This window comes from Triticum urartu, chromosome 5 (assembly GCF_003073215.2).
Source record: "Triticum urartu cultivar G1812 chromosome 5, Tu2.1, whole genome shotgun sequence".
Taxonomy (NCBI): Eukaryota; Viridiplantae; Streptophyta; class Magnoliopsida; order Poales; family Poaceae; genus Triticum; species Triticum urartu.
Genome location: NC_053026.1, coordinates 516,280,490 through 516,341,437, shown reverse-complemented (window position 1 = coordinate 516,341,437; position 60,948 = coordinate 516,280,490). Strand labels below are relative to the sequence as shown.

General features: G+C 47.6%; 4 protein-coding genes across 4 annotated transcripts; 1 reads left to right on the top strand and 3 right to left on the bottom strand.

The window, feature by feature from the left end:
* Nucleotides 1-16,939: 16,939 nt before the first annotated feature.
* Nucleotides 16,940-19,111, bottom strand: LOC125556515. The gene is made up of 2 exons (XM_048719233.1): nucleotides 18,683-19,111; nucleotides 16,940-17,302 (listed from the first exon to the last, which is right to left on the bottom strand). The coding sequence occupies exons 1-2, from the start codon at nucleotides 19,109-19,111 to the stop codon at nucleotides 16,940-16,942; spliced, it is 792 nt and encodes a 263-aa protein (XP_048575190.1).
* Nucleotides 19,112-24,402: 5,291 nt separating this feature from the next.
* LOC125510256 (putative zinc finger protein CONSTANS-LIKE 11) lies at nucleotides 24,403-28,517 on the bottom strand. The gene is made up of 4 exons (XM_048675377.1): nucleotides 28,000-28,517; nucleotides 27,022-27,263; nucleotides 24,801-26,292; nucleotides 24,403-24,664 (listed from the first exon to the last, which is right to left on the bottom strand). The coding sequence occupies exons 3-4, from the start codon at nucleotides 25,263-25,265 to the stop codon at nucleotides 24,605-24,607; spliced, it is 525 nt and encodes a 174-aa protein (XP_048531334.1). The 5' UTR covers nucleotides 25,266-26,292; nucleotides 27,022-27,263; nucleotides 28,000-28,517; the 3' UTR covers nucleotides 24,403-24,604.
* Nucleotides 28,518-41,558: 13,041 nt separating this feature from the next.
* LOC125556514 lies at nucleotides 41,559-43,398 on the bottom strand. The gene is made up of 2 exons (XM_048719232.1): nucleotides 42,649-43,398; nucleotides 41,559-41,990 (listed from the first exon to the last, which is right to left on the bottom strand). Exons 1-2 carry the CDS (start codon nucleotides 43,351-43,353, stop codon nucleotides 41,904-41,906), a joined length of 792 nt encoding a protein of 263 aa, XP_048575189.1. The 5' UTR covers nucleotides 43,354-43,398; the 3' UTR covers nucleotides 41,559-41,903.
* A 12,085-nt stretch (nucleotides 43,399-55,483) lies between these two features.
* LOC125556512 lies at nucleotides 55,484-56,849 on the top strand. Its single transcript, XM_048719231.1, has one exon. The coding sequence runs from the start codon at nucleotides 55,595-55,597 to the stop codon at nucleotides 56,546-56,548; it is 954 nt and encodes a 317-aa protein (XP_048575188.1). The 5' UTR covers nucleotides 55,484-55,594; the 3' UTR covers nucleotides 56,549-56,849.
* The last annotated feature ends 4,099 nt before the right edge of the window (nucleotides 56,850-60,948 follow it).

Here is a 60,948-nt window from a genome sequence, read left to right as displayed (position 1 = left end):
AATTGCCCTACCCAAGGACATCTCTAGAAGAAATCGCCTTTCAATCGACTTGAAGGTGTCCCACTCGACAGACTCGAAGACACTCGACCAAGAAGCAATCACTCGACCAAGACCCAACCACTCGACGGCCAGGAGACCTAAAGGCGCCCCGCACGCTAACGGTCGGTCATTAAGTAGCTTTTATGGTCATCATAGCACTTTATTACTAGCGTTACCAGAAACGCCCTGCCTTAATGTACATTGAACCCTTCGTAACGTGGGCTGGCCGGTGTCCTGGCGCACTCTATATAAGCCACCCCCTCCTCCGAGACAAGGGTTCGCACCTCTGTAACTCATACACACATAATCCAGTCGACCGCCTCCGGGCTCCGAGACGTAGGGCTTTTACTTCCTCCGAGAAGGGCCTGAACTCGTAAACCCTGCGTCCTTACAACCTCTCCATAGCTAAGACCTCGCCTCTCCATACTTACCCCCTACATTACTGTCAGACTTAGAACCACGACAGTTGGCGCCCACCTTGGGGCAAGTGTTTTAGCGTTTTGTTGGAGGAGTTCCGATCTTTTCCGACCCGAATCATCATGGTTTTCGACGGAGTTTTGGTGGAGGGCCGCGAGATCCGTCTCGGCGCGCTCACGTTCATCGCCGACGACTCCGCCTGGCTTCAGGAGGCTCCGCTCGACGTGGACGCACTCCTTGTCCGCGGGGCGACGCACTTTAGCATATTCGTCCGCGGCGTTCTCCTGCGGCAACCATCGACCCCCTACCGGTCGGCTCCTGTGTTGTCCTCCCTCCCTGTTTCCCGCCGGCGCAAGCGCTCCGGTCGGTCGAGACTTCAGCGGTGGGTGAGACACGTGGTGGCCCGTCAGTCGGCCATCCCTCAAGTCGCAGCGATCGAGCCCGACGAATCCCTCTACGGCCAGTTCGACTGGCTCCGAAGAGACTGCGTCTGAGTGCGACAGCAGCGATCCGGCGGCAGAGGTTCTGATGGTCGACGGACCGCCCAGTCCCCCCGGTTGTACCCGCACCGACGGAGGCGCGGAAGGAGGCGACCCACCGCGTCCCCATGAGGAGTATCTTCCCGAGCCTCTCACGTCGCTGCAAAGAGAAGAACTTCGTCGTTGGAATGTGGACGCGCTGGACACTCCTATCGTTGGAGAAACCCCCGAGGCTCGCGCCTTGGAGGACGCGCGCCTGGCAAACTTGGCCGAGCGCACTCGACTGGAGAACCTCCAGCGAGCACTTGACGAGCGGGCACGACAATGGGTTCCCGAATCCAGTCGACGTTAGCTCTTCCCGCCCCCGCAGGTATATCGGACTCCGATTCAGAATTTAGCAGCTGCGGCCCGTATAGCGGAGTCGATTCAGCCTTCCCAGTCGGAGGATGGCAGAGGCTTGCTGCATATCAGAGCATTACTTTGGGCAGCAGGAGATCAGAATTCCGCTGTTTCTTAGTCGCGGAACAGAATTCACAGTAGATCCGTTGCTGCGGACATAGTCCAGTCGGCTCACAGCCCAAGATCGCCCCCGAGGCGTGAGGGACGTGGAGATCGGTGTGACCAGGATGGGAACCATGAGCAATATGATCACCGAGTCGATCATGACGGTCGACGTCGAGTGCCCACGCCTCCCCCGAGGAGCGGGTCGTATGTGCCTCGCCAGCAGGATGACAGGCGCCCTCATAGTGGTGGGCGAAGGATTCCAGTCGACCCCAGAGGGCCAGGTTTTGATGCGAGATCCATCCTCGTCCAAGGTCTGGTCGACAGGAACAAGGCTCACAGAGAAGGCCATGACAGAGACGCGCCAGCCAGCAGCAGAGTACATGTTTCGGGGCCAGAATGCTTTAGTAGAGCCATCAGGGCAGCTGTGATTCCTCCCAACTTCAGGTTGGCGACTGGAGTCAGTAAGTTCACTGGCGAGTCCAAGCCCGATACTTGGCTTGAAGATTACCGAGTGGCCGTCCAGATCGGCGGCGGCAATGATGAAGTGGCCATGAAGCACCTGCCTCTCATGTTGGAGGGCTCGGCCAGAGCGTGGCTGAACCAGTTAGCGCCTAGCAACATTTACACTTGGGAGGATCTCTCCCGAGTGTTCGTCACCACATTTGAAGGTACGTGCAAGCGACCGGCAGGGCTGACGGAACTGCGGTCTTGTGTACAGAAGCCGAATGAAACTTTGAGGGATTACATCCAGAGATGGATCACGTTACATCACTCGGTGGAGAATGTGCCTGACCACCAAGCAGTTTGTGCCTTCAAGGAAGGCGTCAAATACAGAGAACTGAATTTGAAATTTGGTCGAACTGGAGATATGTCCCTGAATCGGATGATGGAGATTGCCACCAAGTACGCTAACGGCGAAGATGAGGATCGACTCAGGAGTGGCAAACTCAAGTCAGTCGCCCAAGAAACCGGAGGCAATTCCAGTCAGAAACAGAAGCGGAAAGCCGAGCCAGCGGCTCCCGGGTAAGCCTTAGCTTTGGCCCAAGGAAAGTCTAAAGGGAAACCTAAAGGGCCTTGGAACCCCAAAAAGGTTAAAGACTAGGAGGGAAATAACGTGTTGGACTTACCGTGTCTCGTCCACACAAAGAAAGATGAAGATGGTAATTTTATTTACCCGAAACATACCACTCGGCAGTGTCGACTCTTGATCCAGCAGTTCCAGGGCAAGCAGCCCAAGGGTAAGGAAAAGGAGTCAGACAAGGTCGAAGACAAAGAGGACAGTGATGACGGATACCCTCAAGTCAATTCCACCCTGATGATTTTTGCTGATGTTGAGAGCAAAAGTCGACTGAAAGTTATTAACCGAGAGGTGAATATGGTCGCTCCGGCAACACCTAGTTACATGAAATGGTCTCAGACTGCCATAACATTCGACCAGTCCGACCACCCAACGCACATCGCCACCCCTGGGAGGCAAGCTTTGGTGGTCGACCCAGTCGTTGAAGGCACTCGACTGACCAAAGTCCTGATGGATGGTGGCAGTGGTTTGAACATATTATACGCTGAGACGTTGAAGGGGATGGGCATTCCGATGTCCAGACTCAGTGCCAGCAACATGAGTTTCCATGGAGTCATTCCTGGGAAGAAGGCTGAATCACTCCGCCAGATTGCTCTTGATGTGGTTTTCGGTGATTCCAAGAATTACCGCAAAGAAAAATTGACATTTGAAGTTGTAGACTTCCAGAGTGCCTATCACGCTATTTTGGGCAGGCCGGCTTATGCACGCTTCATGGCCCGACCATGTTACGTGTATCTCAAATTGAAGATGCCTGGCCCCAAAGGTGTGATCACCATTGCGGGCAATCGGAAGAAAGCGGAAGAATGTTTTCAGAAGGGTTCGAAGATCACCGACGCACAGATGGTAGTGGTGGAGTTGCAGGAATACCAGAAGATTGCAGACCCGAGTGATCTGTTGCGAGCCAAGAAGCCCGCTACAGAATCAGCTTTCCAGTCGACTGGCGACACGAAGACAGCTCACATCCACCCGACCGACCCCAACGCCGCCCCGACTCATATCTCGACAACACTCGACTCCAAATAGGAAGAAGCGCTCATCCAGTTCCTCCGTGAGAACTGGGACATCTTCGCGTGGAAACCTTCTGACATGCCAGGTGTTCCCAGGGAGCTGGCTGAGCATCGCCTGAGAGTCGACTCAAAAGTAAAACCTGTCAAGGAACATCTTCGACGGTCCGCCGTCCAAAAAAGAAAGGCTATTGGCGAAGAGGTGGCTCGGCTCTTAGCAGCGGAGTTCATCCGAGAGATCTACCACTCCGAGTGGCTCGCTAATGTTGTCATGGTCCCCAAGAAGGACAAGTCACTTCGCATGTGCATTGACTTTAAACATATCAATCGGGCCTGCCCGAAAGATCATTTTCCTCTCCCCCGCATCGACCAGATAGTCGATTCGACTGTGGGATGTGAGCGACTGTCTTTCTTAGACGCCTATTCCGGGTACCATCAGATCCGTCTATATGGACCGGACGAGATCAAGACAGCTTTCATCACTCCATTCGGGTGCTTCTATTATGTTACCATGCCGTTCGGCCTCAAGAATGCCGGAGCCACATTCATGAGGATGATTTAGAAGTGTTTACTCGCTCAAATCAGTCAGAACGTGGAAGCATACATGGATGATATTGTGGTCAAGTCACGGAAGGGTTCCGACCTGCTGACTGACCTTGCTGAAACCTTTGCCAACCTCAGGAGGTATGATATCAAGCTTAATCCATCAAAGTGTACATTCGGAGTCCCTGGCGGAAAGTTACTCGGTTTTCTCGTTTTCGAACGGGGAATCGACGCCAATCCAGAAAAAGTTGGCACTATACTCTGAATGAAAAGCCCTGTGCGAGTGCACGACGTCCAGAAGCTTACTGGTTGTTTGGCCGCCCTAAGTCGATTCATATCTCGTCTCGGTGAAAAGGCATTACCTCTTTACCGATTGATGAAGAAGTCCGACAAGTTCGAGTGGACTCCTAAAGCTGATGCAGCGTTTGCAAAGCTCAAAGCTCTGCTCTCCACCCAGCCGGTGCTTGCTGCCCCAATCAGCAAAGAGCCTTTGCTGCTTTACATTGCAGCCACAGGACAAGTCGTCAGTACGGTACTTATGGTCGAGCGGGAAGAAGAAGGGAAAACCTTCAAAGTTCAGCGCCCAGTATATTATATTTCTGAAGTCTTGACCCCATCGAAGCAAAGATATCCTCACTATCAGAAGCTTGTATATGGGATTTATATGACCACCAAGAAAGTTGCTCACTACTTCTCTGATCATTCCATTACAGTCGTCAGCGATGCTCCATTATCAGAGATCCTGCATAACAGGGATGCAACTGGTCAAGTGGCAAAATGGGCGATTGAACTCCTTCCCCTTGATATCAAGTTTGAGGCAAAGAAAGTTATCAAGTCCCAAGCAATCGCAGATTTCGTTACCGAGTGGATTGAACAGCAGCTGCCGACTCAGATTCACTCAGAGCATTGGACTATGTTTTTCGATGGCTCCAAGATGCTGAGTGGTTCCGGTTCCGGAGTGGTGTTGGTCTCCCCCAGAGGAGATAAACTCAGATATGTTCTTCAAATCCATTTTGACTCCTCCAATAACGAGGAAGAATATGAAGCACTTTTATATGGGTTGCGCATGGCCATCTCACTCGGCGTCCGTCGCCTCATGGTCTATGGCGACTCAGATTTGGTGGTTAATCAGGTGATGAAGGAGTGGGATGTCAGAAGTCCAGCCATGACTGGTTATTGCAATGCAGTGAGAAAGCTGGAGAAGAAATTCAAGGGGTTAGAGCTTCATCACATACCCCGACTGAAAAATCAAGCAGCTGATGATTTGGCAAAAATAGGTTCCAAAAGAGAAGCCATTCCCAGCAACGTGTTTTTGGAACACATCCACACACCATCAGTCCAGGAGGATCCCTTCACAAAAGAGGCCCCGCAGCCAAAAAGCGCCACGGATCCGACTGAAGTTGAAGTTCCAGCTGTGGTCGATCTGATAATGGAAGTGTTGGTTATCACTCCCGTCTGGACAGAACTGTACATCGCGTACATCCTAAGGAAAGAACTCCCAGAAGACGAGGAAGAGGCTCGACAGATCGTCTGTCGATCCAAGGCCTTTACAGTCATAAAGGGACAGTTATATAGGGAAAGCGCGACTGGGGTCGGCCAGAAGTGTATCACACCAGAAGAAGGCCAGATGATCCTTAACGATATCCACTCAGGGACCTGTGGTCATCATGCGTCCTCTCGGACCATTGTGGCTAAAGCATACCGAACGGGGTTCTACTAGCCAAGGGCCAATGAGATGGCTAAAGAGATAGTCGACAAATCTTCACTCATGTGCTGGTAGCAGTCGACAAGTTCACCAAATGGATTGAAGCCAAGCCTATCAAGAATCTCGATGCTTGCACCGCTATCAGTTTCATCAGAGAGTTGATATTCAGATATGGAGTTCCGCACAGTATCATCACGGACAATGGGTCAAACTTCGATTCCGACGAGTTCAGGGCCTTTTGCGCCTCTCAGGGCACTCGGGTCGACTATGCTTCGGTCGCTCACCCCCAGTCGAATGGACAAGCAGAAAGGGCAAATGGCCTAATTCTCAAAGGACTGAAACCCCGATTGATGCGCGATCTCAAGCACGCAGCAGGTGCATGGGTCGACGAGCTCCCATCAGTCCTTTGGGGATTGAGGACAACCCCGAATCGATCGACCGGAAGAACCCCATTCTTTCTGGTCTACGGAGCCGAGGCAGTCTTACCGAGTGACCTGCTTCACAACGCTCCCAGAGTCGAGCTCTACTCAGAAGATGAAGCAGAACAAGCCCGGCAGGACGCAGTCGACCTCCTAGAAGAAGAAAGAGAAATGGCCCTGATCCGATCGACCATCTATCAGCAAGATTTGCGTCGATTCCATGCCAGAAACGTGAAGAACCAAGCCTTCCAAGAAGGAGACTTAGTCCTTCGAGTGGATCAGCAGAAACCACACAAGCTTGCTCCTACTTGGGAAGGCCCCTTCATAGCCAGCAGAGTCCTCCACAATGGAGCATACCACCTCTACAATGTCGATCGCCAGATTGATGAGCCACGAGCCTGGAATGCGAAGCTACTCCGCCCCTTTTATACTTGAATTCTCACTCGGATGTGATGTAATAAGAAAAACTCCTGTAGTTTATTTATCAAAGACAAGAGCGTTATAATTTTCCCAGTGATTATTATTGTTTTTGTTTGCATAAGAAATCCCCCAGCGGGTGGCTTAGCTGCGAATCCGTTTCGCCTAAGTTTGAAAAATCCTACCGAGTGGAGAGAAATCCTCCCACTCGGGGGCTTAGCTGCAGTCCAGTACTCGCCTAAGTTCTCCCACCGAGAGACTTAGCTGCAGCCAGGCACTCGCCTAAGTTGAAAAATCCTAACCGAGTGGAGAGCAACCTCCCACTCGGGGCTTAGCTGCAGTCCAGTACTCGCCTAAGTTCTCTCACGCAGAGACTTAGCTGCAGTCAGGCACTCGCCTAAGTTTGAAAAATCTACGAGTGGAGAGCAACCTCCCCACTCGGGGGCTTAGCTGCAGTCCAGTTACTCGCCCTAAGTTCTCCCGACAGAGACCTTAGCTGGCAGTCAGCACTCGCCTAAGTTTGAAAAATCCTACCGAGTGGGAGAGCAAAACTCCACTCGGGGGCTTAGCTGCAGTCCAGTACTCGCCCTAAGTTTCCTACTCAGAGACTTAGCTGCAGTCAGGCACTCGCCTAAGTTTGAAAAATCTACCGAGTGGAGAGCAAAACCTCCCACTCGGGGCTTAGCTGCAGTCCAGTACTCGCCTAAGTTCTCCCACGTAGAGACTTAGCTGCAGTCAGCACTCGCCTAAGTTTGAAAATCCTACCGAGTGGAGAGCAATCCTCCCACTCGGGGGCTTAGCTGCAGTCCAGTACTCGCCTAAGTTCTCCCACTCAGAGACTTAGCTGCAGTCAGCACTCGCCTAAGTTTGAAAAATCCTACCGAGTGGAGAGCAATCCTCCCACTCGGGGCTTAGCTGCAGTCCAGTACTCGCCTAAGTTCTCCCACTCAGAGACTTAAGCTGCAGTCAGGCACTCGCCTAAGTTTGAAATCCTACCGAGTGGAGAGCAATCCTCCCACTCGGGGGCTTAGCTGCAGTCCAGTACTCGCCTAAGTTCTCCCACTCAGAGACATAGCTGCAGTCAGGCACTCGCCTAAGTTTGAAAAATCCTACCGAGTGGAGAGCAACCCTCCCACTCGGGGGCTTAGCCTGCAGTCCAGTACTCGCCTAAGTTCTCCCACCTAGAGACTTAGCTGCAGTCAGGCACTGCCTAAGTTTGAAAAAACCCTACCGAGTGGAGAGCAATCCTCTCACTCGGGGGCTTAGCTGCAGTCCAGTACTCGCCTAAGTTCTCCCACCTAGAGACTTAGCTGCAGTCAGGCACTCGCCTAAGTTTGAAAAAATCCTACCGAGTGGAGAGCGATCCTCCCACTCCGGGGCTTAGCTGCAGTCCAGTACTCGCCAAGTAACGAAACACATCTCATCCTCAAGGGACGACGAGGGGCGGGTCGACTTGCCACCCTTCTCCTGAGAGCTTCGCCACAAATTACAATGCGCGCGTCATCCCCAGTAACGAACGTCGACTGCCACCTTCTCCTGGAGTCGCCACAAATAGCGCGATTCATCCGTCTCTAGTAACTGAAGTACGGGTCGACTGCCCCCCACCCTTCTCCTGGAGAGCTCGCCACAATACAATGTCGCTCCGTCCCACTCTGCAGTAACAGGTGTGGGTCGACCGCCGCCCGCCCCTGGGGAGCTTCGCCACAAATACAAGGCAGGGTCGACTACTTCCCCCTCCTTCGGAGCTGTGCTGCGAATACAGAAAGTTGTCTCGAATAAAGGTTGGGTTCACTCAGCAGGAGATTCATAAAGATATTCAACGGTAAACCAAGTTCAGATAAAATCCTAAAGGTTCGGATCACGGATCGAGGTACTCGGGCATGCGACCCGAAAAAGTTTAACGGTTACAAAAACCACTCGGCATTCCGAGGCAAATTTAAGGTGGGACATAAGAGTTTGTTCACTCCGCGGGAGGAGGGCTGGCAGGCTCGACGAACTCATCCAGGTCGACGCCGTCGGCTATCCGAGTGGCTGCAGCGATGAAAGTCTTAGCAGAAGGGTGCTCGGGCCTAAAACTGACCAGTCGACAGACTTGTCTTACCGGCAACGCCGTCTCTGACCGTCTGCAGTTCTGTCCTGGCCAGCTCCAAGTCAAGTTTCAGTTGAATCTGCTGACTTTCCAAATCAACGAAGCGAGCTCCAAGATCACAAGATTTCTGAAATCAAAGGGGAGAAATTATTCCACAGCAAAAAACGACAAATACTAAGACTATAGTCGACTGCCCGCAGTCCACCATAGTCTCGGGAACTACACCCAGTGGGTGCACTTTGCGTGCCCCCACCGGTTCTGATTCCACTCGACCGGCCCGCCGGAGTCGAGTTCAAAAAAAAGAGAGAGACAAAGTAGAACTCAGACCACAGTCGACTGCCCGCAGTCGACCGCGGTCTCGGGGACTACACCCAGTGGGTGCACTTTGTGTGCCCCCACCGGTTCTGATCCCACTCGACCGGATCGAGCGGAAGAAATAAACTACTAGTTCGGTTTTACTCGACAAAATACAAAGACTACGGTCGACTGCCAGCAGTCCACCGTAGCCTCGGGGACTACACCCAGTAGGTGCACTCAGCGTGCCCCCACTAGTCCAAAAAATTCAATCGACACACCCACTGGGTGTACAGGTGAAAAGATTTTCGGAAAGAATCTTCAGATAGCATATCCTAACAGAACAAGCGGCGACCAACTAACCTGAACATTGCTCTGGAGAGCCGAGCTGGCATCATAGGCGGCTTGGCTGGCGTCCCACACCATCTTCATCTTCTCCATCATAATGCCCACCTGGCGTATGGCTTCCCTAGCAGCATTAACCTCGTCCTCCGGGACATGATGGGTTGCAAAAAGTGAAGGCGGGTCGACAGGGGCCTGAGCGGTCGAAGAAGAAGGCAAAGCACTCGACAAGGGCTCCGCGAAGGTAACAGAACCCCGATTGACGTCACCAGTGTCATGAACGACTGGTTCCGCCCTCGGCGTCAACTGTAGCGCCTCACTTACAGGAGCTCGCCTACTCTTCCTCGTCAAAGACCTCTCGGGCTCTTCATCATCGTCAGGGAGGTCAATAATGTTGGGAGCTGTACAAAGTTCAAATTGCCAAAATCACGTCACCCAGTGGTGCACGATGCAGTTGAATCGACCAAAAAAAGATAGTATGGCAGAAATCATACCCGGATTAGCAGTGACCGCATCCTCCATCACCTCGTCATCATCCCTGTAAGCTGAGGTCCCGGAAGTGGCAGCGCTAACAATTCCAAAGTTCGTCTAGTTAAAACAAGAAGAACAAACAGCGCGGGGCGTCGAGTGAATACAAGGAGAGACACTCACGCGGAGGCGACAGGGATATCAATCTTGATCTTCGGCAGCGCCTTCCGAGTCTTCGGTTCTGCAACTTTGGGATGCTTTGGCGCCTTCTCAGTCGTGGTTGGTGAAGAGATCCGAGGACGCTTCGAAGACTGGCCAGCCTGAGCAGTCGCCTTGTCGTGGGCACTCGGCCGATCCTGGTCAAGCTTAGATCGTCTCTCTATGCGAGGAGGCGGCTCGACTTCTTCCTCATCACTCGAGTCGTCGCTTCCTCCATCCCCTTCACCATCAGAAGTCCACTCGCCACTTTCGCCACCACTCGCCTCGCCTTCCAGAGCTTGCTCTTGCTCCCCGTTGGGCATCGAATACATTTCAATAATGGCCTGAAAGAAAGCAGGGAGAACAAAGTCAGTCGATGCAATACAGACAACTGCGCGAGTGAATTCAGATTACAAGCAAAAAACTCAGAATCAGACATGCTCTGGTGCATGCGACTGGTCGAATGGGGGAACTCTACTGGCTCCTCTGGGGTTGTCCTCGTTCCCGGTAATGCTCGACAGCCACTTCTCCAGCGTGTCGTCATCAACCTCCTCCGGGTGGATCCGAGTGGAGTCTTCTAGACCTGAATACATCCACATCGGGTGGTCTCGGGCTTGGAGAGGCTGGATGCGCCGCCGAAGGAAGACCTCCAAGAGATCCATACCAGTGACCCCGTCACGAATGAGCTGGACCACTCGGTTGACCAACACCTTCACGTGCGCCTTCTCCTCCGGGAGCACCTTCAAAGGGGAGGGTTTTTCCACTCGGTCCATGGTGAAGGGAGGGAGGCCAATCGATTGCCCTGGCGTCGACTGGTCTTTGCAGTAGAACCAGGTCGACTGCCACCCGCGAACTGAATCGGGAAGAATCATGGCCAGAAAGGAGCTTTTTCCCCTCGTATGGATGCCAAGACCCCCACACATCTGGATCACTTGGGTCCTCTCGTCACCCGGGTTAGCCTTTTTCACTGTCTGGGAGCGGCAAGTGAAAATATGCTTGAAAAGACCCCAGTGAGGTCGACAACCCAAGAAGTTCTCACACAAGGAAATGAACGCGGCAAGATAAACAATTGAGTTGGGGTTAAAGTGGTGGAGTTGAGCCCTGAAGAAGTTCAGAAACCCTCGGAAGAAAGGATGAGGAGGCAAGGAAAACTCACGGTCGACGTGGGTGGCAAGAAGAACGCGCTCACCCTCCTGGGGTTGCGGCTCGGATTCCTTCCCCGAAAGCCGCGCCAAGTCGTAAGGGATCAGCCCTCCCTCGGCCAGGTCGTCGAGGTCTTCTTGGGAGATCCGCGAGTGGATCCAGTCGCCCTGGATCCAACCCCTCGGCAGGCCAGTCCGCGAGGAAGATCCGCCCCGGCTCGTTGCCTTCCCCTTCGATTTCGCCGTCGCCTTCTTCGCCCGCTCCAGAGCCGCTGTCCTCTCCTTCACCATTGTCGCCGACGAGACGCGTGTGGTGCGGTGGCGCTGGGGCGAGAGCGAGCGCAGCAGAGAGGCGTGAGGAGGAGAAGAAGTAATGGGGCGCACTGTTCGGGGGACTCCGGTCCAACGCCTTATATGAGGCCACTTCCGAGTGGCTGACAGGTAGGCCCAGATGGCTCCGTCAGATCCCGCAATGACCGCGCGAGCGATACATGGCGAAAAAGGTGGCGCGGGGATCGAGGCGGCTCCGCTCTATCCCATCCGATTACTGCGGCCTCCCCCATCCCGCGCGCTTCCCGAAATTCGGATCCCACTAAATCCGCGGGCAGCAAACAAACTTGTCAGACTAAAAGATCTCCTCCACACCGTCACTCGGAACCTTACAGGTAAAGAAACTCACTCGACGAAGAATTAAGAATGGATCAAGGCGACTGAAAAAGAAGTTGCTGTCATCACTCGGGTCCATTGATCTGAAGCAAGATATGCTCACGGCATGAAAAACGAGTCAGAGAGGTCCTCAACTCCTTCCCCACTCAAACCTCGATCCATTCGGGGGCTAATGATGAAGCTATGAACCTAGGGTAGGGTCATAGACCTTCCCTAACTGCTCTACCCAAGGACATCTCTAGAAGAAATCGCCTTTCAATCGACTTGAAGGTGTCCCACTCGACAGACTCGAAGACACTCGACCAAGACCCAACCACACGACGGCCAGGAGACCTAAAGGCGCCCCGCACGCTAACGGTCGGTCATTAAGTAGCTTTTATGGTCATCATAGCACTTTATTACTAGCGTTACCAGAAACGCCCTGCCTTAATGTACGTTGAACCCTTCGTAACGTGGGCTGGCCGGGGTCCTGGCGCACTCTATATAAGCCACCCCCCTCCTCCGAGACAAGGGTTCGCACCTCTGTAACTCATACACACATAATCCAGTCGACCGCCTCCGGGCTCCGAGACGTAGGGCTTTTACTTCCTCCGAGAAGGGCCTGAACTCGTAAACCCTGCGTCCTTACAACCTCTCCATAGCTAAGACCTCGCCTCTCCATACTTACCCCCTACATTACTGTCAGACTTAGAACCACGACAGTCAAGTCAATCACATCATTCTCCTAATGATGTTATCCCGTTAATCAAATGACAACTCATGTCTATGGTTAGGAAACATAACCATCTTTGATCAACGAGCTAGTCAAGTAGAGGCATACTAGTGACACTCTGTTTGTCTATGTATTCACACATGTATTATGTTTCCGGTTAATACAATTCTAGCATGAATAATAAACATTTATCATGATATAAGGAAATAAATAATAACATTATTATTGCCTCTAGGGCATATTTCCTTCAAATTTCAGCACACTATATAAATTTTTCCTTACCAAATTTCACCTACCAAAGGCGCTCCACTCCCCGGCAACGGCGCCAGAAAAGAGTCTTGATGACCCACAAGTATAGGGGATCTATCGTAGTCCTTTCGATAAGTAAGAGTGTCGAACCCAATGAGGAGCAGAAGGAAATGATAAGCGATTTTCAGCAAGGTATTCTCTGCAAGCACTGAAATTATAGGTAACAGATAGTTTTGTGATAAGATAATTGGTAACAGCAACAAGTAACAAAAGTAAATAAAGTGCAGCAAGGTGGCCCAATCCCTTTTGTAGCAAAGGACAAGCCTGGGCAAATTCTTATATAGAGAAAAGCGCTCCCGAGGACACATGAGAATTATCGTCAAGCTAGTTTTCATCACGTTCATATGATTCACGTTCAGTACTTTGATAATATGGTAAGTGGGTGGACCGGTGCTTGGGTGCTGCCCTTACTTGGACAAGCATCCCACTTATGATTAACCTCTATTGCAAGCATCCGCAACTACAACAAAAGTATTAAGGTAAACCTAACCATAGCATGAAACATATGGATCCAAATCAGCCCCTTACGAAGCAACGCATAAACTAGGGTTTAAACTTCTGTCACTCTAGCAACCCATCATCTACTTATTACTTCCCAATGCCTTCCTCTAGGCCCAAATAATGGTGAAGTGTCATGTAGTCGACGTTCACATAACACCACTAGAGGATAGACAACATACATCTCATCAAAATATCAAACGAATACCAAATTCACATGACTACTAATAGCAAGACTTCTCCCATGTCCTCAGCAACAAACGTAACTACTCACAAAGCATATTCATGTTCATAATCAGAGGGGTATTAATATGCATATAGGATCTGAACATATGATCTTCCACCAAATAAACCAACTAGCATCAACTACAAGGAGCAATTAACACTACTAGCAACCCACAGGTACCAATCCCAGACTTAGAGACAAGAATTGGATACAAGAGATGACCTAGGGTTTGAGAGGAGATGGTGCTGGTGAAGATTTTGATGGAGATTGACCCCCTCCCGATGAGAGGATCGTTGGTGATGACGATGGCGATGATTTCCCCCTCTCGGAGGGAAGTTTCCCCAGCAGAACAGCTCCGCCGGATCCCTAAATTGCTTCCGCCAAGGTTCCGCCTCGTGGCGGCGGAGTTTTGTCTCGAAAGCTGGCTTATGATTTTTTTCCTCATCGAAAGACTCCATATAGCAGAAGATGGGCATCCGAGGGCCACCAGGGGGCCCACGAGGTAGGGGCCGCGCCCCCACCCTCGTGGGCAGGGTGTGCCCCCCCCCCTCTGGAACTTCTTGCGCTCAGTATTTTTTATATATTCTGAAAATGGCTTCCATGAAGTTTCAGGACTTTTAGAGCTGTGCAGAATAGGTCTCTAATATTTGCTCCTTTTCCAGCCCAGAATCCCAGCTGCCGGCATTCTCCTTCTTTATGTAAACCTTGTAAAATAAGAGAGAATAGGCATAAGTATTGTGACATAATGTGTAATAACACCCCATAATGCAATAAATATCGATATAAAAGCATGATGCAAAATGGATGTATCAATGATCCTACCAGTGACGAAACCCCCTTTTTTGCGGGGTGAACCATACTAGTTTTTGTGAACGAGGTTAATGAACCCCTGCAATCTGCAGGCAAGGAGTTTAGTGAAAAGTTTAAGGCTAGAATTTAGGAGCGAAATGAACATCTAATCATTGGTTGCCCTAAAAAACATCTAATCATTGGTGATTTCTAGGGAGAACCTTAGGGATTTCGGCATTGTAGGTTGATTAAGACCTGACGGAAGTCGTCACAAACAAGTCCCATTTTATCCTGTTTCGGCCCTTCTTTAGGAATAGGCAGTTGAAGCCATCATGCCCAGGATACGATCAATGGGGATATTATGGACACTTTGAAAAAAACATCTCTGGTGAAAAGGCGCAGGTAAAACAGAAAGACTCTCATGGGCCATGGCGATTGAGGTTAAAATGCATCGTATGTTTTTCTAGGAACTTGCTGTGCTTTATTGAGCAAACGAAATGTTCATCGGAATATAACGGTGGAAGGTGTTCCAGGTGACCATTTCACGGTCATACTTTACGGCCCAGAAGATGCCTTCAATATAATCCACACCAAAAATAATATGCACATCCATTTCACGGGCATACTTTACGGCCCAGAAGATGCCTTCGATATAATCCCTTCCTTCCCATTCCATCTACCCCCACCACCCAACTCATTGTACTTGTTTTTACTCCTGCTTAATATATATATGTGGCATTGCTGTGAATCAATCTGTGGTTGAATTGGTTAGATGGACAGTGGTATCTCCAACTCACCAGGGTTCAAATCCTGGTGCTCGCATTACTCCGGAATTTATTTCAGAATTTTCGGCGATGCGCTTTCAGTGGGAGGAGACGTTCCCGTCGACGACGAGGCGCCTACGGTGACTTCGTAAATCTCAAGATGATATGCCGGCTCAGTCTCTCGGAGGTGCTCATAGGGGTAGGGTGTGCGTGTGTGCGTTCATAGGGATGAGTGTATGCGCGTGTATATGAGCGCTTGTGTCTGTACTGATGCTCAAAAAAAATATGTGGCATTGCTGCCCTTCCCTCGAAAAATAATCCACACCAAAAATAAAAAATAGTCCACACCATGGCCCATGAGAGTCTCTCTGTTTATTTTATTTGATATAGGCAATAAATATCGTCCAAATGCCATCTTCGGAAACACCTTCAAATGTGCATATTATTTTTAAGGGAAAATGGCAATAATTATGCACGAATTTGCATTAAGAGATCACAAATGACTGTATACCTCCTTCTTCTTCTTCTTCTTCTTCTTCTTCTTCTTCTTCTTCTTCTTCTTCTTCAGTTTATCATTTATGCCACTATTTGTGTCCCACTACTCAGTTTTGCCACTAAAAATTTCAAGTGCTAAAAAATGCCATCGCTTCGTTAGGTGCATGCTCAAAAATTCCACCATACACCATTACTGCTAGCTCAAATCTCGTTTACCCTGTTATAATGACATAAATATCTATGGACCAACATGTCAGCTCTCCCTTTATCTCACTACAATAAAGTATGGGTCTCACTTGATCTCAACAACGTTTTTATTTTCCTGTAAAATTGCTCGCTTGCTTACTCTTACAAGTGGGGCCCATACATATGATTGTGAGATAGAAAGAACAGAAATGTGGGTCTATGGATATTTTTGTCATATAACATGGCCAACGGGTTTGACCTGACAATAACGATGTCCAATGGCATTTTTGAGCAAACATCTAACGGAACGGTGATTTTTTTAGATATCTAATGCATTTTCGAGCAAGCATCTCACGGTACGATGACATTTTTGAGCAGTTGAAACTTTTAGTGGCAAAATTGAGCAATGGGACACAACTAGTGGCATAAGTGATAAAAACCCTAGAATATAAACATATATGAAAAAAGCCATTTTTTTTATTTACATCACAGGCATGCACACCGCCACTTGTTTATCTTTTTGAAGAACCAGCAGTTTCAGAGAATACAAGCATTGGCAATGCATGAAAATACATGATCTTATTTATCCGGGCTTAAGAGATTATTATGTATGTACACATAGACAATGGCTGAATTATTACATCTTGGTACCAGTTACCAGAAGTACCTCCCTAAAAAGAATGCATCCCAAAACTATCTCTAAAAGGAATGAGCCCCAAACTATCAAAAAAGGAAAGAAAAATGGCAAAAAAAACTGAGAAAGGGGCTAAAGGTATGTATTTGTGTGCTGTGGAGAACAGTGGTCTACCTAGGCATGACTGACTGTAATGTGTTGAGACATGATTTTTGTGTATATGCACTGTCTATATGCACAAGGAATGTAATATGCAAAAAAGGGAAAAGAAAGAAAAAGGATCGATCTGATCTAATCAATCGTGAATTTATGCTGCATCTGGGTGTAGTATGTGTTGGTGTTCATTGGTAGCCTTGGCGAATCTGCCCTTGACTCGCTTTCGTGTGTCCGCCCTTGCTTTTCGGGACGCATACATGATCTGCTTGCAGAACCTGCAAAATTGTTTCAAATTCGAATTCAAACTCGCATCAATTGCCTTTTTTGTCTGTAAGAAGAGTTGTCAAATGAAAAATTAATTCAGACTTACTTCCTGTTCTTCTTCTTCTCGTTGTACCTTTGCTTGGCCCTGTCCCGTTCCTCTCTCTTCTTACTAACGGTGCTCGGATCTTGCTGATGATGAGCCACCGCTCCTTGCTCATCCGCGACCAGCATCTGTGATAGCTGGATGGCATCATGACAGTCAGTGCCATTCTCCGGTGGTGGTGGCGGCGATATTAGGGGCAAGGCAGGGCAGAAAGTAGGGAAGCCATCAAGGAGCAGCGATGGATGATGATCGTTGCTCATGGATTGCAGAACCATGGCCGGCTGGCACGACAATGTCGATGGGTTATAAGATGAGTATGATGATGAGATGTGGCAGATTGACGGTGGCAGCTGCTGCTGTTGCTGCCAAGAAATTAAACCAAGCAATGTAATTTGTCATTGCCAAATAACTGGGATGCAAATTAGTTGTGTTAATTAGCAGTGTGAGTGAGCGAATGAGTGGTGTGTATGTATGTACCTCAAAAGTGAGTGAAGGCCCAGCTAAGTGATGACCAACAAGTACTCCATTGGTATTCTCAAGCACAGAACATTGTGGAGCACAGGTAGTTGAGCAGCCATTGTTCCAATCATCACAGACGAAGCTACTGCTGCTGGGGCCTCTTTGATCTCCTACTATTGTTGTCGTGCCACTCGCATCACAGATCTGAGATCCATCCTCCATGAATGTAGTGAGAGCACCACAAATTAACACAATGAGTACTCATGCGCCATCCTAGTTAAGAGGTAAGAGAGATATTCAATCGTAATTAGCCGTCGATTCATCGAGGCGGCGGAAGCCATCTTGGCACTTGTAGCTAGCATTGTTGGCTTTGTGTGCTAAAAATGAAGTTTTTTAGACGATTCATTTATAATTACCTCTGTACAATTCGCTCGACTAGAGAAAGACATCCTTTCTTTTACCATATACTCCATTACTAAATGAAAGTTATTTTTCAGATTTTTAACTTGGAAGATCGATACTTAGCCTCGATCCATATTTAGCAGTCCCCTGTTTTCCTTGAAAAAGCAAGATTGCAATTGCACATTTTTCATACTCAAGTTAGTACATTTTGTTAAGAAAAAACCCCTTCAGGTGTGCCTTTTGTTTCTTGAGGCTTCACTCGTTCTGTAGTATCTGTGTAATTTTTCTAGAACTCATTTTTGCTTTTTATGTGATGTATACAGTCAAACTAACTAACATGCGTCAATAGTGATTAGAAGGTACTGTCAGTCAGTTAGTCAGTTAGTTGGATAAAGATCAAGCTTGGCACCACAAAAATTGAGAGGAGAACAGAACATTCATGGTAACCTTCATTAATCATTCATATGATCCCATATCCTTCATTATCCATTCATATGATCCATAGATCATCGATCCACCATTAAATGTATCAGGGAAGAAATCCACCTTTTTTACATCACAGGTAGCACACTCCCCACTTCCTTTTGTTACAGTATATACAATGTAGGTAGTAGCACCAAGCCTATATCATTCCCTTGATCATTAATCACTCACACTCTCTCACTCACTTTGTATTGTCATCAGTCTCTCTTCTATATACCGTTCCGTTGATCGATACATAGCAGCACTACCCACTGAATTTAGTCGCTGGATCACACACAATGTATCACACAATCAAACTGTCCAAGGAAGATTTGGCACACAAGAAACAAGACGATCAAGAAGAGTCTCTCTCAATTGCACATAGTGGCGCAAAAAAGAAGTGAAATTTGGAAATAAACCCAGTAGATGTGTACCTGAACATCCTGTAGGATTTGGGGGAGGTTGTCGGCGAGCCAGGCGTCGAAGTCCTCCTGCGACGACGACGACGGCGCGTCGACGGAGAGGGTGCGGAGGACCTCGGCGGGCGCGGGGCAGCCGGTGTAAACCTCCACGAGGGAGGCGCCGCCGCGGCCGTCGGCGCAGCCGGTGCAGAGCGTGGCCCGGTGGGCGCCGAATTGGTAGCGGAGCGCGGCGGGCGCGGCGCAGCAGCCGTCGCAGAGCGGGGCGCGCGAGTGGAGGCCCGCGAGCTCGCTGGCGCCGTGCACGGCGCCGTCGCACTCGAGGCAGAGCCTGGCGCCGTCGGCGATGCAGAAGATGACGGCGCGCTCGGTGACGCAGTTGCTGCACCTGCACGTCAACGTCGGGAGCAGCTGGTGGTGGTCCGCCATTATGATGGCGCGCGTGCAGAGTGATGGCACTCCTCATTCATCTACCAGCGCATCCGCAATGCACGTGACAAAGGCCGCGATGGCGGGTGGACGACGGACGGATGGGGCGGCGGCGCCGGCGAGGTGGGGGCCTACGGGTGAAGAAATAGGCGGCGGGGGCTGGGGGAGGAGAGGCCGGGAGGGGTCTTGGCGGTTGGTTTGCGGTTGACGGGCGCGCCAAGTCCCCACGTAATGCGGGCCACGGCGGTTAGTTTGCGGGCCCCGGCTCGCGTGGGGGTCCTCGGCTGGCGGCGGATCTGGCGAGGCCCTCTGCTGGTTGGCGTCAGCGCGGTCTCTGGCAGCGGCGTGAGGCCACGGCTGTGGCCCTCCCATTTCTGCACGCATATTGGACTCGAGCATGCGGCAAGGCGGCTGTCCACGGCGACCGTCGGCTGGGGCTAGCATGTAACGGGGCTTTGAAGGTGGTCATGGCCGGTACTGTGGAGGGAGGTTGTGTGCGGCTGGAGTTAATGGTGCCTCTCTCAAAAAAAATAAGATCACCCATGACTAACCCTTCAAGGTACTCCTTCCGTTCTGAATTACTTGTCGCTTATATGGATGTATCTAGATGTATTTTAGTTCTAGATACATCCATTTCTATGACGAGTAATTTGGAACGAAGAAAGTATCCGCATGGCAGTAGATATTTGTTCATCCATGCATGTATTATAGTGCAGCAAACGGCTGGATTACCATCGTGCAGCTATCGTGGACAGTCGTCGTCCGCACAACAGTTCCATATTTTTGTAGAAGAAACTCTAAACACCACGGGTCACTCAAGTCTCGAACCTGGATGAGCTAGCATGCTCCTTGCGGGCCTAGCCAACAGGGTGATATCATGTTCTCGTGCCTTCGTTGAGAGCTCGAGGACCAGATCTGACGGGGCGCTAGATGTTGCTCCATAGGAGTGGGTGCAGGGTGGGGCGTTGCACCTCTGACAGTGGCGGACTCTCCCCGTATGTCACCCAATATGTATTCTTTGGACAGTCGTGGCAGTTCTGTCTTGGTCGATGGAGCTGTCCGGCTAATCGCTATGGCCTTTCTAAGTCCATGCCTCGTGGTGGTCACAGTGGCGGGGCAGTTAATTTTCCTTCAGTGGGTGGCGTATGTGAGAGGTTCAAAGATCAATGTCGGAGTGGCTACCTCAGTTGGCACTTCGATGGGCCTCGTGGTTGCGGTTGTGGCTACGCTTCTTCCTGATGTGTAGTGGTGGGTGACCCAGGCTTATCCTTTGTTGGAGGCAGTGGCGGCACCCAAATATAGTTATGGAGATCTCTACTTGGCGTGGCGAGCCTTTTTTGGGTTGGGCATGCTGACCTACATACCTCGCCGTGGCGTGGGTGTCTACCGAGTGGAAACTCTACTCTTTGGTGTCTCCCGCAGTGTTGCTTTTCTCTTGAGGACGCCTACGCAATCCTCTCCATGTCAGGGCTCGAGATGAATACCTGTTCCTTCAGACTCGATGGAAGCGATGCTATGCATCGTTATCCTCTTAAAGGGCGCTGTCGTGGAGCTCAGATGCCTTAGGTCATATGGAGTGGCACTGACTTCAGGCCCTTATGTATGCTCGGCTGCTTAGTCATATTATTTTGTGCACTTAAGCGTTGTTTTTGGGTTATACTTATTGTCTATTTATTCATTGATCTGCTCTGTAAAGGGACGGTGGGGCAAAAACATGTTTATAGTTTTTAGAATCTATAAAGTAGAAAAAGTGAAGGTAAAGTAGAAAACAAGTTGGATACTTTGCAGGGTAAATATATTTCTTAGTTGGTAGATTAGTTTTATTAAGGTCCAGCTTAAGCAACATCCATAATATATGATTTCTTTGTTTGTTATATGATTTCTTTGTTTGTGATTTCTAAAGAACCTTTTAATGCTAAAATACATTGAACAAGGCTAACACTCATAGATATCATCTTGCTAATTGGCTGCCAGCCCATATACAATGGTGGCCTGGGGTCTATAGATTTGGAGGTCACTTATTTATGCTTGCTCAGTACCAGATGGATGGGTATGGAAAATTGAAAATTAAGATGGTTTGTGCAAAGGATGATAGTATTAGATCTGCGGGCCTATGTTGTTCCATCCTATTTTGGGGGTGGGGGGGGGGGGGGGGGGGGGAGGGGGGACGAAGAACTGTGCATTTATCTTTTGAATTGAGAAGGATACCTGGTTCGTGACTTATTCAGACCAAGAGGGAGGCAATCTATGTAAAGGGGAAACTACCCACCACCAGACAAAAAGATTAGTAAGATTAAGTGTTTTTCATAAAAGACGTTGATGGAAAGGAGGCATGACTTTTGAAACTTGACTCTGAGAACAGTGGGTTGACCATAGTAGGATTCTGGAATGTCTTTGAGGAAAAATAATGGCCAGGGGGCAAGCTTTCAACATGAGCAGACTATCATCAATGTACCAGATCATGGGGAATTCAATGTTTGGGATTGTGAAAGGGAGCTTGAGCAAGTTCCATTGATAGGCCTTATTAGCGATGGGTTGGAGGTCATTCGGTGACAAAGAGGGGATGTGAGAGGGTTTTACCTTGTATGATCGCACGATGACAATGAAATTTCTTTTCAAGGACACTATTAAGAAGCGGAAAAGATGTATACCCATGGAAAGGATGGAGTTATGCCCACCAAAGCCCAGATGTTCCAAAACCCCGACGATAGTGTTATGCTCAATGTGTCACGAGGCCTTTCCGAAATTAAGTTTAAGCACGATAGTTTCCTTTTTTTGCTGGATACAAACGAGGGATGGTCCTGCCGTCAGTCAGCAAGGAGTGTAGTGACCAGCTTAAGGCTGGAATTATCGAAAAAGACTTTTGCCCCGCTTTATATATAAAGCAAACCACCGAGCACAAGGTCCAACAAGGTTCCAATAAGCAAACACACATACCGCGCCACCGCACACATAGTCTCATAACACAACAAAACACCATCACAGGGAGGGGTTCTGCTGAGGGCACACCACAACAAGCCCAAAGGACATAATAAAAACACACAAACACAGGCGGCGGCAGCGAGGACAGAGAAGATCTAGTCCGGCTCCGGTGGTGCAGTGTTATCATTGGTGACTTCTGGGGAGAGAACACTAGGGATTTCGTGATATGGCCAATTTTTTATAGCAAAAGATAAACCCATAACGTTCGGGTTTTACCCATGGCAAATCGAATGTTTTCAATGGCAATTTTAGTTGACGCAAGGATAACAAGTTTAGCTGGCTTGCATGACAATTTTCTGGAAAAGCCAGCTAAACTTGTCATCCTCGCGTCAACTAAAATTGCCTTAAAAAGCGTTCGATTTGCCATGGGCAAAATCTGAACGTTTGGGACTTATCGCGCTCCCTTTTTATTTGGTATATGCCATAAATATTGTCCAAATGTCATCTTCAGAAACACCTTTAAATATTCATATTATTTTGAGGGAAAAAGGGGAATAATTATGCATGAATTTGCTTTTTTTTAACAGATCACAAATGAGCGTATCTTGTCTCTATTTTTCTTCTTATTTAGAGCTCTTACATGTTTACAATATAAACAGGTGGGGGGGGGGGGGGGGGGGGGGGGGCAGTTGTTTTGTTGACATCGTAGGCACACACACCGTCGCTTGTTTATATTTTTGAAGAACCAGTAGTATCAGAGAATACAAGCATTGGTAATACATGAAAATCCATGATTTTATTTATCCGGGCCAAAAAATATTATTACATCTTGGTACCAGCTACCATAAGTACCTCCCTAAATACAATGTGTCCCAAAACTATCTCTCTAAAAAGAGTGAGCCACAAACTATCAAAAAGGTTAAGAAAAAATAACAGAAAATGAGAAAAGGATTAAGAGGTATGTATTTGTGTGCTGTATACAAGAGTGTTCTACCTAGGCATGACCCACTGTAATGTGTTGAGGCATTATTTACAGAGAAAAAATGATGATGTAACTAAAAAATGTTTGATTTTTGTCTATATGCACTGTCTATATGCAAAAGGAATATATATAAAAAAGAGAAAAAATAAAAAAAGGATCAATCTGATCTATTCAATCGTGAATTTATGCTGCATCTGAGTGTAGTATGTGTTGGTGTTCATTGGTAGCCTTGGCGAATCTGCCCTTAATTCGCTTTCGCGTGTCCGCACTCGCTTTTCGGGATGCGTACATGATCTGCTTGCAGAACCTGCAACATTGTTTCAAATTCAAATTCAAACTCGCATACTTTTATGTCTGTATAATAATCGTTGCCCATGGATTGTAGAAGAGTAGTCGATGTCATGACCGGCTGGCACGACGATGTGGATGGGTTATAAGATGAGTATGAATGTATGATGATGATAAGATGTGGAAGATCGATGGTGGCAGCTGCTGTTGCCGCCAAGCAATGTTACTGTCTTTGTCAAATAACTGGGATGCAAATTTAGTTCTAGATACATCCATTTCTGCGACGAATAATTTGGAACGAAGGAAGTAAGTATGTATGTACCTCAAAAGTAAGTGAAGGCCCAGCTGAGTGATGACCAACAAATACTCCATTATAGTATTCTCAAGCCCAGAACATTGTGGAGCACAGGTAGTTGAGCAGGCATTGTTCCAACCATCACAGCTGAAGTTGCTGGTGCTGGTGCCTCTTTGATCTCCTACTATTGTTGTTGTCCCATTCGCAACGCAGATTTGAGATCCATCCTCCATGAATGTATTGAGAGCACCACAAATCAACTGAATGAGTACTCATGCGCCATCCTAGTTAAGAGGTAAGAGAGATATTCAATCGTAATTGCCTGTCGATTCATCGAGGCAGTGAAACCTATCTTGGCACTTATAAGCTAGCATTGTTGGCTTTGTGTGCCAGAAAAGAAGGAAGGTTTTTAGTTGGTTCAGTTATATATTACTAAATGAAAGTTATTTTCAATTTTTTTACTTGGAAGTCGATAATTAGCCTCCGATCCATATTGAGTATGTAGCAGTCCCCTATTTTCATTGAAAAAGCAAGATTGCAACTGCACATTTTTCATACTCAAATAGTCAAAATACTACATTTTGTTAAGGAAAAATCCTTCAGGTGTGCCTTTTGTGTCTTGAGGGTTCACTGGTTCTGTAGGAGTATCTGTCTAATTTTCTTTTTGCTTTTTGTGTGGTGTATACAGTCAAACTAACTAACATATGCATTCAATAGTGATTAGAAGGTACTGTGAATCAGTTAATCAGTTAGTTGGATAAAGATCAAGCTTGGCACCACAAAAATTGAGAGGAGAACTGAATATGCATGCTATCCTTCATTAATCATTCATATGATCCTTAGATCATCGATCCACCATTACATGTATCATGAAAGAAATCTTCCTTTTTTACATCAAAGATAGCACACTCCCCACTTCCTTGTTTGTCACAATGTACTCCTCATATCCCTTCATTAATCACTCACACTCTCTCTGACTCACTTTATTGTCATCATTCTCTCTTCTCTATATCATTCCCCTTGATCGATACATAGCCGGAGCAGCACTACCCACTGAATTCAGCCACTGGATCACACACAATGTATCACCGTCCATGTAAGATTTGGCACACAAGATCATCAAGAAGAGTCTCCGTCAATTGCATAATATACTGGCGCAAAAAGGAAGTGAAATTTAGAAATTAACCAAGTAGATGTGGTACCTGAATCTCCTGTAGGAATTGTGGGAGGACGTCGGCGAGCCAGGCGTCGAAGTCATCCTGCGACGACGGCGCCTCGACGGAGAGGACGCGGAGGATCTCGGCGGGCGTGGGGCAGCCGGTGTACTCTTCCACGAGGGAGGCGCCGCCGTCCGGCGGGGCGAGGTGGTCGGCGCAGTCGGCGCAGAGCGCGGCCAGGTGGGCGCCGACTTGGCAGCGGAGCGCGGCAGGCGCGGCATCGCAGGCGTCGCAGAGCGGGGCGCGCCGGTGGAGGCTCGCGAGCGGGCTGGCGCCGTGCAGGGCGGCGTCGCAGTGGAGGCAGAGCCTGGCGCCGTCGGCGAAGCAGAAGACGATGGCGCGCTCGGTGACGCAGTTGCTGCACGCGAACGGCGGGGGCAGCTGGTGGTGGTCCGCCATTATGATGGCGTGCGCAGAGTGATGGCACACTGCATTCATCAACCAGCGCATCCACACTGCACGTGCCAAGGGCGGCGATGACGGGTGGACGACGGATGGATGGGGCGGCTGCGCCGGCGACGCGGGGGCCTAGGGGTGAAGAAATAGGTCGCGGGGGCTGCGGGAGGAGAGGCCGGGAGGGGTGAAGAAATAGGTCGCGGTTGGTTGGCGGTTAGACGGGCGCGCCGAGTCCCAAGGCAATGCGGGCGACGGCGAGCGTGCTGCTCGCGCGGTTGGTTTGCGCTGTGGGCCACGACCTCGCGTGCGGGTCCTCGGCGGGCGGCGAATCTGGCGAGGCCCTCTGCTGGTTGGCGTCAGCGCGGTTTCGTGGCAGCGGCGTGAGGCCCTCTGCTCCAGGGTGCCTTCCTCCTTGACGGCGCGGACGCGGACGCGCGCTTCAGCATGTCAAAGTTCAGGGTGACGTGAGCGCTCCGCTCTGTCGCAGTGAGGATCGTATTTAAAAAAAAAAGAGAGGCAAAAGATTTGCCACATCGATTAATTAAGCGAAGAGAATCTACACTACTATTAAACAAGAGAACTTGGCGGACGAAAACTCTGCCGGACCCACGCTCGCGCAAGATCGGAACGGTTCCACAAATTCTGTTCGCGTCCCAACAACAAATGGCTAAACTAAAGAAAATTAGCCACAATTAACGGCAATTAAACACGTCCGCCTAACAACAAGTAGCTAAACTTACAGGAATCAGATGGATCTTCCTACCCTTGCCCACCCGGACGTACGTCGCAGCCGCAGAGCCTGTCCTGCGCCATCGCAGCCATGTGGCGCGGACGACGACCGCGCCGAAGAGCTTCTCGCGAAAGCAGGTGCAGAGTATCCTCTTGTGCGCAATATGTGGCCGGTTCCATCCCAGTTAATCTCAGTGTCTTTCTTCGATGTCGCTGTTCAGACGGACACTGCAGTGAGACGTCGGCGCCGCAAGCCACTGTTGCGCCGTCGCCGCCCAGCCAGTTTTGGCCATCGCCCCCTTTCGCGGCCGACGACGTAGGCGCCGACGAACTCCTCAGGCAACGCACCTGCCTGCACCAAAGGAACATGGGTATGATTTTACAGGATATTCAATTGGGTTAACTTATGGGGCCGACCAGTTCCTGATTTTACACAAAATTCTATTTAACATATATGTGCGTTCTTCATTTGCTTCCCTAATCCATGTCAAATTTGCATCCTTATAACAATGTTCTTCACTCTCAAATTTGCATATTTACAACAATGTGCTGATCAATGCATCATTTTTGTGCAAACCGTAATATATCTACCTCCTGTAACTTCAACATGAATTTTAACAGTGCATCAAACTGGAGCCCTCCATCATATTGGTTTAACAGTATAGTATTCGAATCTATATGACTGAATGAATAAAACCCAGTCAGTATGATGTATTTGTAACCTGATCCAAGAGAGTGCGGAAGAAAACCCAGTCCAAGAATATGCATTTTTTTCTGTACATAAATGAGGTCGTCTTCTATTATCAAATTTGCATATTAGATGGCTGCGGGATAAGTATTGCATGATAAACAAAAATATTAAACCAAACATATAGGCTCGGAAACAGTTTGGATTTTACAAGAGAAAATCTACTAAAGTAAATTCAGGTAGAATCAATGGCAGAGCTAGGATTTGGAAACAGGATAGTCCTCCTCTAAAATTATGTCGTTTCAGTTACAGAGAAGCTTTGATGTATCACAGTAGTCTAACTGATGCATTCAACAAATAACTGGAATATTCAGAAATTATGTGAGTAAGTACCTGATCATTTTGGCCAAAACAAAAGCCAAGACTATCATGAAGTAAACCTGTCAATAACTTCTTCTGTACAACACTGAAAAGCTTCGGGATGAGTATTGAAAACATGTCAATGTGTATGGCAGGCAGGTATGCATCCCCATTCCCATCTTTGTGTTTATTCCAGAGTCCCAAAAATTTAGGATGGAACGAATTCCATGACTCTTAGATAGTTAGATGGTCTTCAAAATCCATTTCTTGTAAGCCTGCAAAAGCACTTCTGTTTTAACAGGGGGGCCGGGACAACAAGAAATATATCTAAAAGGTTGTGCTATATCATGAATAACACTTGTGCAGCTGCCGTAAGTAGTACTGAAGATGCCAGAGATGTTTATGGACTTCTAATAAGGCAAGTTATTCCAAGAAAGGAAATTTTTGAGGTGATAAACTCTTTGAGCCAACCACCGTCCTCTATATATGAGAACCATACCATCATCATTCTTCAAACTGTATTATCCTACAGTCATGCATGCTTATCGTACTATGCTTCTCTTGATCCTCTTTGATTTGCTATAAACCTCACATTTGGAAACTTAACCCTGCACATCTAAGAACATGTGTTCATTTTTCAAAATAGAAGTAAATTTCTTTGGCAGGATCAAGCCAAATCAACCTCATCTGTCTTGGTCCCTATCGCCCCTAGCCACCCAGAATTCTAATCCACCAATCAATCAGCTTTATCGCAGTATGGTTGCCTGAAGAATATTAACTAACTGGAATCCCCACTCATAACAGTTGCCCCAACCAAGTTAAGAACGTCTAATCGAACAGCTTACTCCAAGATTAGGCAGACCAAAATAGGATCACCCCAACTTCTAATTTTTCTCCCCGATTCTAAAATGACTCTCATGCTTAAACCTAGACTACTGAGCTACATATGTACTATACAGGAATGGATAGCAATTAGGGATTAGAAGAAGTGGGTAATGGGGAGTAACTCACATCAGATACAAGCAGATATGAAAGCTGAAGTGGGGAATAGATCGTCTAATGGCGCCGGCTTGCACTTGCAGGGACCAGCCACCGCGGCACTGCTGCCGGACCTAGGCAGGGCAGGGTGCGGCGCAGTCGCACGCACATGGTGGTGGGAGCCACCGACGAGCGAGATGGAGATGGAGGCACCGGGCGCGGAGGTTGCGATGCACGATTGCCACTGCCCCCAATCTGATGGAGACGAGTCCCGCGCCCAGCGACCATGCCGAGCTCGAGCGGATCCTTGGGCACTTCGGCGACAGACTCGACGAGGAGGGGCCGGGAAGATTGGGGGGAGTGCGAGCCTGCGAGACCTCGCTCCGGTGATGGGGACGAAGAGGATGGGCGGCCTGAGGAGGTAGAGAGAGATAGTGTGTGTGTGTGTGTGTGTGTGTGTGTGTTGTGGGCTTGTGGCCACCATGGAATAGGGAGCAGTGGGGAGACAGTGAAGGGATAAGGTTAGGGGCAGGTTGGTGAGAGAGGTGAGGAGAACCGAGAGGGAGAGACAAGTGTGCTTTTTTTAAGCTCTTTTTTCTTTTTTGAGGGGTCATTTCTTTTCTTTTCTGAGTTGGTATTTTAGCCCTTTTGGTCTAAGTCAGATCAGATATAGCGTCCGATGTTGTCCAATTCATTTTTTTTATCCCTAGCGCATTTGGTCATTTGGTTTGTATTCAGCATTGGACTTTGTCCAATTCTTTTTTATCAGGTGTGTCCAGTTTGACTATGTGGATGTGCGATCGTTTTATACGGTCACAAGGGGTACAAAAAGTATTCATTCACAATCATTTTGAAAGTTTTATAAAACTATTAAGATTTTTATCGGTATTTGTTATTGAACCTATCAAAATTTCATAATCATGCAAGTTGTGGTCTCTGAATGTTAAATTTCATGGAGTACCTACGGGCGGTATTTTGTCCGACACTCATATTTTGCTGTATAGGATGATTCATTGCCAGCCATATAAAGGTTTTGATTTTGAAATATGTCAAGTTTAGTTTAAATTTATTTATACTTACATTTTCTTTGGCATTATTTTTATGTTAATTTTTAAATTTACGCCATGAATTTGTTTTTTCAGTTTTACAAGTATTTGTTAAGACAACTGAACACTTTTATGTTTCGCAGTGAGTGTTTTTGGAAGTGTTAAAGGTCATCAAGAATATTTTATTATATTAACACTTGAATAGGATTATATGACACTAAGGTGTATGTAACATTTTCACTCTTTATGATAGCCAGGTGGCAATAAAAATAAGGAGAGAAACAATGAAATCCTTGACGAGGACCTCTAATTCCTAAAAGGATGACCTTCGTATTTTCTTGATTTTACCACCTGCTTGCAAGTTGGAAACTGTGTTCAAATATATTTGTTGTAGGTTGTAACCTAGATGTGTAGAGAATCTTGCCTTGTGCAAGAAAACGTGCGTTGTAGGTTGTAAAAGAGTAAAATTTATGCGTTAATGAAGACGTGCGTTGCACGTGCATGTTTACTAGTTGTGAGTTAATAAACGAAAAATCAAACGAAAGCCGATACAAACCAATAACATGCGGACCACTCAGAGAGCATGCAACTTCAAAAGCGCACAATTAGCCCTACAAACACACCCAACACGAAACGACCATCAACCTCCAAACTACTATATAGCAAAGAAACCCCTAATGAGAGCACCTCCACCGAAGTCCACGAACACCGCCAAATCCATAGAGACAAGCCCAAGACAGGCCATATGAACCGTCCAATAGACCGAAGATCATCCATCAAGCAGTTACAGACGCCTTTCCTATGACGCCACTATTCTTAGTTTTGCCCCTGAAAGCCTTTTAAGACCTGTTGATAGTAAATTAAATATAAAAGGCTCCTAACTATTATGAGATTCTTTTATTATTATAATTAAAATCTCCGAAAACATTTTCCATATATGTGTGTGTGTGTGTGTCTGATGACCCCAAAACGCTTCCAGTTTCTTTCGAAACTATTTTGAATATCAGTGAAACTATTTACAAATATTTTCTCATTAGTCATGTCCTACTAACATGTTGGGGAACGTTGCAGAAAACAAAAATTTTCCTACTCGTTTCACCAAGATCCATCTAGGAGTTCATCTAGCAACGAGTCATCGGATGCATCTACATACCTTTGTAGATCGCGTGCGGAAGCGTTCAAAGAACGGTGATGATGTAGTCAAACACGACGTGATCCAAATCACCGATGACCAAGCACCGAACGGACGGCACCTCCGCGTTCAACACACGTACGGGACGGGAGACGTCTCCTCCTTCTTGATCCAACAAGGGAAAAGGAGAGGTTGATGAAGATCCAGCAGCACGACGGCGTGGTGGTGGATGCAGGGCGTCACAGTAGCAGGGCTTCGCCTATACTACGAGAGAGAGACGTAACGGGGAAAGAGGGAGGCGCCAGGGGCTGGTGTATGAAGTCCCTCCTCTCCCCCACTATATATAGGGGTGCTAGGGGGGCGGCGGCCAAGGGTGGGGGGCTTGCCCCCCAAGCAAGGGGGCGCCCCCTTTAGGGTTTCCCCTCAACCCTAGCCGCATGAGCCCTAGGGGAGTGGCGCCCCAGCCCACTTTGGGATGGGTTCCCTCCCACTTCAGCCCATGGGGCCCCCCGGGATAGGTGGCCCCACCCGGTGGACCCCCGGGACCCTTCCGGTGGTCCCGGTACAATACCGGTGACCCCGAAACTTGTCCCGATGGCCGAAACAGCACTTCCTATATATAATTCTTTACCTCCGGACCATTTCCGGAACTCCTCGTGACGTCCGGGATCTCATCCGGGACTCCGAACAACATTCGGGTTACTGCATATACATATCTTCACAACCCTAGCGTCACCGAACCTTAAGTGTGTAGACCCTACGGGTTCGGGAGACAAGCAGACATGACCGAGACGACTCTCCGGTCAATAACCAACAGCGGGATCTGGATACCCATGTTGGCTCCCACATGCTCCACGATGATCTCATCGGATGAACCACGATGTCGAGGATTCAATCAACCCCGTATGCAATTCCCTTTGTCAATCGATATGTTACTTGCCCGAGATTCGATCGTCGGTATCCCAATACCTCGTTCAATCTCGTTACCGGCAAGTCACTTTACTCGTACTGTAATGCATGATCCCGTGACCAGACACTTGGTCACTTTGAGCTCATTATGATGATGCATTACCGAGTGGGCCCAGTGATACCTCTCCGTCATACGGAGTGACAAATCCCAGTCTTGATCCATGTCAACCCAACATACACTTTCGGAGATACCCGTAGTCTACCTTTATAGTCACCCAGTTACGTTGTGACGTTTGGTATACCCAAAGCACTCCTACGGTATCCAGGAGTTACACGATCTCATGGTCTAAGGAAAAGATACTTGACATTGGAAAAACTCTAGCAAACGAACTATACGATCTTGTGCTATGTTTAGGATTGGGTCTTGTCCATCACATCATTCTCCTAATGATGTGATCTCGTTATCAATGACATCCAATGTCCATAGTCAGGAAACCATGACTATCTGTTGATCAACGAGCTAGTCAACTAGAGGCTTACTAGGGACATCTTGGTGTCTGTTATTCACACATGTATTACGATTTCCGGATAACATAATTATAGCATGAATAAAGACAATTATCATGAATAAGGAAATATAATAATAATGCTTTTATTATTGCCTCTAGGGCATATTTCCAACAGTCTCCCACTTGCACTAGAGTCAATAATCTAGTTACATCGTGATGAATCGAACACCCATGGAATTCTGGTGTTGATCATGTTTTGCTCTAGGGAGAGGTTTGGTCAACGGATCTGCTACATTCAGGTCCGTATGTACTTTACAAATATCTATGTCTCCATCTTGAACATTTTCACGAATGGAGTTGAAGCGACGCTTGATGTGCCTTGTCTTCTTGTGAAACCTGGGCTCCTTGGCAAGTGCAATAGCTCCAGTGTTGTCACAGAAAAGTTTGATTGGCTCCGACGCATTGGGTATGACTCCTAGGTCGGTGATGAAGTCCTTCACCCATATTGCTTCATGTGCTGCCTCCGAGGCTGCCATGTACTCCGCTTCACATGTAGATCCCGCCACGACGCTTTGCTTGCAACTGCACCAGCTTACTGCCCCACCATTCAAAATATACACATATCCGGTTTGTGACTTAGAGTCATCCAGATCTGTGTCGAAGCTAGCGTCGACGTAACCCTTTACGACGAGCTCTTCGTCACCTCCATAAACGAGAAACATTTCCTTAGTCCTTTTCAGGTACTTCAGGATATTCTTGACCGTTGTCCAGTGTTCCTTGCCGGGATTACTTTGGTACCTTCCTACCAAACTTACGGCAAGGTTTACATCAGGTCTGGTACACAGCATGGCATACATAATAGAACCTATGGCTGGTGCATAGGGGATGACGCTCATCTCTTCTATATCTTCTGCCGTGGTCGGACATTGAGCTGAGCTCAATTTCATACCTTGTAACACAGGCAAGAACCCCTTCTTAGATTGATCCATATTGAACTTCTTCAATATCTTATCAAGGTATGTGCTTTGTGAAAGACCTATGAGGCGTCTCGATCTATCTCTATAGATTTTGATGCCGAATATATAAGCAGCTTCTCCAAGGTCCTTCATTGAAAAACTCTTATTCAAGTAGGCCTTGATGCTGTCCAAGAGTTCTATATCATTTCCCATCAAAAGTATGTCATCTACATATAGTATGAGAAATGCTACAGAGCTCCCACTCACTTTCTTGTAAACGCAGGCTTCTCCATAAGTCTGCGTAAACCCAAACGCTTTGATCATCTCATCAAAGCGAATGTTCCAACTCCGAGATGCTTGCACCAGCCCATAAATCGAGCGTTGGAGCTTGCACACCTTGTCAGCATTCTTAGGATCGACAAAACCTTCCGGCTGCATCATATACAATTCTTCCTTAAGGAAACCATTAAGGAATGCCGTTTTGACGTCCATTTGCCATATCTCATAATCGTAGAATGCGGCAATTGCTAACATGATTCGGACGGACTTTAGCTTCGCTACCGGTGAGAAAGTCTCATCGTAGTCAACCCCTTGAACTTGTCGATAACCCTTAGCGACAAGTCGAGCTTTATAGATGGTCACATTACCATCCGCGTCTGTCTTCTTCTTAAAGATCCATTTATTTTCTATGGCTCGCCGTTCAACGGGAAAGTCAATCAAAGTCCATACTTCATTTTCATACATGGATCCTATCTCGGATTTCATGGCTTCTAGCCATTTGTCGGAATCCGGGCCCGCCATCGCTTCTTCATAGTTCGAAGGTTCATCGTTGTCTAACAGCATGATTTCCAAGACAGGGTTGCCGTACCACTCTGGTGCGGAACGTGTCCTTGTGGACCTTCAAATTTCAGTAGGAGCTTGATCAGAAGTATCTTGATCATTATCATTAACTTCCTCTCTAGTCGGTGCAGGCACCTCAGGAACATTTTCTTGAGTTGCGCCATTTTCCGGTTCAAGAGGTAATACTTCATCAAGCTCTACTTTCCTCCCACTTACTTCTTTCGAGAGAAACTCTTTCTCTAGAAAGGACCCATTCTTGGCAACAAAGATCTTGCCTTTGGATCTGAGGTAGAAGGTGTACCCAATAGTTTCTTTTGGGTATCCTATGAAGACGCATTTTTCCGACTTGGGTTCGAGCTTTTCAGGTTGAAGTTTCTTGACATAAGCATCGCATCCCCAAACTTTTAGAAACGACAGCTTAGGTTTCTTCCCAAACCATAATTCATACGGTGTCGTCTCAACGGATTTCGACGGAGCCCTATTTAAAGTGAATGCGGCAGTCTCTAAAGCATAGCCCCAAAAAGATAGCGGTAAATCGGTAAGAGACATCATAGATCGCACCATATCTAATAGAGTGCGATTACGACGTTCGGACACACCGTTACGCTGAGGTGTTCCAGGCGGCGTGAGTTGTGAAACTATTCCACATTTTCTTAAGTGTGTGCCAAATTCGTGACTCAAGTATTCCCCTCCACGATCTGATCGTAGAAACTTGATTTTCCTGTCACATTGATTTTCAACCTCACTCTGAAATTTCTTGAACTTTTCAAAGGTTTCAGACTTGTGTTTCATTAAGTAGATATACCCATATCTACTTAAATCATCAGTGAGCGTGAGAACATAACGATAGCCACCGCGAGCCTCAACACTCATTGGACCGCACACATCAGTATGTATGATTTCCAATAAGTCGGTTGCTCGCTCCATTGTTCCTGAGAATGGAGTCTTGGTCATCTTACCCATGAGGCATGGTTCGCACGTGTCAAATGATTCATAATCAAGAGACTCTAAAAGTCCATCTGCATGGAGCTTCTTCATGCGTTTGACACCTATGTGACCAAGGCGGCAGTGCCACAAGTATGTGGGACTATCATTATCAACCTTACATCTTTTGGTACTCACATTATGAACATGTGTAGTATTACGTTCGAGATTCATAAAGAATAAACCATTCACCATAGGAGCATGACCATAAAACATATCTCTCATATAAATAGAACAACCATTATTCTCGGATTTAAATGAGTAGCCATCTCGAATTAAACGAGATCCCGATACAATGTTCATGCTCAAAGCTGGCACTAAATAACAATTATTAAGGTTTAAAACTAATCCCGAAGGTAGATATAGAGGTAGCGTGCCGACGGCGATCACATTGACCTTGGAACCATTCCCGACGCGCATCGTCACCTCGTCCTTTGCCAGTTTCCGCTTATTCCGCAGCCCCTGCTTTGAGTTACAAATGTGAGCAACTGCACCGGTATCAAATACCCAGGAGCTACTACGGACACTAGTAAGGTACACATCAATTACATGTATATCACATATACCTTTTGTTTTGCCGGCCTTCTTGTCTGCTAAGTATTTAGGGCAGTTCCGCTTCCAGTGACCGCTTCCCTTGCAATAAAAGCACTCAGTCTCGGGCTTGGGTCCATTCTTCGGCTTCTTCCCGGCAGCTTGCTTGCCGGGCGCGGCAACCTCCTTGCCGTCCTTCTTGAAGTTCTTTTTACCCTTGCCTTTCTTGAACTTAGTGGCTTTATTGACCATCAACACTTGATGTTCCTTCTTGACTTCTACCTCCGCTGATTTTAGCATTGAGAACAACTCAGGAATGGTCTTTTGCATCCCCTGCATGTTGAAGTTCATCACAAAGCTCTTGTAGCTTGGTGGAAGCGACTGGAGGATTCTGTCAATGACCGCATCATCCGGGAGATTAACTCCCAGCTGAGACAAGCGGTTATGTAACCCAGACATAGTGAGTATGTGCTCACTGACAGAACTATTTTCCTCCATCTTACAGCTGAAGAACTTATCGGAGACTTCATATCTCTCGATCCGGGCATGAGCTTGAAAAACCATTTTCAGCTCTTCGAACATCTCATATGCTCCATGTCTCTCAAAACGCTTTTGGAGCCCCGGCTCTAAGCTGTAAGGCATGCCGCACTGAACGAGGGAGTAGTCGTCAACACGTGTCTGCCAAGCGTTCATAACGTCTTGGTTCTGTGGGACGGGAGCTTCACCTAGCGGTGCATGTAGGACATAATCTTTCTTGGCAGCTATGAGGATGATCCTCAGGTTCCGGACCCAGTCCGTATAGTTGCTGCCATCGTCTTTCAGCTTGGTTTTATCTAGGAACGCGTTGAAGTTGAGGACTACGTGGGCCATTTGATCTACAAGACATATTGTAAAATATTTTAGACTAAGTTCATGATAATTAAGTTCATCTAATCAAATTATTAATGAACTCCCACTTAGATTAGACATCCCTCTAGTCATCTAAGTATTACATGATCCGAGTTAACTAGGCCGTGTCCGATCATCACGTGAGACGGACTAGTCAACATCGGTGAACATCTTCATGTTGATCGTATCTTCTATACGACTCATGCTCGACCTTTCGGTCTTCTGTGTTCCGAGGCCATGTCTGTACATGCTAGGCTCGTCAAGTCAACCTAAGTGTTTGCATGTGTAAATCTGTCTTACACCCGTTGTATGTGAACGTCTGAATAAAACACCCGATCATCACGTGGTGTTTTGAAACAGCGAACTGTCGCAACGGTGCACAGTTAGGGGGAAAACTTCTTGAAATTATTATGAGGGATCATCTTATTTACTACCGTCGTTCTAAGTAAACAAGATGCAAAACATGATAAACATCACATGCGATCAAATAATAAACGTGACATGATATGGCCAATATCACATAGCTCCTTTGATCTCCATCTTGGGGCTCCATGATCATCTTGTCACCGGCTTGACACCATGATCTCCATCATCATGATCTCCATCATCGTGTCTCCATGAAGTTGCTCGCCAACTATTACTTCTACTACTATGGCTAACGCATTTAGCAATAAAGTAAAGTAATTTACATGGCGTTTCTCAATGACACGCAGGTCATATAAAATAATAAAGACAACTCCTATGGCTCCTGCCGGTTGTCATACTCATCGACATGCAAGTCGTGATTTCTATTACAACAGCATGAACATCTCATACATCACATATAGATCCTTCATCATTCATCACAACTTTGGCCATATCATATCACAAACCACTTGCTGCAAAAAACAAGTTAGACGTCCTCTAATTGATGTTGCATGTTTTACGTGACTGAATTTAGGGTTCTAGCAAGAACGACTTCTTACCTACGTTAAAGCCACAACGTGATTTGTCAACTTCTATTTACCCTTCATAAGGACCCTGTTCATCGAATCCGCTCCAACTAAAGTGGGAGAGACAGACACCCGCCAGCCACCTTATGCAACTAGTGCATGTTAGTCGGTGGAACCGGTCTCACGTAAGCGTACGTGTAAGGTTGGTCCGGGCCGCTTCATCCCACAATGCCGCTGAAGCAAGAAAAGACTAGTAGCGGCAAGAAAGTTGACAAATCTACGCCCACAACAAATTGTGTTCTACTCGCGCAAGAAGAACTACGCATAGACCTAGCTCATGATGCCACTGTTGGGGAACGTTGCAGAAAACAAAAATTTTCCTACTCGTTTCACCAAGATCCATCTAGGAGTTCATCTAGCAACGAGTCATCGGATGCATCTACATACCTTTGTAGATCGCGTGCGGAAGCGTTCAAAGAACGGTGATGATGTAGTCGAACACGACGTGATCCAAGTCACCGATGACCAAGCACCGAACGGACGGCACCTCCGCGTTCAACACACGTACGGGACGGGAGACGTCTCCTCCTTCTTGATCCAGCAAGGGGAAAGGAGAGGTTGATGAAGATCCAGCAGCACGACGGCGTGGTGGTGGATGCAGGGCGTCACAGTAGCAGGGCTTCGCCTATACTACGAGAGAGAGACGTAACGGGGAGAGAGGGAGGCGCCAGGGGCTGGTGTATGAAGTCCCTCCTCTCCCCCACTATATATAGGGGTGCTAGGGGGCGCCGGCCCTAGGAGATGGAATCTCCTAGGGGGGCGGCGGCCAAGGGTGGGGGGCTTGCCCCCCAAGCAAGGGGGCGCCCCCTTTAGGGTTTCCCCTCAACCCTAGCCGCATGAGCCCTAGGGGAGTGGCGCCCCAGCCCACTTTCGGCTGGGTTCCCTCCCACTTCAGCCCATGGGGCCCCCCGGGATAGGTGGCCCCACCCGGTGGACCCCCGGGACCCTTCCGGTGGTCCTGGTACAATACCGGTGACCCCGAAACTTGTCCCGATGGCCGAAACAGCACTTCCTATATATAATTCTTTACCTCCGGACCATTGCGGAACTCCTCGTGACGTCTGGGATCTCATCCGGGACTCCGAACAACATTCGGGTTACTGCATATACATATCTTCACAACCCTAGCGTCAGCGAACCTTAAGTGTGTAGACCCTACGGGTTCGGGAGACAAGCAGACATGACCGAGACGACTCTCCGGTCAATAACCAACAGCGGGATCTGGATACCCATGTTGGCTCCCACATGCTCCACGATGATCTCATCGGATGAACCACGATGTCGAGGATTCAATCAACCCCGTATGCAATTCCCTTTGTCAATCGATATGTTACTTGCCCGAGATTCGATCGTCGGTATCCCAATACCTCGTTCAATCTCGTTACCGGCAAGTCACTTTACTCGTACTGTAATGCATGATCCCGTGACCAGACACTTGGTCACTTTGAGCTCATTATGATGATGCATTACCGAGTGGGCCCAGTGATACCTCTCCGTCATACGGAGTGACAAATCCCAGTCTTGATCCATGTCAACCCAACATACACTTTCGGAGATACCCGTAGTCTACCTTTATAGTCACCCAGTTACGTTGTGACGTTTGGTATACCCAAAGCACTCCTACGGTATCCAGGAGTTACACGATCTCATGGTCTAAGGAAAAGATACTTGACATTGGAAAAACTCTAGCAAACGAACTATACGATCTTGTGCTATGTTTAGGATTGGGTCTTGTCCATCACATCATTCTCCTAATGATGTGATCTCGTTATCAATGACATCCAATGTCCATAGTCAGGAAACCATGACTATCTGTTGATCAACGAGCTAGTCAACTAGAGGCTTACTAGGGACATGTTGGTGTCTGTTATTCACACATGTATTACGATTTCCGGATAACACAATTATAGCATGAATAAATACAATTATCATGAATAAGGAAATATAATAATAATGCTTTTATTATTGCCTCTAGGGCATATTTCCAACATAACACTCAACACATCGTAATTTCCTTAAACTTGTGACTCTGTAGGTTCGGTAAAACATAGACATGAACAGAACCCCTTTCGTTCAATGACCGATAGCGGAACTGTGGACATCCGTATCGATCCCTATGAGTACACGAATGATATTCGAGTGAGCCTTTGGTTATCATGTACTATTCACTTTGCATCGTGATATTATGCAAAACCCAAGGTGAGATAAATCGGTATCCTCTTGAGAACACATGCTCACTATACCGGTCCCCTCGTTACCGATTTTGTTCTTCTTCCTTGTTGACATGTTCTGCCATCCCCGTGACAAAGTCACCTATGTCTGGCCGAATGATGACGGATGTCATCACACTGAGAGGGTCCTATGAATATCTCTCCATCGTCGGAGGAGTAAATCCCCCTCTCGAGCTATCTAGTCCCTTGTCAAACTTTCCGATGAAGCTGTAACTTGTCGTTATGATCACCGTTTTACAGATGACGTTTGAGCAACCCTAAAGTGTATCGTACGGTAAGAAGAGACTACGATACTCTCATGGTCTAAGGAACTAAATCACACGTTAACTCCCCATGTTATAATATTTGACTTCTGATGTTTATATCTCAAAGTATAACAAACAAGTTTGGGTCGATTCAATACAATCGTTCTTCCAATGTTATATTCTCAATGTTGTTTTAGGACTATCCTTACACTTAACGATATCCTAATATCCGGAAAAACATGATCATCAACAACACTTAAGCTAGTCTTAGAGGCGAGACTATGAATCTTATTTTACCGTTTATCATTCAACACGTACATATGAGCTTTCCACTGAATCACATATTCCATGATCATAGCAGTTATAGCATAGAATATATACTCTTAATTATGAACACAGAAATATAATAATATAATATTATTGCCTCTAGGGCACATTTTCAACACGACAGAGGCTAGGCGGTGAGAATCTTATTCCATCTTTAGGGAGCCGCCCTGTCTCGTCTTCCTGAGAAGAACAAAACCTAACAAAACTCAAAAGAACATATAAAAATAGAGCCTTTCCACCGGCAAGGGCCAAGATCCACCGCGCTGCCATGGCCCTAAGATCACTAGAGAGGAGGTGGACCAGCGGCGGCGCTGGCGGGGGGTAGAGGAACTCCAACATTTTCTTAGACATCATCTTGTTGATTGGTTAATTGGCTGCCAACTTATATACCAAGGTGGTCTGGGGCTATAGATCGGAAGGTCACTGAATTATGCTTGCTTAATAAACAGGTATAGAAAATTGAAAATTAAGATGGTTTGTGGGAAAGCATGGTATCAGATAGATATTGTAAGAGAGAAAACATAGTTAATGCTAAAACTAGACCTAACCAGTCACATTTTTCTTGCATATTGTTCCTCTACAAGTTTTCGTAGAGAAAAGATTGGAAATTGTCATAGTATAACCTTACATTTTAGAAAGTGAATTGCGAAAAATCACCACATTTGAAATTCCCATCCGGAATTGCCACCACATTTCTTACGCGCCTAAAAAACCTATCTTTTTCTTACCAATTTTCTCAATAAACACTAATGACCGATTTGAACCATTCTAATCCGAGTCCTGACATGTCGGGTCCACCTATAAGCACTGATGTGGCACAAAAACATCAAAACTTTTTGTTTACTCTTAAGTTGGACAAGGGGTCCACCCGTCAGCAGCCTTGTCTCTCCCAAATATTCTTCCTCTCTTTGGAGGCATTCCATCGAACAGGTGCAGCGTGGTCATGGGCGAGCGGGTCGCAGGGAAGCGACTGCTGGGCTCGTGGCGAGGCTCATCGGAGGGTGTACTGTCGGGCGTGGGCGACCTCACTAGAGGAGAAAAAGGCATGGGTTGTACTGTCGGGCGAGGCCGCGCCCGGGAGGAGTCATGTGGAGCCGCCGACCGTGGCCTCCAGGACGTAGCAGGAGCAGCAGCAGGCCACGCCTGGGAAGTGTCGTGTGGAGCCACCGGCCGAGCCATCCGGCATGCAGCGGGATCAGCAGCAGGACACGCCTGGACGGAGTCGGCTGCCAAGCCAGAGGGCACTGCCATGACGCGCGTGATGCGTCAGATGGCCTCGATGGTGCAGGCCACGTCTCACGCTGAGGCGGTGGAGGCATGAGCTTGTGGCCAGAGGCCATGGCAGGAGGCCACAATGATCCTCGACGCCGGCGAGACCCGTTCAACCCCAGCGACTCCGACCCCACAAACCACCTCACCTCCATCCTAGGCCACAACACAGTCCGCCGACGAGAACCAACACGAGCTCCAAGAACCGCTGCCGTTCTCTGCACAAGTTGTTCGATGAAATGGCAGAAAGATAAATATGGTGACAAGCTTGCATGCCTGCAGGTCGACTCTAGAGGATCCCCGGGTACCGAGCTCGAATTCGCCCTATAGTGAGTCGTATTACAATTCACTGGCCGTCGTTTTACAACGTCGTGACTGGGAAAACCCTGGCAAAACGGTCATCAGTGTTTATTGAGAAAATTAGTAAGAAAACCGGTAGATTTTTGGGGCGCGCAAGAAATGTGGTGGCAATTCCGGACGAGAACTTCAAATATGGTGGGTTTTTCGCAATTCACTACATTTCAAAAGTGACATTGTAGTTTCAATATTTTTTGAGAAAGATTGGTGCAGTATTTGATTTAGGATAATACTTTGGGGTGAAAGTGATTATATGTGCCAGCAGTTCCAGGAATTGTGTAGTCAGTTCATTTCGACAGAGGAGCCTGATTAAGTGGCTGTCAGTGATTGTTTATAAGTTTGGTGTTTTTTTCTAGACAGTCATGTGTACCTTGACTTTAGATTGCTAAAATCATTCATGGACGATTAGTGGAGACATATCCAACTCACAAAACCATCCACAATTCCACGTACATCAGCGTTGTGTTTTGTTGTGCGCTGCAATACATAATGTGCATCATATTTTTCTTGATCGACTTTCTGAATGACAAACAATATCCAGTGCATATAGCACAGCACAGCAGAGGCGAACAGAGCAGACTGATTAAACCAACCTGACAAATCTAGTAGTGCTGACGAGTGTACTCACTCACTAATCCCCCTTTGTCTAAGCTAATTGTATGTACACATGAGAGCAGACGAAATAGGAACTAGCTTGAAAAATCCTCTGCTCGATCGCCTGCTAGTGTTGGTTACCACCCCAAGCTTCGTTGAGGTCGAACAGCAGGTGGCCCTTCTCGTCCCGGTAATCCTCCTTGGTCTTCTGCTCCTGCACAGCATCAGTCAAAACGGTTTTTAGCTCCATGATGAAGCAACAACATTGCAAAACTCAACTGGTCCAAGATGCACGCAACGGGGAGTTTAATTAAAAAGAAAAGGCACTGCTGGTTCAAATATAGGATGACAGGAAACAAGACGGAATTCATGTGTGTGACAATACAGACAGTTAAAAAAATTTGAACCAAAGGACCGGCAGCCATGGTGGGCCCGGCGGCACGATACCGCCACCCGCGGCCCACGAGCCCTTGCCGGCCAGCAGGCATTCGATGAGCCTACAACAACCCCTACCGCAAGCAGAGCCAGGAAAAGGTACTTGTCTTGCAAAGCAAGTCAGAACGAAACAAAAAAATTATCTACCAAGAGTACATGTCGACGTGCAATTCCAAAAGAAGAACACCACGTCGTACGTGAGAAAGAATCATCGATGGGAAAAAGGCAGCGAAACCATTTTTTTTCAGGTAAACATGCAGCGAAATCATTTTTCCACTAGTTTCGTGGGCAAAAGTGAGCGGCACACGCGAGATGGATAACCGACGGAGGAAGCATTCACGCGAAAAGCAAACCGTCAAAGGATCGGAGAGAGAGTCCAGAAGCGATATGGAGACGCCGCGAGGAATTGGAAACAAGAACGGAATAAGAAAGCTCACCTTCACTTTTGCCGCGGTCGCCGTAGCTTCGCCGGCGGCGAGGTCCGTCCGCGAGCGCTTCGCCGGCGAGTCGTGCCCCTCGTGGCTACCCGACGGCATTCCGTCTGACCCCAGCTCCGCCGTCGGCCGCGCGGCTTCGTCGCCGCTCGAGGACGCTCCCGATCCGGCGGCGTTGGCGAAGTCGAAAGGCGTCTCCGGGCTCGACTCCGCCCTGCCGGCAGTCGCCTTCTCGCTCACGCGCGCCCGTCGCCGCGACCGCGCCCGGTCGGCGCCGCTGGTGGAAGGGCCGGATCCGGCTGCCGAGGCCGAGCCGTACTGCGGCCGCACCTCCGGCCTCCGCCCGGTCAAAGACGCGGGCTTCGCCTTCGGGGCAGACCACGCCCTCTCCTCCTCCTCGCCGGAGCACGCGCCGGATCCGCCGAGAACGGGGCGCCCCGGCCGCGCCAAGGGGCTCTTCTGCGACAGCAGCGACGCGGTTCCTTCCGCCCGCGCACGGAGCCGCGACCGCGACCGCGACCGCGGCCGCTTCGGCCATCCCTCCGGGATCGGCGGCAGCTCGGCCTCCCCCTCCTCCTCCTGTGGCCGCTGGAGACCGTCGGACGGCCGGGCGATCCACTCCGGCCACCGCACGAGCGTCCTGCTCCGGAGGCTGAGCAGAATCTTGGCGGCCGCGACGGCCAGGTCCTCCTCTCCGTGCTCCGCCATGGGGAAAGGAAATAAGGCGCAAGAAACGAAGTCCCGCACGCCGCCGTTCCGCGGAAATAAAGAGGGAGGCCACGGGAGGGAGGTGCTGGCCGTTTTATACGTGACGAATTCGGCGTGGAGAAGGAGACGGACTGCGGTGGCCTAGACCCTACAAACCTGCACGCCTGGTTAAAGGGTGATTTTCCTTTGGGAAAAAATATATAAAAAATGTTTATTCTTTGAACAAATTAGGATGCGTTTCCGGGGAGTACTCCCTCCGTTATCATTTGGCTTGCAGGTGCTAATTATTCCCTCCGTCTCACAATGTAAAAGTATTTTTTACACTAGCATAATGTTAAAAGTGATTTAGGAGTACATTTTAGGAACCAAGTGCACGTTGGCAAACGACGACTCAGGCGAGAAACGCGTTCCTCTTGTTCCTGGCGGCTTCAACCCTAGCCGCCGCCAGGGACCGCCAATTTTCTAGCGTTGTCCTCCGGCGGCTCCCCTCCGCCGGCGACCTCGGTCGTTGGTGGTGAGGGGGTCACCGGATCTACGCGTGTGGATCGTTTTTACATCTTCGTAGCTTAGGTTTTTACATAATTTATCGTCTTGGTTTCGACGGCGACGATGACGGTGTTAAATAAAGATTCTTCGGATCCTCCCTGACAAGGCCATCGGTATTATGGTTGGAGATGAATTTGGAAATCAGTCTGTTCAAGCAAGGATGATGTGGCAGCGGCGGCATCCTTGTGGTGGACTTGTTGTTGGGGAACGTAGCAGAAATTCAAAATTTTCCTACATGTCACCAAGATCAATCTATGGAGTCATCTAGCAACGAGGGAGGAGTTGATCTACATACCCCTGTAGATCGCACGCGGAAGCGTTCAAGAGAACGGGGTTGATGGAGTCGTACTCGTCGTGATTCAAATCACCGATGATCAAGTGCAGAACGGACGGCACCTCCGCGTTCAACACACGTACGGAACGGAGACGTCTCCCATGCCTTGATCCAGCAAGGAGGAGGGAGAGGTTGATGGAGATCCAACAGCACGACGGCGTGGTGGAAGTAGCGGGATTCCAACAGGGCTTCGCTAAGCGCTGCGGGAGGAAGAAGATGTGTCACGGGAGGGAGAGGGAGGCGCCAGGCCTTAGATTGGTTTGCTCCTCCTTTTCCCCCACTATATATAGGACCAAGGGAGAGGGGGAGGCGCAGCCCTTGCCTCTTCCTCCAAGGAAGGGTGCGGCCAAGGGTGGGGAGGAGTCCATCCTCCCCAAGGCACCTCGGAGGTGCCTTCCCCTTGTAGGACTCTCCTCTTTTTCCCATCTCTTGGCGCATGGGCCTCTTGGGGCTGGTGCCCTTGGCCCATATAGGCCAAGGCACACCCCCTACAGCCCATGTGGCCCCCCGGGGCAGGTGGCCCCACCCGGTGGACCCCCGGGACCCTTTCGGTGGTCCCGGTACAATACCGATGACCCCGAAACTTGTCCCGATGGCCGAAATAGCACTTCCTATATATAATTCTTTACCTCCGGACCATTCCGGAACTCCTCGTGACGTCCGGGATCTCATCCGGGACTCCGAACAACTTTCGGGTTACCGCATACTAATATCTCTATAACCCTAGCGTCACCGAACCTTAAGTGTGTAGACCCTACGGGTTCGGGAAGCATGCAGACATGACCGAGACGACTCTCCGGTCAATAACCAACAGCGGGATCTGGATACCCATGATGGCTCCCACATGTTCCACGATGATCTCATCGGATGAACCACGATGTCAAGGATTTAATCAATCCCGTATACAATTCCCTTTGTCTATCGGTACGATACTTTCCCGAGATTCGATCGTCGGTATCCCGATACCTTGGTTCAATCTCGTTACCGGCAAGTCTCTTTACTCGTTCCGTAACACATCATCCCGTGATCAACTCCTTGATCACATTGTGCACATTATGATGATGTCCTACCGAGTGGGCCCAGAGATACCTCTCCGTTTACACGGAGTGACAAACCCAGTCTCGATTCGTGCCAACCCAACAGACACTTTCGGAGATACCTGTAGTGTACCTTTATAGCCACCCAGTTACGTTGTGACGTTTACACCCAAAGCACTCCTACGGTATCCGGGGAGTTGCACAATCTCATGGTCTAAGGAAATGATACTTGACATTAGAAAAGCTTTAGCATACGAACTACACGATCTTTGTGCTAGGCTTAGGATTGGGTCTTGTCCATCACATCATTCTCCTAATGATGTGATCCCGTTATCAATGACATTCAATGTCCATGGTCAGGAAACCGTAACCATCTATTGATCAACGAGCTAGTCAACTAGAGGCTCACTAGGGACATGGTGTTGTCTATGTATCCACACATGTATCTGAGTTTCCTATCAATACAATTATAGCATGGATAATAAACGATTATCATGAACAAGGAAATATAATAATAATCAATTTATTATTGCCTCTAGGGCATATTTCCAACAGTCTCCCACTTGCACTAGAGTCAATAATCTAGTTCACATCGCCATGTGATTAACACTCACAGGTCACATCGCCATGTGACTAACACCCCAGAGTTTACTAGAGTCAGTAGTCTAGTTCACATCACTATGTGATTAACACTCAATGAGTTTTAGGTTTGATCATGTTGCTTGTGAGAGAGGTTTTAGTCAACGGGTCCGAACCTTTCAGATCCGTGTGTGCTTTACAAATCTCTATGTCATCTCCTAGATGTAGCTACCACGCTCTATTTGGAGCTATTCCAAATAACTGTTCTACTTGGAGCTATTCTAAATTGTTGCTCCATTATATGCATCCGGTATCTCTACTCAGAGCTATCCGGATAGGTGTTAAGCTTGCATCGACGTAACCCTTTACGACGAACTCTTTTACCACCTCCATAATCGAGAAAATTCCTTAGTCCAGTAGTTACTAAGGATAACTTTAACCGCTGTCCCGTGATCCATTCTTGGATCACTCTTGTACCCCTTGACTGACTCATGGCAAGGCACACTTCAGGTGCGGTACACAGCATAGCATACTGTAGAGCCCATGTCTTAAGCATAGGGGACGACCTTCGTCCTTTCTCTCTATTCTGCCGTGGTCGAGCTTTAAGTCTTAACTTCATACCTTATAACTCAGGCAAGAACTCCTTCTTTGACTGATCCATCTTGAACACCTTCAAGATCATGTCAAGGTATGTGCTCATTTGAAAGTTCCATTAAGCGTTTTGATCTTATCCTTATAGATCTTGATGCTCAATGCTCAAGTAGCTTAATCCAGGCTTTCCATTGAAAAACACTTTCCAAATAACCCTATATGCTTTCCAGAAATTCTACGTCATTTCTGATCAACAATGTGTCAACAACATATACTCATCAGAAATTCTATAGTGCTCCCACTCACTTCTTTGGAAATACAAGTTTCTCATAAACTTTGTATACACCCAAAATCTTTGATCATCTCATCAAAGCATACATTCCAACTCCGAGATGCTTACTCCAGTCCTTAGAAGGATAGCTGGAGCTTTGCATACTCATTAGCATCTTTCAGGATTGACAAAACCTTCTGGTTGTATCACATACAACCTTTCCTCAAGAAAATCGTCGAGGAAACAATGTTTTGACATCCTATCTGCAAGATTTCATAAATAATGCAGTAATCGCTAATATAATTCCAACAGACTCTTAGCATCGCTACGAGTGAGAAAGTCTCACCGTAGTCAACTCCTTGAACTTGTCGGGAAACTTCTTAACGACAAGTCGAGCTTTCTTAATGGTGACATTTACCATCATTGTCCGTCTTCCTTTTAAAATCCATCTGTACCTAACAGCCTTACGACCATCAAGTAGTATTACCAAAGTCTACACTTTGTTTTCATACATGGATCCTCTCTCGGATTTTATGGTCTTGAGCCATTTATCGGAATCCGGGCCCACCATCGCTTCTCCATAGCTCGTAGGTTCATTGTTGTCTAGCAACATGACTTCCAAGACAGGATTACGTACCACTCTGAAGTAGTACGCATCCTTGTCATCCCACGAGGTTTGTTAGTGGCTTGATCTGAAGTTTCATGATCACTATCATAAGCTTCCACTTCAATTGGTGTAGGTGCCATAGGAACAACTTCCTGTGCCCTGCCACACACTAGTTGAAGAGATGGTTCAATAACCTCATCAAGTCTCCACCATCCTCCCACTCAATTCTTTCGAGAGAAACTTTTCCTCGAGAAAGGACCCGATTCTAGAAACAATCCCTTATTGCTTTCGAATCTGAGACAGGAGGTATACCCAGCTGTTTTGGGTGTCCTATGAAGATGCATTTATCCGCTTTGGGTTCGAGCTTATCAGCCTGAAACTTTTTCACATAAGCGTCGCAGTCCCAAACTTTTAAGAAATGACAGCTTAGGTTTCTCTAAACCATAGTTCATACGGTGTCGTCTCAACGGAATTACGTGGTGCCCTAATTAAAGTGAATGTGGGTGTCTCTAATGCCTAACCCATAAACTATCGTGGTAATTTGATAAGAAACATCATGGTATGCATCATATCCAATAGGGTGCAGTTATGATGTTCGGACACACCATCACACTATGGTGTTCCAGGCTGTATTTAGTTGTGAAACAATTTCCACAATGTCTTAATTCCATGCCAAACTCGCAATTCAGATATTCATCTCTATGATCATATCATAGATCTTTTATCCTCTTGTCACGACGATCTTTCAACTTCACCCTGAACTTACTTGAACCTTTCAATAATTCAGACTCGTGATTCATCAAGTAAATATACTCAACATCTACTCAAATCATCTGTGAAGTAAGAACATAACGATATCCACTACATGCCTCAGCACTCATTGGACTGCACACATCAAAAAGTATTACTTCCAACAAGTTGCTTTCTAGTTCCATTTTACTGAAACCGAGGCTTTCAGTCATCTTGCCCATGTGGTATGATTTGCATGTCTCAAGTGATTCAAAATCAAGTGAGTCAAAACGGTCCATTTGCATGGAGTTTCTTCATGCATATACACCAATAGACATGGTTCGCATGTCTCAAACTTTTCAAAAACGAGTGAGTCCAAAGATCCATCTACATGGAGCTTCTTCATGCGTTTTATACCGATATGACTTAAGTGGTTGTGCCACAAATAGGTGGTACTATCATTACTATCTTTTGGCATGAACATGTGTATCACTACGATCGAGATTCAATAAACCATTCATTTTAGGTGTAAGACCATTGAAGGTATTATTCAAATAAACAGAGTAACCGTTATTCTCCTTAAATGAATAACCTTACTACGATAGACATAATCCAATCATGTCTATTCTCAACGCAAACACCAATCTCGATGGTAGAGGGAGCATGTGATGCTTGATCATATCAACATTGGAAACACTTCCAACACATATCGTCAGCTCACCTTTAGCTAGTCCCCGTTTACTCCGTAGCTTTTATTTCGAGTTACTAACACTTAGCAACCGAGCCGGTATCTAATACCCTGGTGCTACTAGGAGTACTAGTAAAGTACACATTAACATAATGTATATTCAATATACTTCTATCGACCTTGCCAGCCTTCTAATCTACCAAGTATCTAGGGTAATTCTGCTCCAGTGGCTGTTCCCCTTATTACAGAAGCACTTAGTCTCGGGTTTGGGTTCAACCTTGGGTTTCTTCACTAGAGCTGCAGCTGAATTGCCGTTTCATGAAGTATCCCTTCTTGCCCTTGCCCTTCTTGAAACTAGTGGTTTCACCAACCATCAACAATTGATGCTCCTTCTTGATTTCTACTTTCGCGGTGTCAAACATCGCGAATATCTCAAGGATCATCATACATGTCCCCGATGTATTATAGTTCATCACGAAGCTCTAGCAGCTTGGTGGTAATGGCTTCGGAGAAACATCACTATCTTATCTGGAAGATCAACTCCCACTTGATTCAAATGATTGTTGTACTCAGACAATCCGAGCACAAGCTCAACAATTGAGCTTTTCTCCTTAGTTTGCAGGTTAAGAAAATCGTCGGAGGTCTTATACCTCTTGACGTGGGCACGAGCCTGAAATCCCAATTTCAACCCTCAAAACATCTTATATGTTTCGCGACGTTTCAAAAAACGTCTTTGGTGCCTCAACTTTAAACCGTTTAACTGAACTATCATGTAGTTATCAAAACGTGTATGTCAGATGTTCGCAACATCCACAGACAACGTTCGAGGTTCAGCACACTGAGCAGTGCATTAAGGACATAAGCCTTCTAAGAAGCATTGAGGACAATCCTCAGTTTACGGACCTTGTCCGCATAATTGCTACTATCAACTTTCAACTAAATTTTCTCTAGGAACATATCTAAACAGTAGAACTGAAGCGCGAGCTACGACATAATTTGCAAAATCCTTTTGACTATGTTCAGGATAATTAAGTTCATCTTATGAACTCCCACTTAGATAGACATCCCTCTAGTCATCTAAGCGATCACATGATCCGAGTCAACTAGGTCGTGTCCGATCATCACGTGAGACGAACTAGTCAACGTCGGTGAACATCTTCATGTTGATCGTATCTTCTATACGACTCATGCTCGACCTTTCGGTCTTCTGTGTTCCGAGGCCATGTCTATACACATGCTAGGCTCGTCAAGTTAACCCTAAGTGTTTTGCTGTGTAAAACTGTCTTACACCCGTTGTATGTGAACGTAAGGATCCATCACACCCGATCATCACGGCGTGCTTAGAAACGACGAACTGTAGCAACGGTGCACAGTTAGGGGAGAACACTTCTTGAAATTTTAAAGAGGGATCATCTTATTTACTACCGTCGTTCTAAGCAAATAAGATGTATAAACATGATAAACATCACATGCAATCAAATAGTGACATGATATGGCCATCATCACTTTGCTCCTTTTGATCTCCATCTTCGGGGCTCCATGATCATCATCGTCACCGGCATGACACCATGATCTCCATCATCATGATCTCCATCATCGTGTCTTCTTGAAGTTGTCACGTCATCTATTACTTCTACTACTACAGCTAACGGTTAGCAATAAAGTAAAGTAATTACATGACGTTTATGTTGACTCGCAGGTCATAAATAAATTAAGACAACTCCTATGGCTCCTGCCGGTTGTCATACTCATCGACATGCAAGTCGTGATTCCTATTACAAGAACATGATCAATCTCATACATCACATATATCATTCATCACATCCTTTGGCCATATCACATCACATAGCATACCCTGCAAAAACAAGTTAGACGTCCTCTAATTGTTGTTTGCATGTTTTACGTGGCTGCTATGGGTTTCTAGCAAGAACGTTTCTTACCTACGCAAAACCACAACGTGATATGCCAATTGCTATTTACCCTTCATAAGGACCCTTTTCATCGAATCCGATCCGACTAAAGTAGGAGAGACAGACACCCGCTAGCCACCTTATGCAACTAGTGCATGTCAGTCGGTGGAACCTGTCTCACGTAAGAGTACGTGTAAGGTCGGTCCGAGCCGCTTCATCCCACGATGCCGCCGAATCAAGATAAGACTAGTAACGGCAAGCATATTGAACAAAATCAACGCCCACAACTTCTTTGTGTTCTACTCGTGCATAGAATCTACGCAATAGATCTAGCTCATGATGCCACTGTTGGGGAACGTAGCAGAAATTCAAAATTTTCCTACGTGTCACCAAGATCAATCTATGGAGTCATCTAGCAACGAGGGAGGAGTTGATCTACATACCCTTGTAGATCGCGCGCGGAAGCGTTCAAGAGAACGGGGTTGATGGAGTCGTACTCGTCGTGATTCAAGTCACCGATGATCAAGTGCAGAACGGACGGCACCTCCGCGTTCAACACACGTACGGAACGGAGACGTCTCCCATGCCTTGATCCAGCAAGGAGGAGGGAGAGGCTGATGGAGATCCAACAGCACGACGACGTGGTGGAAGTAGCCGGATTCCAACAGGGCTTCGCTAAGCGCTGCGGGAGGAAGAAGATGTGTCACGGGAGGGAGAGGGAGGCGCCAGGCCTTAGATTGGTTTGCTCCTCCTTTTTCCCCACTATATATAGGACCAAGGGAGATGGGGAGGCACAGCCCTTGCCCCTTCCTCCAAGGAAGGGTGCGGCCAAGGGTGGGGAGGAGTCCATCCTCCCCAAGGCACCTCGAAGGTGCCTTCCCCTTGTAGGACTCTCCTCTTTTTCCCATCTCTTGGCGCATGGGCCTCTTGGGGCTGGTGCCCTTGGCCCATATAGGCCAAGGCACACCCCCTACAGCCCATGTGGCCCCCCGGGGCAGGTGGCCCCACCCGGTGGACCCCCGGGACCCTTCCGGTGGTCCCGGTACAATACCGATGACCCCGAAACTTGTCCCGATGGCCGAAATAGCACTTCCTATATATAATTCTTTACCTCCGGACCATTCGGAACTCCTCGTGACGTCCGGGATCTCATCCGGGACTCCGAACAACTTTCGAGTTACCGCATACTAATATCTCTATAACCCTAGCGTCACCGAACCTTAAGTGTGTAGACCCTACGGGTTCGGGAAGCATGCAGACATGACCGAGACGACTCTCCGGTCAATAACCAACAGCGGGATCTGGATACCCATGATGGCTCCCACATGTTCCACGATGATCTCATCGGATGAACCACGATGTCAAGGACTTAATCAATCCCGTATACAATTCCCTTTGTCTAGCGGTATGTTACTTGTCCGAGATTCGATCGTCGGTATCCATATACCTTGTTCAATCTCGTTACCGGCAAGTCTCTTTACTCGTTCCGTAACACATCATCCCGTGATCAACTCTTTGGTCACATTGCGCATATGATGATGTCCTACCGAGTGGACCCAGAGATACCTCTCCGTTTACACGGAGTGACAAATCCCAGTCTCGATTCGTGCCAACCCAACAGACACTTTCAGAGATACCTGTAATGCACCTTTATAGCCACCCAGTTACGTTGTGACGTTTGATACACCCAAAGCATTCCTACGGTATCCGGGAGTTGCACAATCTCATGGTCTAAGGAAATGATACTTGACATTAGAAAAGCTTTAGCATACGAACTACACGATCTTTGTGCTAGGCTTAGGATTGGGTCTTGTCCATCACATCATTCTCCTAATGATGTGATCCCGTTATCAATGACATTCAATGTCCATGGTCAGGAAACCGTAACCATCTATTGATCAACGAGCTAGTCAACTAGAGGCTCACTAGGGACATGGTGTTGTCTATGTATCCACACATGTATCTGAGTTTCCTATCAATACAATTATAGCATGGATAATAAACGATTATCATGAACAAGGAAATATAATAATAATCAATTTATTATTGCCTCTAGGGCATATTTCCAACACTTGTGTCCTCGGGCTCCGCCGTTGCGACGGCGTTTGCTCCAGCATCGGCGTGGAGCTTGGGAGGTAGTCTAGGAACGGATGCAGATTGTGGTCTGCATCGACAACATCTGAAAGACGGAACGTGTGCTGAGTTCGTGGTTCGTGGATGACAGGTATGGTTTCCTCCTTCGGCGTCTTAGTCATGGTGGGGTGCTAGATCCGGAGTTCGATGGCGTGTCCGGGGTGTTGCCCCGGTTTGATTCGTTCAACGGCAACGGCTTCACTTTTGGTGAGCCACCTTGGAGGTCCGCAAAGCTGCATATCAGCGATGGAGCCGCATTGAGCTCGGGTGAGGAGGTGATCTGTCATTCTTTTCTTCGATGGCTGCTGTGGTGGTGCCGGAGGCAGGTGACGGGCGTTGGTGTCAAGCTCAGAGATGTTCTGTTATCTTTTCAGTTTTGTCATGTCGGTCATTACGTGACTTATACTTTGATCTTTATGGTATGAATGTGACACGTATTATCATGCAAAAAAAGTATATTTTAGAATGAAAGGAGTACTTGCCAAATTTACCGTTGTTGCTGAGATATGCTATCACATACATATGGGGTAATAGACAGGCAATTTTTTTTACTGGAGTAATAGACTGGTAACTTTTTTTTTGACTGGAGTAATAGACCGGTAGCTATGTACTAGTAAACTCTAATGAAAAAATCTGCATATATAAGTTAGTGGACTGTAAGCATTTCATTAGTGAGTTCATATGTTAGAAGATTGTATATTTGTCTATCGCTTGTCTGCCTAACTTTTGTAGCAAGAATTGACGGGAAAATTCAGACAAGTGTACGAACAAAAGACTTAAACACGCCTTTCTCTTATTTGTATTTCTCTCATTATTGCTTTCTCTGTGTGGCAGACATGTGCAACACATCTGCAGGTTTCTTCCTTTAAGTTCTTTTTATCAACAATAATAATGGGCACTTTAGGGTTTCCTTGTGTATTGTGGGACAAAAATCAATCAGTGTCTGCACCATGTGTGGAGTCTTTGGTGTTTCCTCCCCTATTTCTTGGCTAGGGCAAACTCTCTCCTCAAGACTTTGTTATTGAGCCCGTAGATCCTCCTCTCCTCTGCCTACCGCTCCAATAGCTGGTTGATGGGAAGGGAATCCCGGTGCCTTCGTTCCAGCTACTAGTTTAGGTTAGGGTTTTTTAGCTCTCGCAGGTGTGGCGTTTCGGGAGATAGTGGCGCTTATTCTTTGAGTTTGTCTTCCGTGCTTTGGTTCTCCTTGAGTTTGTTCATCTGGGCATAGTAGATGGAGCTCCAATGTAGATTCCTGTTGTTTTCTTAGGGCGGCGAGGTCAGAGTTTCTCGTCGTGTGGCGAGATTTAATATTATCAGGTGGTTCAGATATTATATTCAAGGGTTTAACGCTGACGACCGTGGCTACATAGCCTTGGTCCTCATGGGCACGTGCATGAAGACTTCCCGGTTATCATCACAAGGTCAAGTCGGCTCCAGCAGGGTAGTGAGGACAGTGGAGCGCCGGCAGTTTGTTTTGACGGCGATAGTGGTCGTTCAATGGTCTAAAAGTTTAAAAATATTTTTCATTATGTTGGAGGTGCTTCGTACTTCCGGTGAACTTTTATAATAAATCTGAACCTTTCTCGCTTCGGAACATAGGCTTCTGCCAGCAATAAAATTGTTGCAGGTCTCGCTCCAAGGGTTTGAAAATTATGTGAATTTATAGGTCAGGAATTAGATCAAATGGAGCCTCACGGGGTCCACAAGTATGGGTGGCGCGACCACCCCCCGGTCGTGCCACCTACCCTTGTGGGGCCCTGAGCATCCTCTCGATGACTTCCGAAGCTTTCTATGTTTCTTTTGGTCCAACAAAAATTGTCAAAAATTGTCAAAAATTGGCATCGTGTTTGGACCTCCGTAGGTATTGATTTTCTGTAAACCAAAAAACAAACAGAAAACATCAACTGACACTGAACACTAACTTAATATGTTTGTCCAGAAAAATAATATGAAATGATCTAAAATGGTAACAAAAGTATATGGCAATAATAATATAATAGCATGAACAAGAAAAAAATTATAGATACGTCAGAGACGTATCACGCACCGGCCGAGAGCGCCGCCGCGCCGCATCCCGGTCTTTCGCGTCTGATCAATGTCGGAGTGACGTGACTGGATGGGGTGGATATATACCGCAATCAAATGGGTTGCCCGTTCATCCTCCTGCCGTCATTAAACAGGTACACCGACCGAGAAACCTACTCCAGCACCCGCAACGACACATCACGCTGCTTGGTCTGGCCAACATATGCATGGAGGAGGAGGTTCAATAATTTTTTATAAAGTTTGACCAAGTTTATAAAAAAATATATAAACATTTAACATAACAAATTTATACGACATGAAAGTACATTTAATAATGAATCTAATGGTATTGATTCATTATTGTATATGTTCATATTTTTGTTTATAAAATTTGTTAAAGTTTATAAAATTTGACTTTGACCAAAGTTAATGCGTGGACTAAATAAAAACAAAGAGGTTCATCTTCACAAAGAGGATCCGTGCAAAATAATGCCTACATGGCGGTGGTCAAAGCATCAGGCTAGCCGGTCAACACAGGTCAGAGGCCGATAGCAATGGACCACTTACAAAGATTTAAGACTGCGATTGCATTTTTCATAGATTTGGGACTGAGTAATTAGGACCGCGCATGCATTTTACTCTCTTTTGTTCTGGGTCCTCTTTGCAAGATGGAATGACTGGTTTGTAATTTCTTTCCTTTTTTCCTTCGAGACCCTTTCCCGTTAAGAAAAACGTGTGCGGAGTGATCCATCCTCGTGGGCGGAACCCAGATCCCACAGATCCGGGTGGCCATGGGGGACGGCCGCCGCCGCCGCCGCCGCCGCAAGAATTCCCGGCGGGTACCCGCGCGGGAGGGAGATATTGACGACGTTCCGGGCGAGGTTCTCGAGCTGGTGTTCCTGCGCCTCCCCTCGCCTGCCCACCTCATCCGTGCCGCGTGCACCTGCAAGCGATGGCGCAACGTAATCGCGGGCGACGGCGGCGGCTTCCTCCGCCGCTTCGGCTCTCTCCACGGCGCGTCGCCCGACCACGTTGTCGGCCACTACCGCGTCAACGAGCGCCACGGCCACCCGCGTCCGCCTGGCCTGAACCCCGTATTCGTCCCGTCCTCCCCCTCTTCCTCGCCGTGGGCGGACGCCGTCGCCGCTCGGAACCTCGCGCTCGACTTCCTCCCGCGGGGGCAGTTTGGCGATTGCGGCTGGGAGCTCGCCGACATCCGGGGCGGCCTGCTGCTCCTCTTCCACTCGGAGCTGGCGCCAGGCCTCCTCATCTGCGATCCCCTGAGGCGACGCTACAGGGAAATCCCTCGCTCGGCGTGGTTCCACGGCTGCCACATGCTGGGCGCTTTCCTCCTCGACGGCGAGGACGAGGACGCGGCCGCGGGCATCAGCCTGGCAAACTTCAGGGTGACGTGCGCGCTCTTTCGCTTTGGGGACCGCAACGCCAGGGCCTGCGCCTTCTCGTCTGCCGGCGGCGGCTGGACCTCCGGGGCCGCACGTAGCAGCACACCAGTCTGCCGCGACAGGGAGTTCGCCCCCATCTATTTCGCAGGGAGCACCAAACGGGCCGCCTACTGGACGGTCGGAGACAACGTTGTTCTTGCTCTGCACAAGGACAACGCCGAGCTCTTCTCTGGTGTCGTGCTGGGCGACGCACAGTACGCCCTGCTCCGGGACAAGCGCCATGACACGGAGTACGCGTACCAGCTGCCATGGCCACCTACGATCGAAGCTTGCGTAACCTAGCTGCATTGGTGGGCTGTGGACAGGCCATGGCGTCGTCGTCCCAGGTGCTCAATTCCTCAAGTTGCCGTTTATCGTGATGATCCTAGCTAGAGGACCATGTGTGCCTGCCCATAGGCATCAAGTGGCAAACAATTTCAGATGTTTACAAGTTCAGTTCGTTGGATTGTTTCTTGTTGCTGTTTTGAACATTTATCTGTTCTTCAGATTACTTTCATAAACTTGAAACTGTTTGTATCTGTTTTGAACATTAGTCTGGTCTTCAGGATACTTTCATAAAATTGAAATTGCTTGTTTTGGAGAAGCTCAGTTTGACTATGAAGCATATACTTGCGCTGAGGTGGGTTTACTGATAAAGTTTTGTGTAGGGGAGAATAAAAAACAACTGTATGATCTTCTCTCCGTTGAAATATGTTTCTTTTAGAGAAAGGCTAATGCGCAAGATGGCAAAAACCATCTCATAGATATCATGTGCTTAGTTGGCCGTCTGTTGACCCACGGGGTTATAGATGGTCGCAGAATGTATGCTTGCTAAGCAAAATTGGATTTGGAAAATGTAGAAATGAAGATGGTTTGCGCTAAATAAGGATATTAGATAAATACTGCAGGAAGCAAACTACAGCTAATGTTAAAGTTAGGCCTGATCCATCACATTTTATGCATGTAGCATTTTAAAAGCTACAGGTTAATCTTAAGTATTGTAGGAAAAGACCAGATTCTCGGAAGGTTTGTTGGTCGTGTTTGTAGAAAATTTCATGGTCCTTATAATGACCTGACTCTCAGTAGTGACATTTACTAGTAGGTTTTAACAGTTTTCGATGTAGGTTTGGGGCAGAGCATTAGATATAGGCGAACAGTTTGAGGTGAAACCGTGAAAGTGATGATATGTGGCAGCAGGTCCAGTCTCGACTCTCTGTGTAGCGAGGTCACTTGGCCAGAGCCCAGAGGAGAATGGTAAATGTCAATAGTGGCTAGGCAAGTCTTGTGTGTGTAAGTTTTTCTGTATATTGATGCATGGTACTCTGAGAGCTGCAGCACAGGTTAGATGCTGCTGAAAATTTTGTGCAAAGAATATTGGGTGTGGATTGCATACCTTAGAATTAAGCTTAGCTTTGTCCCCTAATACAATGGCACCGAGTGAATGTCCCGCCTCTGCATAACATGATGCACACAGTGAACACGTTCCACACAACCAAAAGAGAAATATTATTTTAGAGTAATTACTTCTACAAAGGATGTTGGAGTACCAGCCTCCTTGGTGCCTCCACGCACGAGGAGGGCCTCTGCACCGTTCGTTAGGCGTTGGCAGCGCGCGGGGGGGGCTTCCCTGGGGCTCTATGCGTTGTTTGATTTGCCCGGACGGCTCGCATCCGGGCGTGTTGTATCGGCGGCCCATGACGGGTGGACCGCGGGCACGGCCGGGGCCACCCTCGTGTGGTGATTTCGGTCATCGCAGCCGCGAGCGCCCTCTCTCAAGTGCACTTGCGTGACGGGGAGGCCATGGCCGCCTGCCAGCGTCTGCCAGCCTTGGGCGGGAGCAGGTGTGATGGTGCTGGCGTCGAGGCCAAAACGAGTTGGTTGCCCTATGCGTCCATCTGCGCAACCATCTCCGGCGCCATGTCCATCTGTGCCCACAAGGGGCCGGGCGATCTGCTTGCTGCTCCTCCTGATCGATGCCAAAAACGAAGGCGAGGGGGTGCTCATCCTGGTGAGCTAGGGACAAGGTATTTGTGCTAGATTGGATATGGGAAATATGGAGTAGTCGAAAATAGGTTAGGGTGAGAGAAGGGGTGATCTCTATCTTATAGGCCACAGTCGGCGAGCTCGCCATTAAAGAAAGGAGGTTGGATAGGTGGCAGGAGGGAGGCCGGAGGGTGGTCAAAGACTGACGTGGCCTGCTCTTACGCCTCCAGGCTGCAAAGAGTAGCACGACGAGCGACGGAGGGTGATCAAAGGCACGTATTCCCGTGAGAAACTCTGGTGCGTGTGCATCAATGCATTTTTGGAATCGACGTCGGCAGCAAAGTCCGAGACAGTGGTAGAACGGTGTGCACGGTGATCATGAGCACGAGCAGAGGGCGACATGATCGTCGCCGTAGCTCAGCTCCCAAGATGAGAGGCGATAGAGCATGCAATCGAGGGCAAAAAACTGGGGGGAATGGGGAGGAGCTCGCTGGGAGGCGGTTGGTGTATTAGTACAAACTTGACAGTGACCGACGATGCCTCATTTGATGAAGGTTTGCCGGTGACAGAAGATGAAGACGAGGAAGATTATAAGGCGAACGTGTGGTCCTAGCTCGTGGGCGTCGACAGCGAGGAAGCAAGGCACGAGGAAATCTCCTGGACAAGCTTGCGCGGACAGAGGAGGGTGCTTACTACAAAGGCGCCATGGGCGTGCTCCAGGTGCGCTCAGCAACTCTCTTGGGTGATGGGTGATGGCTGACGGTGTCTCGACTAGTGGGCCTCTCGCCAGAGACCTCCTATGTGACGCTCTCTGCGTCAAATTGCTGCCGTTTCGCACAGGCGGGGCTTCGACTGTGCCGGCCCATGAAGACAGCAAACCGAAATCGAACGCGCACTGAGGCTAAAAAAGTATATATGTGGTAGCGGGGATTCGAACACATGACGCACCGCTATACTGATTAGAGCTAAAGAACCATACATGCTGCGCAGCTCTGAATCAGTTTAGGAATTTCGGAAGCAATAGTTTTTTCGAAAAACGGAATGTTCTGTGAAACGCAAGCACTTTCTAAATTTGTGAACAAAATTTTAAAACTATAACATTTAAAAAAACAAGAACATTTTTTGAAAATCTTGATTTTTTTTAAACGAGATTTTTTTTTTCAAATTTAAAAAAAAAATAGAAACGTGAACATATTTTTAAATTCCTGAAATTTTTTTGCAAACATGATTTTATAAAAATCGTGAACAATTTTTTAAAACTGGAATATTTTGTGAAACTACTGAAAAATGAAAACAAGAACATTTTTTAAAACGGGAACATTTTTCAGAAATTGTAGAAAAGCTGAACAAAAACATTCCAAACAATATTTGTAAAACAAGAACATTTTCCGAAATGCCAGGACAATTTTTGAAAAATGGGAACATTATTTAATTTATGAACAATTTTTTAAAACATGAACATTTTTTGGAAGTTTGAATGTTTTAACACGAACAAATTTTGAACTTCCCGACCAACTTTCAAAAGAAACGAAAAAATAGATAGAAAACAGAAAAAAGGGAAAGAAAGAAAAATAGGAACAAAAACACAAGTAGAAAAGGGAACTACAAAAAAAATAGAAAACGGGAAAAAGAAAGAGAAATACGAAAAAAGAAAAAAATGTAACAGAAAAAAGAAAAAGGAAGATAAGAAAAAGAGAAAAACAGGTTAATAAAAAACTATAAATAAAAAAGTGAAAACCAATAAAAACCAGTTCAGGAACCTTCTAGAAGCTTCCCAAAACCGATCAGGAAACTTCTAGGAGGTTCCCAAAACTGGAAACTGTAGTGCATTTTATCTCGTAACTGGGACGACCCACCTGATTCGTTGGTGGCTAGCTCTCTGTGCGAATCCTCGGTAGTTTGACGCAACGCGCGTCCTATACGGTTTTCCCTCTCGCCATACCGACTCCCGACATGGTGAGCCCGGCTGAGGACCCTCATGTGTGTTCCGTCCTGGGCCACTTCTTGGTGGCCCATGATGATCCCAAGGAAGGTCAGGAAGACGTGACGTATTCTCCTAGATTTTGGACTTATGGAGAATTTTGTCTCCTCATACGTAGCCGACTAGGATCCTGTAACTCTAGGAACCCCTGGTACCAATATAAACCGAGGGGTCGGGCCCGTAGTAGACACATTACAATCTCATGGTAGATCACCGTACCTGTACTTTGTACACCCCAACGCAATAATACAATAAGTAGGACGTAGGGTATTATCTCCTCAAGGAGCCCGAATGTGGGTAAAACATTGTGTCCTTGTTGCCATTATTCCAAGACGCCTAGCTTAAGATCCCCTATCCCGAGATCCGCTGGATTTAGTTCCGTTAGTGGTGGCCCATACGGGTCCTGCTAGGCGATCGTCGTGAATCGATGGGAGTCAAGATCAACACTCAGATCAAACCCGGCGCACTCTTCATGTCGGGCCAATTGTTCATCTTCGACGACCTTACCCTCATGGCCAACTCGGCTGGCCACCTCAGCCAGGCTGAATTCTTTGCTCGAGGTCAAACCGTTAGGTTCGGCAGCATGGATACACCACGGGTTAACGTCGAGAGCTGATTTTCATGAACTTGGTGTCACGCCGAGTCAATGAACAACATGAGCCATTGGTCCCAGGTCTGGTTTTAAACGAGACCCGGGGTCAGCATGAGCACCATCTTGACGGTGTCCTGGACCAGGGGG

Bases quoted from the DNA above. Each gene is read 5' to 3' on its own strand.
- LOC125510256 (XM_048675377.1), bottom strand. From the start codon at position 25,265: ATGCGCTGGTTGATGAATGCAGTGTGCCATCACTCTGCGCACGCCATC. The intron at 24,665-24,800 runs GTACCACATCTA...TGTGTGATCCAG, and splicing joins AATTCCTACAGGAGATTCAG to TGGCTGAATTCAGTGGGTAG.
- LOC125556512 (XM_048719231.1), top strand. From the start codon at position 55,595: ATGGGGGACGGCCGCCGCCGCCGCCGCCGCCGCAAGAATTCCCGGCGG.
- LOC125556514 (XM_048719232.1), bottom strand. From the start codon at position 43,353: ATGGCGGAGCACGGAGAGGAGGACCTGGCCGTCGCGGCCGCCAAGATT. The intron at 41,991-42,648 runs GTGAGCTTTCTT...GATGCTGTGCAG, and splicing joins CGACCGCGGCAAAAGTGAAG to GAGCAGAAGACCAAGGAGGA.
- LOC125556515 (XM_048719233.1), bottom strand. From the start codon at position 19,111: ATGGCGGACCACCACCAGCTGCTCCCGACGTTGACGTGCAGGTGCAGC. The intron at 17,303-18,682 runs GTTTATTTCCAA...ATTTCTTGGCAG, and splicing joins TTCAGGTACACATCTACTGG to CAACAGCAGCAGCTGCCACC.